This window comes from Saccopteryx bilineata, chromosome 6 (assembly GCF_036850765.1).
Source record: "Saccopteryx bilineata isolate mSacBil1 chromosome 6, mSacBil1_pri_phased_curated, whole genome shotgun sequence".
Taxonomy (NCBI): domain Eukaryota; kingdom Metazoa; phylum Chordata; class Mammalia; order Chiroptera; family Emballonuridae; genus Saccopteryx; species Saccopteryx bilineata.
The window spans coordinates 185194821-185263804 of record NC_089495.1 but is presented as its reverse complement, the minus strand read 5'-3'; the positions used below and the strand labels follow the sequence as shown (position 1 = coordinate 185263804).

General features: G+C 47.0%; 5 protein-coding genes across 7 annotated transcripts; 2 read left to right on the top strand and 3 right to left on the bottom strand.

Moving 5' to 3' along the window:
• Positions 1-13795: 13795 nt before the first annotated feature.
• Positions 13796-23715, top strand: NELFCD (negative elongation factor complex member C/D). Of its 3 annotated transcripts, none has more exons than XR_010725997.1 (15): positions 13796-13896; positions 16024-16139; positions 16383-16492; positions 17289-17398; positions 18374-18481; positions 18972-19124; positions 19340-19470; positions 20117-20282; positions 20572-20706; positions 21108-21247; positions 21841-21955; positions 22451-22546; positions 22622-22673; positions 23100-23229; positions 23327-23715. XR_010725997.1 is itself a non-coding variant. In XM_066234458.1 (15 exons), exons 1-15 carry the CDS (start codon positions 13810-13812, stop codon positions 23359-23361), a joined length of 1773 nt encoding a protein of 590 aa, XP_066090555.1. In that variant the 5' UTR covers positions 13796-13809; the 3' UTR covers positions 23362-23715. The 3 variants fall into 3 exon arrangements, 2 of the variants coding, with proteins under 2 accessions (XP_066090555.1, XP_066090556.1); XM_066234458.1 differs by having other exon boundaries at positions 22622-22762; XM_066234459.1 differs by having other exon boundaries at positions 13798-13896; positions 16027-16139; positions 22622-22762.
• Positions 23716-23764: 49 nt separating this feature from the next.
• CTSZ (cathepsin Z) lies at positions 23765-33074 on the bottom strand. The gene is made up of 6 exons (XM_066234460.1): positions 32808-33074; positions 32321-32484; positions 28455-28634; positions 26549-26699; positions 25142-25304; positions 23765-24365 (listed from the first exon to the last, which is right to left on the bottom strand). The coding sequence occupies exons 1-6, from the start codon at positions 32945-32947 to the stop codon at positions 24255-24257; spliced, it is 909 nt and encodes a 302-aa protein (XP_066090557.1). The 5' UTR covers positions 32948-33074; the 3' UTR covers positions 23765-24254.
• Positions 33075-42729: 9655 nt separating this feature from the next.
• On the top strand, positions 42730-49979 carry TUBB1 (tubulin beta 1 class VI). The gene is made up of 4 exons (XM_066237179.1): positions 42730-42954; positions 45864-45972; positions 46455-46565; positions 46684-49979. Exons 1-4 carry the CDS (start codon positions 42898-42900, stop codon positions 47760-47762), a joined length of 1356 nt encoding a protein of 451 aa, XP_066093276.1. The 5' UTR covers positions 42730-42897; the 3' UTR covers positions 47763-49979.
• Positions 49980-51655: 1676 nt separating this feature from the next.
• On the bottom strand, positions 51656-55226 carry ATP5F1E (ATP synthase F1 subunit epsilon). The gene is made up of 3 exons (XM_066237219.1): positions 55067-55226; positions 53235-53361; positions 51656-51799 (listed from the first exon to the last, which is right to left on the bottom strand). The coding sequence occupies exons 1-2, from the start codon at positions 55096-55098 to the stop codon at positions 53238-53240; spliced, it is 156 nt and encodes a 51-aa protein (XP_066093316.1). The 5' UTR covers positions 55099-55226; the 3' UTR covers positions 51656-51799; positions 53235-53237.
• An 867-nt stretch (positions 55227-56093) lies between these two features.
• PRELID3B (PRELI domain containing 3B) lies at positions 56094-66369 on the bottom strand. The gene is made up of 6 exons (XM_066235815.1): positions 66231-66369; positions 62220-62388; positions 60955-61044; positions 60372-60442; positions 59890-59992; positions 56094-58166 (listed from the first exon to the last, which is right to left on the bottom strand). Exons 1-6 carry the CDS (start codon positions 66260-66262, stop codon positions 58047-58049), a joined length of 585 nt encoding a protein of 194 aa, XP_066091912.1. The 5' UTR covers positions 66263-66369; the 3' UTR covers positions 56094-58046.
• Positions 66370-68984: the final 2615 nt, after the last annotated feature.

The following is a 68984-nucleotide window of genomic DNA, read 5'->3' as shown; positions in this document are numbered from 1 at the left end:
CTTTAGAGAAATGCAAATTAAAACCACAATGAGATATCACCTCACACGAGTCAGAATGGCGCTCATCAACAAAACAACACAGAATAAGTGCTGGTGAGGATGTGGAGAAAAGGGAACCCTCCTACACTGCTGGTGGGAATGCAGACTGGTGCAGCCACTGTGGAAAACAGTATGGAGATTCCTCAAAAAATTAAAAATTGAACTGCCTTTTGACCCAGCTATCCCACTTTTAGGAATATACCCTAAGAACACCATAGAACTGTTCCAAAAGGAGAAATGCACCCCCATGTTTATGGCAGCATTGTTCACAATAGTGAAGATCTGGAAACAGCTCAAGTGTCTGTCAGTGGACGAGTGGATTAAAAAGCTTTGGTACATATATACTATGGAATACTACTCAGCCATAGAAATGATGACATCGGATCATTTACAATAACATGGATGGTCCTTGATAACATAATACGGAGTGAAATAAGTAAATCAGAAAAAACTAAGAACTATTAATATATGAATCCATACATAGATGGGACATAAAAATGAGACTCAGAGACATGGACAAGAATGTGATGGTAATGGGGAGTCGGGGGAGGAAGGAGAGAGAGGCGCACAAAGAAAACCAGATAGAAGGTGACAGAAGACAATTTGACTTTGGGTGAGGGGTATGCAACATAATCAAATGTCAAAATAATCTTGAGATGTTATCTCTGAATATATGTACCCTGATTTATCAATGTCACTGCATTAAAATAAATGAAAAATTTTAAAAAAAGAATAATTATTCACATGTGGCAATTTAATATTTCTTAAAATTATAAATGAAGCAAAATATAGAAATTGTTTAAAATGTGTCCTATGATGTGTGTTCTATTTACACTGTATAAAAAAAAGAAAAAAAAGAATTCCTTTTACAATTGCAAAAAGTAAAATTAAGTAAAATACCTAGGAATAAACTTAATAAAGGATGTGAAGGAAAACTATAAAACATTATTAAAAGAAATTGAAAAAGACACAATGAAATGAAAAAATATTCCATGTTCATGGATCAGAAAATTCAACATGGTTAAAATGGCCATATTATCCAAAGAAGTATAAAAATTTAATGCAATCCTCATCAAAATCCCAATGTCATGTTTTAAAGAAATAGAACAAAAAAATCACCAGGTTTGTATGAAACCATAAAAACCCCTGAATAGCCAAAGCAATCCTGAGGAAAAAGAGTGAAGCCAGAGGTATCACACTACCTGATTTCAAATTATACTATGGAGCCGTGATAATCACAACAGCATGGTGTTGGCAGAAAAATAGACACTCAGACCAATGGAACAGAATCGAAAGCCCAGAAATAAAACCACATATATATGCACAAATCATCTTCGATAAAGGAGCCAAAACACACAATGGAGAAAAGAAAGCCTCTTAAATAAATGGTGCTGGGAAAATTGGAAAACCACATGCAAAAGAATGAAATTTGACTATAACTTGTCCTATGCACAAAAATTAATTCAAAATAGATCAAATACCTAAATATACGATTTGAAATAATGAGTTACATAGAAGAAAATATAGGTGCTAAACATATGGACCTTGGCCTTAGAGAACATTTTATGAATTTGTCCCCAAAGGCAAGGGAAGTAAATACAAAAATAAATGAATGGGACTATATCAAACTAAAAAACTTCTGCACAGCAAAAGAAATCTACAACAAAACAAAAAGGCAGCTAACCAAATGGGAGATATTTATAAACAACAGCTCCAATAAGGAGTTAATATTTAAAATATAATATATAAAGAACTCACAAAGCTCAGCTACAACAAGCAAACAATCCAATTTAAAAATGGGGAGAGGACCTGAACAGACACTTTTCCCAAGAAAACATACAAATGGCCAACAGATATATGAAAAGCTGCTAATCTCCGCTAGCTATTCGAGAAATACAAATCAAAACTATAATGAGATACCACCCCTGTTAGATACACCTGTTAGATTGGTTATTATCAACAAGATAGATAATAACAAGTGTTGGAGAGGCTGTGGAGAAAAAGGAACCCTCATTCACTGCTGGTGGGAATGTAAACTAGTACAGCCATTATGGAAGAAATGATGTTGGTTTCTTTAAAAAATCAAGAATAGAATTACCATATGACTCAGCACTGTCCCTACTGGGTATCCATGCAAAAAACTTGAAAATATTGGTACGCAAAGACACATGCACCGCGATGTTCATCACAGCATTATTCACAGTGACCAAGATACTGAAACAACCAAAGTGTCCATAGATAGAGGAGTGGTAAAGAAGATGTGGTACATCTATACTATGGAATACTACTCAGCCAGAAGAAATTATGACATACTGCCATTTACGACAACATGGACCTTGAGAGATACTTAGTGAAGTAAGTAAATCAGAAAAAGCTAAGAACTATATGATTTCACACATAGATGGGATGTGAAAAATGAGACTCATGGACACAGATAAAAGTGACGTGGTTCCCAGGGGGAGGGGAGTAAAGGGGGGCAAATAATACAATGATGGAAAATGATTTGACTTTGGGTGATGATCACACAACACAATCAACAGTTCAAACGCTATAGAAATGTTTACCTGAAACCTATGTACCCTTATTGATCAATGTCACCCTGTTAAATTTAATTTCTTTTTTAAAGACTTTATTTATTAATCTTAGAGAGGAGAGAGCAAGAGAGAATTCAAGAGAGAGAGGGAGGAGGGTGGGGGAGGAGCAGGAAGCATCAACTCCCATATGTGCCTTGACGGGGCAAGCCCAGGGTTTCGAACCGGCAACCTCAGCATTCCAGGTCGACGCTTTATCCACTGCACCACCACAGGTCAGGCAAATTTAATTTTCTAATAAGAAAGAATCAATTAATTTTATTCAATAAAGCAAAGAAAAACCCCGAAAACCCATATGAACCTCTAAATACAAGCAAAAAACAATTTTTTTAAAGCACGTGGCAAAATTCATTAATTTATGATAAAAATTTTCTGCAAACTAGGTATATCAAGGGCAATTTTTTTAAAAAAACCTGAAACTAACATTATATTTAAACTTAAAAACTGAAAGCTTTCTTCTAAAATAAAAAATAATTTAGCCTCTGATAAAAGTTTACTTTCAAAATGTAAATGTATTATATCTCTAGAAATATCAAACACACTCATGTTACAGGAAAAAATAAAAAAGAACAAGTCAAAGATAACCATTCTCATCACTTCTATTTCCAGAGAACCTCGCCAGTGTAAGACCAAGAAATAAAAGACATAGAGTTCAAGGATAAGCAATCAAACTCTCATTTCATGGATGCCATGACTGTCTATGTAGACAATACGAAAGATTCTATTTTCAAAAGCTTCTAGAACTGCTAAATGCATTCAGCAAGGTCACAGCATACAAGGTCATTTCAATCAAATAAATGTCTTTACACTAGCAATGAACAATTAGAAAATGAAAAAAATTTAAAGTGCCATTGACAAGGGCATTAAAAACCATGAAACGCATAAGTTACAGTCTAACAGAACATGTGCAAGACTGGCATGCTGAAAAGCACCAAACACTGAGGGAAGGAATCGAATGAGGCCCAAGGAGATGGAGGGGGCTTCTTTCTGTTTCCCAGGGTTGGAATAACTCAATATTATTCAGATGTAAATTACACCAAGACTAAATTAGAAGTTCAGTAAAATACCAACCAAAACTCTGGAAAAATTTTTGTAGAAATATACAAGCTGATTCTAAAATTTATATGAACAGGCAAAAAGCTCTAAGCACAAAATACTGTTTAAAAGAAAAAATGGGTCTCCCAGTGCCCAGTCTGGTGTGGAAGGAACTTAGAAGGCACCACCCTAACCATCCAAACAGGGAAAGAGCTAAATAAACTAAAAAATCAACAACTCTTAGATCACAGGGCAGAACGCTACCCCCAAGTCCGAGAGACACGAGCTGATAGAGTCACAACTACTTCCTGCACAGACTGCTCCATGGGAACCAGCTAGGTGGCAGGAAAACCCAAACTGTAATTGATGAGTTGCTCAAGGCTCAATGTAGACAATTCTGAGAGTTAACAAATCTGGGGTTCCCAGTAATAGGACCCATGCTTTTACGGTTTGGCCTCCAGAAGCTTTACCAGGTCCTCCCAAGAAGTATCCAGGAAAAGTTCCCTTTGGCTTCCAGGCATGGGGAGAGGAAAGTAATGTGTGTGTGTGTGTGTGTGTGTTTTTTAAAAAATTTTTTTTATTATTTATTTATTCATTTTAGAGAGGAGAGAGAGAGAGAGGAGAGAGAGAAGGGGGGAGGAGCTGGAAGCATCAACTCTCATATGTGCCTTGACCAGGCAAGCCCAGGGCTTCGAACCAGTGACCTCAGCATTTCCAGGTCGACGCTTTATCCACTGCGCCACCACAGGTCAGGCCGTGTGTGTGTTTTGTTGTTTTGTTTGGTTTTTAATTGAATTGAGAGAGAGAGAGACATTGATTTGTTGCTCTTATTTATGCTTTATTGGTTGATTGTTGTATATGCCCTGGCCAATTCTCCTATGTGCTACAACCTTGGTGCATCTGGATGACACTCTAACCAACTGAGCTACCTCGCAGCAAGTACTGTTTTTAAATAGGCTGGAGTGTTCTGCTTTCAACAAAGCCAGCCCTCGGGAGAAGCTACTCACCGGTAACCACAGCCTACACTACAGGGTTTAATCAGAGACAACCTAATTGGGACAAGGAAAATACCCAAATCCAAGTGGCTCTAACCTTCCACGGGGACAGGGAGGACAGAGATGCTCAACTCCAGCCCCCCCCCCAGCCCTCCCCAAGCCACCCTATCCCTCCCCAACAGGTGGAAAGAAAAACAGAAACACTGAGTAAGTTCATGGTCCACAGTCACAGGCTCACCAAAGGACCCAGACCAAATCATAGGACTGTAGAACCCTCCCCTCCCCACATCTTACTGAAACATTACTAAAGGCATGTTGACTAATGTTGACTACAGTTCCTTTTACCCAGGACATCGTGTCCACCTTCCAACAAAAAATGGAAAGGCAAAGTAAAAGGCAAAAGAAAAAAAATTTAAAGAGACGGCAAACACGAGAACCAGACTTAGATGTGATATGGAGGCTGGAATTATCAGACCAGAGGTTTTTTAAAACTATGATTAATAAGCTAATGACTTTAATGGAAAAAGTAGAGAGCATGCAAGAGCACAAGCATAATGTAAGCAGAGTGATATAAATTCTAAGAAAGAATAAAAGAAGATGCTGGAGATGAAAATAGATGCTATAGCCTGACCAGGCAGTGGCACAGTGGATAGAGTGTCAGACTGGATGCGGAACACCCAGATTCGAGACCCCGAGGTCGCCATCTTGAGCGCAGGCTCAACTGGTTTGAGCAAAGCTCACCAGCTTGGACCCAAGGTTGCTGACTTGAGCAAGGGGTTACTCAGTCTGCTGTAGCCCCACGGTCAAGGCACATATGAGAAAGCTATCAATGAACAACTAAGGTGTCGCAACGAAAAACTAATGATCGATGCTTCTCATCTCTCTCCCTTCCTGTCTATCTGTCCTTATCTATCCCTCTCTCTGACTCTCTCTCTGTCTCTGTAAAGAACAAAGCAAAATAAAACATAAAAAACAAATGCTATAACAGAAAGAATGCCTTTGATGGGCTCATTCATACAGAAAGATCTCATATTATTACATTTCACAGATGTTGCATTTTTGTACAAACAAAACCTGCAATATGTCCAAGGTATGCCTGTGCACTGGACACAGCTGAGGGAAGAATCTCTGATCTTGGGGGTAGACAATAGAAAATTCCCAAACTAAAAAGCAAAAAGAAAGAAAGCACTGAAAAAAAAAAAGAATTTTTTTCAGGAACTGTCATGCTGTTTTCCATAGACCATTTTATAATCCTACCCTTGCTGAACGTTTTGTCCCATTGTTTGTTAGTTGTTGAAAATAAGGGATTAAAATCTCCAACTATTATTGTAGAATTGTCTATTTTTCCTTTCAATTCAGTCAACCTTTTTCCTTCATTTAACTTTGGGTTAACCAACAGAGGTTGATATGTACATATATATTTATAATTGTTAATATCGACCTCAATGTATTGGCCCACTTATTATGATTTGTTTTTAAGTCTTGAAGTCTATTTATCTAATATTAATACTGAAGATCCTGCTCTCTTATGGTTATTATTTGCATGTATATCTTTTTTCTCTCTCTTTGCTTCCAACCTACATGTGTCTTTGACTCAATGGTGTTTCTGTTCATAGACAGCATGAGGTTAGATAGGTCTTACTTTTTCATTTAGTCTGACAGTCTGTCTTTGAGACAGTCTATTCACATTTCATGACATTCGTAATGTGATTGCATTGCAATTTTATATGGATTTTTGCTTTTTCAATATTTTATTCATTGATTTTAGAGAGAGGAAGGGGCCCTATCTGGATAGCTCTGTTGGTTAGAACATCGTCCTGAAATGCAGAGGTTGCTAGTTTGTTCTGGTCAGGGCACATACAGGAACAGCTTGATGTTCCTGTCTCTCTCTCTCTCCCTTTCCCCCTCACTAAAATGAATAAATAAATAAAAAACTTTTAAAAAAGAGAAAGAGAGAGGAAGGGAGGGAGAGAAACATCAGTTTGTTGTTCTACTTATTGATGCATTTATCAGTTGATTCTTGTATGCCCCTTGACCAGGGATCAAACCTGCAACCTTGGTATATGGAGACGATGCTCTACTAAGCTATCCAGCCAGGATACTAATGTAATTGCATTTGTACCTGTCATTTTGCTATTTGTTTTCTGTTTGTCTATATTGCTTTTGTTTTCCTTTACTGCTTTATGTTTTGTTAAATATGTTTTCATGAACCACTTTGGTTTATCTGTTGATCTTTACCTTTGTGCTGTTTTTTGTTATTTTATCAGAGATGGCTCTTGGTATTACAATATGCATCTTAATTTAGTGCACTCTGCTTCAGAATAGTATTAATCTAACTTCAGTAAAATATAGAAACTTTGCTCTGATATGTCTCATCCCCCCCCCCCATTCTTTGGGCTGTGATAAACCCAACCATCCAGGGTACAATTACTGTTTTGTCCAATCTTATATATTTTTAAAGGGTAAGAGAAGAAATAGAATCTTTTTATAGAATCTTTTATACTTACCATTCAGGTTGTCTTCATTTCTCCTTGTGAATTGAAGTTACCGTCTAGTGTTAATTTTGGCGTCAAGAGCTTTTCTTTAGTATTTCTTATAAGGCAGGACAGGTAGCAAAATATTCTTTCAGAATTTATCTGAGAATGTTTTTATTTCCTTTTATTTATTTTTTATATTTTCTGGATATAGAATTCTTGCTAGACAATTTGGTCTATTTCAGCATTCTGAGCATGCCTTTGGCCTCCATTATTTCCTAGGAGAAGTCAACCATTCATTGTATTTCCTAGTTGCTTTCAAGAATAGAAGCCTACACAGGTAAAAATGTCACAGATTCACACTGTTCTTACCTGAAGTTTAGTTATTTTCACTAACAAGCACTTCTCAGTTAGTTATATGTCTTTGGTCAATTTCCAAATTGACCAGAGGGCTACAATGGTTATTTTTGAGTTTTGTCCAGCTTTTCAGGGTCAGGATTTGTTGATCTCACTCTGTCCCATATGAGAAAATGTTGGCTTTTTATTTTTTCCAGGTGAAATGGGAAGTGACTGAAGCCATCAGAGGAGGGACCTAATCTGATTGTTTTAAAACAGGGGTCCCCAAACTTTATACACAGGGGGCCAGTTCACTGTCCCTCAGACTGTTGGAGGGCCTGACTATAAAAAAAACTATGAACAAATCCCTATGCACACTGCACATATCTTATTTTAAAGTAAAAGAACAAAACAGGAACAAATACAATATTTAAAATAAAGAACAAGTAAATTTAAATCAAACAAACTGACCAGTATTTCAATGGGAACTATGCTCCTCTCACTGACCACCAATGAAAGAGGTACCCCTTCCAGAAGTGTGGTGGGGGCTGGATAAATGGCCTCAGGGGGCCGCATGCGGCCCATGGGCCGTAGTTTGGGGACCCCTGTTTTAAAAGAATGTCTTGAAACTTTGTATAAGTTAATTATTGCTGCATATTCTTATGGCTTAAATTAACACACATCTATTATCTCATAGTCTCTGTAGGTCAGAAATTTTGAAGCACCTTAGCTGAGGGGTTCTGATTCATGGTCTCTCATGAGGTTATACTCAAGAAGTCAGCTGGGGCCTGGCATGGTGGCTCAATCAGTAGAGCATTGTCCTGGCATGATTTGATCCCTGTCAGGGCACATTCAAGAAGCAACCAATAAGTGTACAACTAAATGTAACAACCAACTGGGACAATGAGTTGATGCTTCTTTCTCTTTCCCTCTTTCTCTCTCCCCCTTCCTCTCTTTCAAATCAATGGAAAAAATAAAAATAGAAAACGTCAGCTGGGACTTCACCAGGAGTAGAAGCTCCACTTCCAACCTCACTTCCTTGTCTGCCATAGGACTCTTCTCTCCATAGGGTTGCCCATGTCTTAGTGTTTCTCCTCCTCCAAAGTGAGTGATCCAAGAGACAGTGGGAACAAGATGGAAGTCACAGTGTCTTTTAATGACCTAGGCTGACATCTCACGCTGTCCCTGCTTTATTCCGTTCGTTAGAAGTGAACAGCAAAGTTCAGCCCACCCTCAAGAAGAGGAAAACTAAGCTCCACTTCTTGATGAGAGGAATATTAAAAACCTTGGGCGAAGCAGAAAGGAAATTTAGAGATGGGAACTGTATACCCTCTAAATCACTAAATGCACTGTTCTGGATTTTTCTCATCATATTAAAGTTTGTTCATGTGAATCTCCTGCTCAAAACCCTTCATAGTCTTCCATTGCCTATAGATATAGGTCAGAAGGCTAACATCTTTAGCATGTAGTTCAAGGTGTTCCAAGATAATTGCTTTCCAACTCTATCATCTCTCATGGCCGTTTCCCCTTTCTTGTGGATCAACTGAACTGAGTCGTTCCCTAAAGGCCTTTCATTTCTTGTTCTTTCTCCCCAAAATACCCTTTTCTCTAAGCTCAACACGTTCAAATTCTACCTATCTTCCAACTCTCTACTTAAAAGCCATTTGTTCTAAAAAAAAAAAACACCCCAAACAAACAGCCCCCTAACCATTTCAGATAGAAACAAGATCTTCCTCTCCTGGATTTCAGGAGAGTGTTACCACATGCCATTTTTATCCCCATAGTTAAATGATCTATTTGCTATCACATCTCGGTCGCTGGATCTGCGGTTCGTTGATGGAATGGATCTGTCTCCTTATTTCCCCCTTGGCACCTAACCTTCACCTAGAAGTTCCGTATTTGTCCAGTTTACTTGCATCATAAGGACAGAAATCATAGCAAAAAACAGGGGTTCAATCTTTGGTGTTTTTCTTTTTCTTTTTTTTTTTTTTTTGTATTTTTCTGAAGCTGGAAACGGGGAGAGACAGTCAGACAGACTCCCGCATGCTCCCAACCGGGATCCACCCAGCACGCCCACCAGGGGTGAAGCTCTGCCCATCAGGGGGCGATGCTCTGCCCCTCCGGGACGTCGCTCTGCTGGGACCAGAGCCACTCTAGCGCCTGGGGCAGAGGCCAAGGAGCCATCCCCAGCGCCCGGGCCATCTTTACTCCAATGGAGCCTTGGCTGCGGGAGGGGAAGAGAGAGACAGAGAGGAAGGAGGGGTGGGGGGTGGAGAAGCAAATGGGCGCTTCTCCTATGTGCCCTGTCCGGGAATCGAACCCGGGTCCCCCTCACGCCAGGCCGACGCTCCACCGCTGAACCAACCGGCCAGGGCCTTTGGTGTTTTTCTTTATGATAAGGTGATTTAGAAAAATTTAAAAAGGCAAAACTCCCTGGCTGTTTGGAGAATGAACTGTGATAGTGTAAGGACAACGGTGGTCAGGTTAGTTTGAGTCTACTGCATTGACGAGGTGAGGTCTAGTGGAGTCCTGGACTGAGAATGTGGCAGTGGAGAGGAGAGATGGGGAGAGACAGAAGGGCTTTTTGTTGTTTGTTTGCTTTTAAAGATTTTATTTATTGATTTTACACAGTGGTGTATGGCCAGAAGTATTAATTCATGGTTGCTTTGCTTTAGTTGTTCACTGGTTGCTTTTTGTATGTGCCTTGACCAGGCAAGCCAAGGATTTAGAACAGGTGACCTCAGCACACCAGGTCGATGATTTATCCACTGCACCACCACAGGCCAGGCTCGAAGGTATATCCTACAGCAGCTTTTAACACAGGACGGATACAGGAAGTGTCTTTGGACTGGATGGGTAACAGAAGGATGGCTTCCAGGTGATTGGCATTGGTAACTATGGAGCTGGTGGCCCCACTTCCTTCATAAGGACCATGTTGGGGTACTCTTAGAGATGCTGAGATGCCCATGGAGAGATCCAATGGTGTGGTCAAGGGGCAGTTAGGTCACTGAGATACACAGGTCTGGAGATCAGAGAAGACAGAGACAAGGGTTGGTGATACAGATTTGAGAATTCTCAGCATATAGATGGTTTTGAAAATGTGGGAAGAATGAGATCCCCTAGGAAGAGATCGAAAGTAGAGAAAACTTCAAGTCCAGGTCCTGAGAAACTGAAATATCTAGAGAACAACAGGGGCAACAGGGAAAGAGGTCTGAGAAGAAACAGCTGAGGAGTGGGAGGCAAATCAGGCAGGTGTGGTATAGCCAGCTCAGAGGAAGGACAGTATTTCAAGAGGGTCAGAGCTATCTGTGCCAGTTAGTGTTGAAACATCTATTAAAATGAAGACAGAGAAGTGTTATTGGATATGGTAAAAAGGTTGAAATTGGCAGGTGTTGTTCAGTGGCATGAAAGAGAAGAGAGGAGTGGGCTGACTTATAAGTATGTGGACATTTATTATGTACTCACCAGGTAAGACCCTTCAGACCCCATCTGTTTGGCTTACTAAGCTTTTCCCAAATGTGTTCACATCCTCCTTGAGCTTGCTTTAATCTCAGTCACCAACAAGTCTCACTTGGATGTCTTGTCAACAGCATCTTAACTGTCCTCCCAAGCTCTGATTTGCTCCCTTCTGATTCTTTATCCAGGGAAGCCTGAATGACCTTCTAAAAACCTACATGTATGTATGATATTTAAAAGCTTTCAATGGCTATCTATTTCCATGGGAACAAAGTCCAGACCCCTCGCATGTTTTTAGGTCATCTGGCTCCCACATATCTCTCTGGCATTTTTCTCCCGCTTTCCACGTCCACACTCCAGTCTTTCTCTCACCGTCATCTGGTTCAAACCTGGAGTCTCAGCTTAAATATCATTTCCCTAGAAAGGTATTCCTTGACCACTCCATGAGCTCAAGCCCCCTACCCTCTGCACTGTCCCTATCATGAGAACTTTTCCTTTTTTTCTGACATTAGCACTAAACTATGTCTATGGTTTGCAGCTACATCTCAGCCCACGACACCCAGCAGGCTCTCTGTAAATGTTCCTCAAATGGGTTAAGTGAAAGCAACTCCTCATTTCCATGGAAATTTTCCACCAGAATTTTTCTTAAACAGGAAAACATCTTAAATGACTTGAGTATTTATTTTTAAGTACTGCAAGCTAATTTGGATATTTTAGATAGGCTTTTCTAAAACAAGTCAACAACATTTCAGGAGGCAAGATCTATAGACCCAATGATGCTAAATCATTTTGACTTAATAGACTGAATGCAGTGCATTCATTAGGGGTTGTTTGTTAATCCACGTAATGAGTAACCTTTTGGCTAAGAAAAAGGTGAGTTAAAAAATCACTGCTTCTATGAGCAATTAGTTATACATATTTGCCTGCTTTCAATTCATGCACTATTTAAAAAAAAATCCAAGAGAGGAGGCTGGAGTTTAATAGCCATCCATTTTTTTGCAACATTTCAGAAAGCACATGAAAATGAACCCTGAAACAAGCCATTGCAGGGGCATTCATTAACTTAATACACCTCCATTTTGTGAATAGAAGCTGGAAGTCAAGTCACTGAATCTGGAGCCACAGACTTCTACCTCCAGCCACCTGCAAGGCATCTTTGCATGGGGGTTCCGACAGCACCTCCAATCTGCACATCCCTGTCTGAACTCATGATGGTCCTAGCAGGGTTTCCTGTCTACCCGGTGCACAGCCCCAGGCACACAGTCTGCAAGTCTTAGCATCTTTCCTGCCCTTTCTGAGCGCCTCCTCCCCCAAGGCTGCCTTATTCTCTGGACTGAACCTCAATCCTACAGCAGCTACACCAGCCCCTTCTCAGCCTGTTAACTCTCACTGAGGCCTCCTAATGTGCATTCCCACCTCCAAGCTCCCCAACCTAAGGCTCCCCCCCCGAGCTATGGGGTGAAGCATCAAAAACCCAGATAAAGTCCTATCACTCCCTCAAAGCAAGCAAATCACAACCCCTCAAATGTTTCCTTCTCCTCATAGCCACTGAACACCTACTATGTGCAAATTCCATGCTCAGTGCTCTAAATCCTTCCTACTAGTCCTCAGTTGAAAACCTAACTCCCCACCAGGATCTGGCCCTGCCTGCCTTGTCCACTTCATCCAGGCTTCTCTCTGGCCTGCCAGGTGACAGCCTCAGTGGCCTTTGTATTCTAAGGACAAATGGCAAGCAGCTCTGCTCTCCTAGAATGTTTTCTCCTGGCTATGGCTTGACTCCTTTTGTCATATGACTCAGAGAAGCCTTCTCTGATCGCCCAAAGTCACTCTCCCCTATTGTCACAGAACACTAGCAACCATCACCCTCTATCACTATTTTACTTGTTCCCCACATTTAGCTCCTTCAGTAGAATGTAGGCTTCCCCAGGGCAATTCTTCCAATTTGTTCACCAATAAGCTCCAGGAGTAGCATAACGGACACTTCGGCGTGCTCTGTAAACAGTGGACAAAGAAATGAAAGAAGGAATGAATGAAAGCACAGTGCCTTCCTGGTAAGCCTTCCGTGAACCATCGCTATTTTCAATATCTAGTGGTCTTGTCTAGAATGCTCCTAAAGCATCCAGATTAGATGGTGTTAACATGTCTGTTCAAAACTTTCCGTGATGGTCTGTCTTCAGGCTCTTGCTTTTGGACCAACTACTATTGGCTGGACACCGTGCTACGGGCTTAAAAAGCATCAACTCAGAAATTCTCAGCAGCTACCGGTTGAGGTAGCCCTCTTTCCCAGGGCAGCATTGAGACGTTTGTGGGCCCTTCTTTCATATAGAAATATTAAAAATTATACATTATACTTCATTTGTTCTTTACACCAGTTATACTAATATAATCAGGGCTGAACTCGTTGTTATAATACTTACTGTTCTGATTTTTAAAAAAATTAAAACATTTTCATGGACTCTAGACACTGTGTCTGATAAGTCAGCCCTGCTATATGGTCAGTTGTCCAATGAGGGAGCTGATAATCAAGACTGAAAGTCACAAGGAAGAAGTGGAGGGGACGCGAATCCAGGTCAAGCAAGACTTGAGTTCGAAACTTCTAACCAGGCTGTGCTCCTGGGTCAATACAGGAAGTTCCCTCAGCCCACACCCCGCCCAGCTCCTGGGCACCTGGATCAACGTGCCTGGGGCATTCTCTGTGCCCCATCCCTTCTCCTGGCCCCCGCCCCGCCCCGCCCCAGCCTCTGGCTAAGGCTTAGCTTAGGCGCGCGGCCGTGTGGGGGCCGGCTAGGGCTTAGCTTAGGCGCGCGGCCGCGGGGCCGCGCGTGCGCTCTCCCGCCCCGCCGTGCGCATGCGCCTTGTTCGTGTGCTCGCTCTCGGGAGAGTATGGCAGGCGCCGCGCCGGGCGCCATCATGGACGAAGACTATTTTGGAAGCGCGGCTGAGTGGGGCGAAGAGGCAGACGGCGGCCAGGTGAGGGTGCACCGGGCGGCCCCGCCTCCGCTGCGCCGGCCCGGCAGTCACCGTGTGGTGTCAGCACAGTGCATCTCCCTGTTCACCGCCTTCCAGCCCCGCCAGCGGGCCCGCCCAGCGTCCTGCCAGCGAGGGGCACGCACGCGCGCGCGTGGCCGGGGGCGGGGACGAGGGGCGGTGTCCACCGAGGGCGCTCCCAGCCCGGGCGTCGAGACCTGCTGACCTCTGACCTGGGCTAGGTTCGGTACGCCCAGGTCCTTTGTGTCCATTGCCACTTTCTCACCCACTTACTTGGTCCCGAGGAGAGCAGCTTAGTGCGGGGTTGGTGTTTGGAGCCTCCTGTCCAGAGTACCGCACACTGGTCACCTGCAGTCTTCGAAGGCAGCGCATTAGGCCAGGTGTGCTTCGGCCACATGGGCCAGGTCCTCCCCACTGACTGAGCACTTTCTTGAACCACAGCCCTGATCCAGCCCCTGCCTGATGGGCTCACTGATGAGAGGGGTGCACCGATCTTAGTGTCCATGGTCACCCTGACTGCCTGAGGAGGGGTGGACCATCAAGGTGACGGGGTGGCATGAGATGGGTGTTGGAACATAGTGGTGGGTCCATTTTTGTGACCCACACATTCTGTTGTTTGGGGGCCCTGTTGGCAATGGTGGAAGGCAGGGAGCTAGTTATGAAGTCCACGTGGTGGAAGGTGAGAGCTATGGAAATGCCAACAGTTGGGTCTGGCTGTAGGTGGCCCATACAGTGGAGAGAGCTGAGATTGGCCAGGTGAGCACCTGGAAGGTTGAGGTCATGCTGGAGCTTGGATGTGTCTTCTGAACAAGACAGGAAACGTTAAGAAGGAGACGGCAAGTTGGTGACTTAAGTTGTGGCATCCCGGTGAAAGATGATTGTAAGGCAGGAGGGAGGCGGAGCTGTGAGGGCCACTGGGAGGGCCACTGGGGTCCTACAAGCACTCACAGAATGAGGTGAAGGTGGAGAGAAGGCCCCTGGGGACACACAGAGGAGATGGGTCTCTGACACGGTGTGGAGCGCAGGGAGGGAGGAGAAGTTGAGGACACCTGGGTTTGTGAATTTGGGGGTAACAGGTAGTTATAGGCTCTTACTAAAATACAGCTGTAGGGAAAGATCTGTTTAGTGGGAAAGGTGAGATCAAGTTTGGATCCAGTGACTGGAAGACCAGTGGGGCACATGAATGAGAATGAGAATGGACTACTGAATACTTGAGTCAGGAGAGAGAGAGAGATGGTTCTGCATCCACCAGTCGACTGATCCAGGCTGAATCCTAGATTTGTAGGCAGGGAGGTGGCATGGCCCCCAAGAGAAGATGGAGGAGGAGAGAAGAGGGTCCAGGGTAGAAGCCCAAGACTGACATGAGGAGGAGCCTTGGGGTGGACCCGGCCTTCCTTCACAGTCTTACTCAAGGCTCTGTCCACTGTGGTCTCAGAGATAACTCCCAGTCTCCACATGGTGGGGTAACTTCTCTGTAGAGCCCCTGATGGTAACTGTTCTAGGCTGTGCAGATCTCTGTCACAACTACTCAGCTCGACTGTTATAAGGGGGAAACAACCATAGACTCTGTTTTTTGTTTTTTTTAATGAGGCCTGCTTATTTGAAGCAAATCAATGGTCCTGCTAACAGCAGATTGGTGGTGTATGCCTTCAAAAATCACTGCATCGACTTGTTTGGAAAGTGTGAAATGGCACATATAAAATAATAAAAATAATAGCTAACGTTTATTGAGCTCTTACCAAGTGTCAGTGCTTGGCTCTTCCAAAAATGAGCTCATGGAATCTTTACAACAGCCAAATGGGAGTAGGTACTAGCCTTACCTTTGTTTAACAGAAGAGGATTCCCAGAGGTGAGGTGTGTGCCCCTGGTGCACAGATTCTGCAGGGTGGGGTTGCAAGACAAACCCACTTGGAGTGATTCTGGACCCTGTTTTCTTAGCCACTCATTACTGCCCAGCCCACTTCATAAGAGTCTCACAAAGTCACATGTAATAACGTATGTGGAACAGCAAACAAACAAAAAAGGGACAGCATTATAGAGCTTTCAGGTGAAATTACGGGATATTTATATTAATGGAAAAATGGCCTGACTTGTGGCATTTACCACCAGCAGGAGGATGAGTATGGAGAGGGAGAGGATGATGCAGAGGTCCAGCAAGAATGCCTTCACAAGTTTTCTACCCGGGATTATATAATGGAACCCTCCATTTTCAACACTCTGAAGAGGTAGGTGAGAAAGGTTATTTGTATTGGGAGGAAGGTGGGGAGAATTTAGAGAAAGTTTTACAAGAGACCCAGAAGAGAACATGGAAAAAGGAAGAATAATGCGATGTTGGAATGGAAGGCTTCTAGGGGTTCTCTCCACACTGGGAAAAAAATCTTAAAAGCCTATCTTCCTCCTTACCTACCTCCTTGTTGTCGTTCATCCCCATGCCTGTCCACATTCATTTTATTTGTTACGTTTTCTAGGTATTTTCAGGCAGGAGGGTCTCCAGAGAACGTTATCCAGCTCTTATCAGAGAACTACACTGCTGTGGCCCAGACTGTCAACCTGCTGGCTGAGTGGCTCATTCAGACAGGTGCTCTGTGGGTGGCCCTTGTCCTGGCTGGCCATTACTCTCCCTGCCCCTTTTTAAAAGACCTCTTGAGTCATTATAATGCTGATAAATTGGAAAGCGTCTTTGTTTTCCTGGTTTTTAAGACTTAGTCAGAACTGAACTTCTTACCTACCTTTGCTTGATTCTTATCGTTGATTCAGTAATTGAGGTTTGCAGATAGTCTGCTAATGTAATTCTCATTGAGCTGTTTTCTCTGCCACACTGAAGAATCACAGAATTATACAGTGTATGTTCAGTGTGTCATTTTTTAGAGGTCTATTATAGCAAACAGCAAATGATGGACAATTTAGGACTGAATATGACTATGGCTTTTAGCTAATATGATCCAAGTAGAGCCTTACTGTAAATCACTGAACTGGGTGCAGATGACGTCACTAAGTACTTTCCGGAAACTAGTCCATTCGTTGCTGTCACAGTAATTAGACACAAGTGTCTCTCCAGCTGGCATCCGTACCTACACCCCCCCTCCCCCGTGTAGCCTTTCCATCCTACTACCTGTTTTGGTCATTTGTCTTTGTCTTTAGTCAGCTTTTGAAGATGTTGTCCTTTCCACGTGGACATCTTTGTGTGTTCTGCTCTGTGCTCCCTTTTTGGTTCTTACCATTGAATATGATGAATGAAAATGAATTTTTATAAGAGATCTAAGATCCTAAGCTGTCAGAAGCAGTTCTTTGTCTTTGATTTACATAGAGATTTCTGACCTGTCTACTTTTCCTAAAACAATACAGCATATTGAGAGATTGCCATTTTCTTTCAGGTGTTGATCCTGTGCAGGTGCAGGAAACCGTGGAAAATCACTTGAAGAGTTTATTGATCAAACATTTTGACCCCCGCAAAGCAGATTCTATTTTTACTGAAGAAGGAGAGGTGAGGGATTGTTGTTGTGTTTCTGGTTCCGGTTCCTAGGGTCTTTGGCTAATTGGCTAATTCCATGTGCACGGTGGAGTGTGGCATATTGTGTAAGAAATAAAGAGTTGGGGACTGAAGTCAGGTTGTGAGACAGAAGTTGCATCAAGTCAGAATTGCCCTTCAGATGCCATCCTTGGTCTAGTGAGGAGAGTGCACAGGCACCTTGCTCAGGAGGAAGACCAGCGGGCTCACAGCTAACTCTGGGGTAGCTCTTGGGTGCTGTGCGGTAGTCATTCAGGTCCTCCAGAGAGGGCTTGTGTGCAGGAGATTTTGGAGGACACAGCTGTGAGGGAAGATGGGCAGTGGCTGGAGGAGGCGGGGAAAGCTGTGATGCAGGTCTGGCCCCGATGACACGGGAGGAAAGGATGGTTGGGTAGGAGGCATCTCAGACCATAGTGCAGTTGTCAGGTTCAGGGTGTGACCGCAGAGTCTTCAAGCACAATCACCTGTCCTTGGAGCCCTGCCACCCTTAGTCGGTGTCCATGGGCAGCCTGTGGGAAGCCTGCCCTTGGCCCCGGGGCAGACTCAGTGCAGCCACGCAGGAGGAGAGCTGAGACACATTTTCATGGCCACTTCCCATGGTGACGGACGGAACCACCTGTGCTATTTGAATTGCCTTTTTCCGTGTGTGCCCAAGTGCACAACTGACTTAGCAGGAGGTGACTGTGTGTGATGCTGCTGCACGGAAGTCTCCAGGAAGCCTCGGCATGCCTGTGTGCGGTCGTGTGTGCGGTCGGGTCGCTCCGAAGCTGTGCGCTGCTTCAGCTCGCCACTCAGCTGCCCGTGTGGCATCACCGCTCTGGGACTGCAGGGCAGGGCCACATCTGCACCCACAGGGCTCTGCTGTCCCGCTGGGGCAGCCTGTGGTCGGACAGCACGGCCTTCACTGCAGCTGAAGCTGGGCCTCCTCTCTTGCCTTTTGTTTGTTGGCAGACCCCAGCGTGGCTTGAACAAATGATTGCACACACCACATGGAGGGATCTGTTTTACAAACTGGCTGAAGCTCATCCAGACTGTTTGATGCTTAACTTCACTGTTAAGGTAGGAATAGGACCAGAGTCAGAGAAAAGACAAAAGTGTTTATGAGCGAGGGTTATTTTGGTTGGTTGGTGGGTGCTTTTTCTCCTTTGAAAGATCATGTTCGCTTGTTTGTAAAGGCCTTCATCATCGGCACTTTAGTAAATCTCACATTGAGAGGGAAAAGCACAGAATTTGTATGTTTTTGCATCAGCATGTCTGATGTTTTTAGAATTTGGCAGGAACATATTATAGAGTTTGTTGTGTCCCTAGAGGGGCTTTTTGGAATGCCTGGACTGTCTCCTTCAGCTTACACACAACGAAATCGAGCCTGGAGGTTACTGGGCCACGGCCCTAGCTGGAGGTGAAGCAGGGGTCAGAGTAAAGGTGTGAGACCTGAAGTCAATGCTTGCTTGCCCACCCCACCGCAGGCACTGAGAACTAGCCAACTTCCTGTGAGATGTGTGGCCACTACCTGTTGCCACTGTGCTGGCTTCTTGTTCTTGTGTTGTAGCTTATTTCTGACGCAGGGTACCAGGGGGAGATAACCAGTGTATCCACAGCCTGCCAGCAGTTGGAGGTGTTTTCTCGAGTCCTTCGTACCTCTCTGGCCACAATTTTGGATGGAGGAGAAGAAAACCTTGAAAAAAATCTTCCTGAGTTTGCTGTAAGTTCATTGTTTCTCTCAGATCGGAAGGAGGCGGTTGGGCCAAGCATTTTGAAATGTGCAATGCCCCTTTCCTTTAGAGACCATTCAGGTCAGAGGCTCCTTCCACGATAATAACTTCCTGCAGGGGGAGTGTGGCGGTCTGACTCTGTTCTCTGCATTTGTCGTTGCGGCGGCTGTGAAGCCCTGAACTCTCTCTCCCTGCCGTCTTTCAGAAAATGGTGTGCCACGGGGAGCACACGTACCTGTTTGCCCAGGCCATGATGTCGGTGCTGGCCCAGGAGGAGCAGGGCGGCTCTGCTGTGCGCAGGATCGCCCAGGAGGTCCAGCGCTTCGCCCAGGAGAAGTGAGGCAGCGTTTGTGCTCACCAGCCCTGCTAGGTGCCCCCAGCACACCCCCTTGTCCTACTTCCACAACCAGAGACTCGAGGCCCTCTTCTTTTGACATATAGGCAGATTGCCTTTTACCCAGTGAGTGGGAGAAGTCAGGGTAGCTTAAAGTACAGGTAGAGAGCTTGTTTCCTAAAGTATTGCTTTGATGAATAATTTGTTAAGTCCTAGGTGATTGTTCAAGTCACTGGATTTATGAACTTAAATCTTCATGTACTGGGATTTATCAATACCAAATAACAATAGCCGTGAAATAGTTACACAGTAGTATTAAGTGTTGTATTATAGTGCATATCATAGAACAAAATTAGCTCTTACTGTCTTTATTTTCTATCGAGTCTTAACAAGGTATTTGAAAATGTGTGGTTCCTTTTAGAACGTCTGCGGGCTGTATTGGAACCCCTTTCCCAGCTCTCTCCAGATGTTGTTTTCACGGGTCAGTCAGTCAGTGTGCCAGTGAAAGGCAGAAATGTACAAAAAACAGGGACCCCCAACAAGTAAAAGCACTGACTGAGAAAAAAGGAAGGAGAGAGGGAGGGAGGCAGGGTTACTAATGACATATCCCGCCTTCTTAATGATGGGCTGTGGGATTGTTTTCATCAGGGGCCACGATGCCAGTCAGATCACGCTAGCACTGGGCACGGCGGCTTCCTACCCCAGGGCTTGCCAGGCCCTTGGGGCTATGTTGTCCAAAGGAGCCCTGAACCCAGCGGATATCACAGTCCTGTTCAAGATGTTTACAAGCATGGACCCGCCTCCCGTTGAACTCGTAAGTTGCTTTTCATTTTAATAATGAAGGGGGACACCCCCAGTGCCAATTGGAAGAGTGATTTTGGAAAGCCTGTGTTTCTCTTAATTCTCTTAAGCCAGTGAGTGCAAATTCCTGTTGAAATGAAAGCGCCTTTCCTGGTACTTTCCCGTCTTGCACCGAGCCTGCGCCCCTGCTGGGTGTCGTGTGGCTGCACTGCGGCTGCCCTCACGCCTGCCACCATGAGTATGTGGGCTTACCCGCCACCTCCCTCCCGTGTCCCCTGCAATGAGCCACGTGTCCTCCTCAGATCCGGGTGCCAGCCTTCCTGGACCTGTTCATGCAGTCCCTCTTCAAACCCGGGGCCAGGATCAACCAGGACCACAAGCACAAGTACATCCACATCTTGGCGTACGCAGCGAGCGTGGTCGAGACCTGGAAGAAGGTACCGTCAGAGCGGAGAGTCCAGAACCTACCTGCCCTCTGCTGTTACTGGGCTCTGGCTGCAAGAAGTCAGGAGTGCACCTAGTGTCAGAAATGTCTTTTTTAGTGTTTATTCATGAAGTAGTCAAAGTGCTAAGTGCATAGCATTTCTACTACTTGATTCAAACTGTAATTTGAAGTTTGTGTGACTAAAAAAATGAGCCCTGTTTCCCTAAGCTCCACACGCCAGTCCCCTTGGTTTTCAGTGGCTCTGTGCTATGTGACTGGGGAGTGTGACCCCTGAAGTCAGGGGTAGGGAGAGGGTTTGCAGAGAGAAGTGGGCCATAGCAGATCATGCCTCCACCAGGCCAGACCACCCCGACCCTGCTCTGCAGGACTCACTGACTGGGTGTGTGTTTCCAGAACAAGCGAGTGAGCATCAACAAAGATGAGCTGAAGTCAACATCGAAGGCCGTTGAAACTGTTCACAACTTGTGTTGCAATGAGAACAAAGGGGCCTCGGAACTAGTGGCCGAGCTGAGCACACTTTATCAGTGTATAAGGTAAGCAAACGGAACTTAGTTCTACACTTCATTCTTTTGGAAGGAGGTAGCTTGACTTATCTGTTAAAAGTTCAAAAAACCCTGTGTAAGCCTCAGAAGTACTTACTCATTTCATTTTTTGTTTGAACGTGTATAGAGAACTTTAAACTGTTTTAGCAGCATGAGTAATTTTCAGGTGGTACTTGACAGAAGTCTGCTCACAAATTAGATGAACAAAAAGACCAACCAGAATTACAAAAATTGATTTGGAGAGTAGGGTCTATTTGCAGGAAAAGTTAGGCCAACAATTGTGCCAATTACGTCAATAAGAATTCACTAGAAAAGCTTACAAAGAGGGTGTTTTCTCAGGAATTTGAATCTTTCCCATTAATCTGTCCTGTAGGGGACAAGGAGAGGGTTCGCTAAGGAACAGTGAGTTTCAGTCCATCACCCAGCTCCCGGCAGGGCTCACCCTAATGCTTCCCTGGAAAGCAGGAGGACGTGTCGAAGAGAGTTGATGGGATAGATTGAGTTGGTTCTTTAAACCTTTGTTTAGTTGTGGTGTTTGTTTTTGAAGAAACGTTGAAAGGAAGCATTGTGCCTTATTACCGCAGGTTTCCAGTGGTCGCGATGGGGGTACTGAAGTGGGTGGACTGGACTGTGTCAGAGCCACGGTACTTCCAGCTGCAGACTGACCACACCCCGGTGCACCTGGCGCTGCTGGACGAGGTAGGGGACAGAGGGCTGCACACAGCACACTACTGCTTGCTTAATGCCCGCCGTTTGTAGGTGCTGTGGCTTTAAGGGAAAAGATGTCTAACAAAGCCCATATGACTAGGCTAATGCACATCAACCAGAGTTGAATGCCCATAGTGTCCCCTTAGTTCCTAATGAAATGACATTGAACAAGACACATTTCGCGGGCCTGCCATGTTGTGTCTATACCTGTATTTCAAGTACATCTGTTCAGTGAGTTCAGAAGATGTTCCAATGGAAGCTAGTTATTTCTATCCTAAATGAGGAGTTTCCTTTGAAGGAACTCATTTCATTGACTATTGGAAGTCTCAGTTTTTATCAAGTGACCCTGAAAGCATGGGGGATGGCACAGAAGGCGAGACCCGAGGCCCAGGGCTGCGTGGGTGAGCACCAGTGTCAGGATGAGTGGGGGGTAGGTGGCTGTGACAGTGATCCTTTGTGTACTGATGAGGCCCCTTTCATCTGTAGATCAGCACCTGCCACCAGCTCCTCCACCCCCAGGTTCTGCAGCTGCTGGTCAAGCTCTTTGAGACTGAGCACTCCCAGCTGGACGTGATGGAGCAGGTGAGTGGGGCCAGGGCTGCGTGCAGCTCAGGGCGGGACCCACGCTAACAGGCCTCTCTGCATCTCCTCTTGTAGCTTGAGTTGAAGAAGACCCTGTTGGACAGGATGGTTCACCTGCTAAGTCGAGGTTATGTACTTCCTGTTGTCAGTTACATCCGAAAGTGTCTGGAGAAGCTGGACACTGACATTTCACTCATTCGCTATTTTGTAACCGAGGTCAGCAACACACCATTTGTTTCATGTTTCATACTGTTTACCCTAAGTGCCCTTTTTTAAATTCTGTGCTTTTGTACCTAACCCTGAGAACTGTGCTTTCTGATAACCATGCTGATGACGGGGACGGTGACGTAGATCCCAGTTTACCGAGCACCTGCTAGCTGCAGGATCTGTATTGTTTTACCTGCATTACCACCTGGGTGTCTTGACATTGGAAACCGCTCTTGTCACCAGGGGGCAAGAAGCCGGGAGGGGAGGGTGCTTTTCTCCAGACTAATGGGCATTTCATCTGCTCACGGGTGTGTAAGAGGAGTGACCTGCTGTCCTCTCCTTGCAGGTGCTGGACGTCATAGCCCCTCCGTATACCTCCGACTTTGTGCAGCTTTTCCTCCCCATCTTGGAAAACGATAGCATCGCAGGCACCATTAAAACTGAAGGCGAACATGACCCTGTGACGGAGTTTATAGGTAGGTGGACATCAGGATCCCTGTGCTACAGTTTTAAATGTCGTTACTTTACCTCCTGAGTCTAACCCTGTGTCTGTCTTCCTCCTGTTTGCGGAAGCTCACTGCAAGTCCAACTTCATCCTGGTGAACTGATTCCCAGCGTCCTCCAGAGCCAGAGCGGCCGTTCCCGAGCGGGGTGCCATCCCTGGCCGGAGGGGCGCAGTCGTCACCTCAGGAAGGCGTTCTGGGCGGGGAGGTGGGTGGCTTTTGAAAACGATAAGTGGGAAACTGCTGTTAGGAGCAGTCCCCTCACCTGGCCAATCCTGTTTACAGTATTCCCCCCCCCCATTGAACACACCGGGTCCATGTTACCTCAGGACTGAGATGCTTAAATGACCTACTTGCAAAGTTGACTTTTTCTCACAAGAACCTAATTAGTTGATATTTTATTTGTCTTAATTTTCCAAGAATGAATAAAATTAAAACCTTCCTATTGGGTCAGTTTCAGACCCCGCTGCCTTCTTGTCATGTGTAAATAAGGCAGGCTCAGGCTCTGTTCTCTGGGAAGTCCTGGGTTTTATTCATCTGTGGGCGATTTGAAACTGCCATCCCTCCCGCCACCCCCCTGTATCTTCCAAGGTGACAATAGAACTGATTAACGCCACAGTAGGGACCACAGTTGCCACAGAGAAAATACCAAACCATCAATCGAAGAAAGTGGAGGTCACGTAATGAATGTCTTACAATCACGTCTTTGACAGGTAGCTGGTACGCGCAGTCCCCGCAGAGGCTGTCCTGTGCGGGGGTGGACGCTGTTTCCATGGGACTCTGGGACGTGCTCTGCCAGCACGGCGGCGGTCTCATTGACAGGTGCCCCTCTGAGAGCTCAGTGCCCTCACCAATCCTCAGATAGCAATAGGACTTGAATGTCAGCCCCCACGTCCTCCAAACCATGGCATTGCCAACCCAGCGACCAAAACGAAAGGATCCCCTCTGGTTATGGTTCATGATGTTTCTTAAAGAACTGTTGTTGTGAGACATCTGCCTTAAACGATGGGATCCCCAAAGGTACAGTTGTCCTCGATAGCCAGGTTGTAGTCAGCACCCTTCCCATCTTTATAGGTGCTGGTCACTATCCTCATCCAGCCTCGCTCGCCCTGTGGGAAGCGGGAGCGTGGGGTTAGCTCATGGGCTGTGGCCCTGACTCCCCTCCCCCTCAGCATGCAGACGACCCGCCTCTTTGCCTGTCACTCAGCACCGCTTGTCGGCCTGTGCAGTGGCCCCTCCTTTCCCAGGAAGGACCCCTGCTTAGAAGTGCCTTCTGTGGAAATATTTCCACCTACTTAATATTTAACTCGAGGGGCACATGGCCCTGTATGCCCAAAGCTAATACATGTGACCAAACTGCGGATGCTTTGGACCAGGTGACTTATTAATATCGCCATTTGCAGTCATTTAATACAAATATACTGACATTTCATCACTGCGACATTACTTTCCTCCATTTCATAATAATGAATGTGTCTTAAACTGTTAATGGTTTATACTATACTATGTCTTAGAAATTAAAATTCTGGCAGTCTAGTTAATCTCCCCTGGATTTGTGACCCAAATCAAAAATATCTGAAAAAGTGTCACAGTAGTTTAGTGAGCAGACCCAAAACTGACAGGAAAAAGAATGAGATGGCCTGAAGAATAAACTAGCCAAACTAAACTAAAGCAGAGTCCCAGCACCGGTGATTCCCGCCAGGAGACACCGGCAGTGCCCAGAGACGTTTTTGGTTGTCATGACGAGGACAGGGAGGAGCAGCTGTGGAATCTGGTGGATAGGGGACAGGGATGCTGCTAAACACACAACCGTGCTCAGGACTGACTTCCTGGCCACAAGCCAACCGGCCCTCAACATGACAGCAGTGTCAGGGGAACATCTTACCCATGGTTCGCCCCACGAATTCCGGACGACCCAGTACTCGGTCCCATCGCTGACACCCCAGCCCACCACGGAAATGACGTGGTTAATGTAGCTCTGCTCCTGGTACTCCGCGTAGATGCCTCCCGTGTACTTAACCATCTTTTCCGTTGCCATTATACCACAGCTGGAGCAAGCAGTCAAAGAATTAGCATTTGAGGTGTGAATGGTAGAGTGAATCCCACTGAGAGAACACAGGTCGGGCAGGTCTGCCTGGTGTTCAGCCCCATAGCCCACAGTGCTCGCTGCAGCCCAGAGCCGTCCCATGGTGTCCCTCACCCACAGCCTCCCTGAGGGGCCTACTGGTCAGTTCAGCTTCACTTCAGAGAAAACGCATGTGGCTGTGTCTTGAGCCTAGCAAACCAAGCCGGCCCATGGGAGAGGGCAGCGGCTGCAGCCCGTACCCCACGGCAGGTGGGAGAGGGCAGCGGCTGCAGACCTTACCCCATGGCAGGTGGGAGAGGGCAGCGGCTGCAGACCATACCCCACGGCAGGTGGGAGAGGGCAGCGGCTGCAGACCTTACCCCACGGCAGGTGGGAGAGGGCAGCGGCTGCAGACCTTACCCCACAGCAGGTGGGAGAGGGCAGCGGCTGCAGACCTTACCCCAGGTGGGAGAGGGCAGCGGCTGCAGCCCGTACCCCACGGCAGGTGGGAGAGGGCAGCGGCTGCAGACCTTACCCCAGGTGGGAGAGGGCAGCGGCTGCAGCCCGTACCCCACGGCAGGTGGGAGAGGGCAGCGGCTGCAGACCTTACCCCACGGCAGGTGGGAGAGGGCAGCGGCTGCAGACCATACCCCACGGCAGGTGGGAGAGGGCAACGGCTGCAGACCTTACCCCACGGCAGGTGGGAGAGGGCAGCGGCTGCAGACCTTACCCCACGGCAGGTGGGAGAGGGCAGCGGCTGCAGACCTTACCCCACGGCAGGTGGGAGAGGGCAGCGGCTGCAGCCCGTACCCCACGGCAGATGGGAGAGGGCAGCGGCTGCAGCCCGTACCCCACGGCAGGTGGGAGAGGGCAGCGGCTGCAGCCCGTACCCCACGGCAGGTGGGAGAGGGCAGCGGCTGCAGACCTTACCCCACAGTAGGTGGGAGAGGGCAGCGGCTGCAGACCTTACCCCACGGGCAGCGGCTGCAGCCCGTACCCCACAGCAGATGGGAGAGGGCAGCGGCTGCAGCCCGTACCCCACAGCAGGTGGGAGAGGGCAGCGGCTGCAGACCTTACCCCACAGTAGGTGGGAGAGGGCAGCGGCTGCAGACCTTACCCCACGGGCAGCGGCTGCAGCCCGTACCCCACAGCAGATGGGAGAGGGCCGCGGCTGCAGCCCGTACCCCACAGCAGGTGGGAGAGGGCAGCGGCTGCAGGTGAGCGCACCTGATGGGGCCGTTGGCGTAGATCTCCGCCATCATCTTCTCCCTCCCGGAGACGGAGCCGTAGTCGCCCACTTTCCAGAGAGTGTAGTTCTGGATGGGCTGGCACTCCTTGAATTCAGTACACGTGCCACACTGGTTAAACTTGTCACACTCTGGGGGGGGGGGTCACAGGAAAGTCAGTGTGAGACCCTTCTCAGTAACCAGCCAGCAAAAACCACCCAGGGCCCTCTCCCCTCAGCTCCTCGGCTGACGGCCGAGTCCGTGCCCCGCCAGGTCCTGCCTCATTGGGCCGCTCCTCCAGCTCAGAAGAGGTGTGAAAAGCCCTTCGCAGGCCTTAGCCTTGGCGCAGAGGGAGAACCTTAATTAGTGCATAGTAGGCACTCAAAAGACAGCCTTTTTCTTTCTTCCTTTAATGGCCTAGGAAAGGGCCCTTTCACAGTACTCCATAACTGAAAATAGAGTGTAACTAAATGATTAGCTCTTAATAAGATGACTTGAATGCTGGCTAGGGAACAGGCCAGTAGTCATTTGGGAAGAAAAGCATCTTCTGATTATTTTGGTTTGAGGTGATATCAAGAGTTAGGCTAAAAACAACAATAAAAACAAAAACAAACCAAAAAGCAGCCACTAGTTCTGTAAGACGCCACACTATCCAATAGCTGTGCTCTCCTGGACCCTCAGCCTGCCTTTTCACATCTTCTGCGTCACCTATATCACTGTCATGGTTTCTAACCTGTCCAAGTTCCTCCCCCAAGACATTGGACTCCTTGAGGATTACAGTGGTTTGATGCGTCCTTTGGTTACCAAATGCCCAGTACAAGTGGAAAGCATTGTGGCCACATTTGCTAATACAAAGACCAGGCTGTTTATTGCAAACAGTCAGGTTCCTGATGAGCTCCATCTGCCCGTCATGCTAGGCGGGTTCGAGAGGCCTGGCCTAGGCCAGAGGAGACCAGTTCAGGGCTGAGCAGGGCAGGGCGAGGCCCTGGGGCCTGCCTGATTCCTGGTTCCTAGCGGTCACTCCCTCCTCCCTTCAGCTGTCCCACTCTAGGTTCTCTGACCCTTGCTGGGTTTACCACTTCAATGAGACTCACCCAACCAGTCTGGGGGAATTCTTTGTGTCTGGGCAATACTGCCCAGGAGGCAAGCTGAAGGCCCCCTGTGGTGCCTGGGTCTCCTGTGGGCTTCAGAGACACAGGAGCTGGGCAATCCCTTTTCTAGAAGGAGAGGGCGGCTGGGAAAGCACCTGGACTCCCCCCACCCCCCTCCCGTCTCACACAGCCTTTGAATGGGTTCCAGCTCTGCTCCAACAGTGAGGAAGCTGGACAGAGGCAGGTGACTTAAAACTGCCAGTTACGGGCTTGGGGTTTGGACTCTCTCTCCTTTCCAAGGGGGCAGCCTGAAAGGAGTGTGCCAACTCCAGGGATTCCAGCTCAGGTTGGTCTGCTGCTCCATGCAGGGTCCCTGGGCTCCAGATCGCCTGAATGCACGTGGCCCAGGTTCATGGGGTTGGAACCTGGCCAACACCATGTTCTGCTGGCTGGACTGGCTTGCTTCCAACTTGGGCAGCAGCCTGCCTGCATTCCCCACCCCAGAAAACTTACTCGTCCCTGTACAGTGGCCACCTGTGCCTCTCTTACAAAGGCCCATGAAACCACCAAGAAACCAATATGTCAAAACCCCAATCCATGGCAGCCCTGGCAACAGGGATACAAGGCTGTAGACACCCCTCCCCACAGCTTTTCTGGTGGCCTGACCAAGAACTGTGGAATCCAGCTCCCTGCGCCCCCAAACCCACAGGGTTTAAGCCTCCCCGAGTGCCCAGCCCAGGGTAAGAAGTATGGGGTTGGCCTATGCTCAGGTCACCTTTCCCTGGAAAGAGGGATGTGGGCTGGATGAGGGCCTACCCTGGTCCTTGGCCTGGTAGTTGTTGCAGGTCTCATCAGGGATGCCGTGCTGGTGGGCGTAGGCCCACACTTCCATGTCATTGCCCCCCTCGCAGGAGCCAGCTTTGGCACAGTCGATGACGTGCTGCACGGACAGTAGGGTGGAGGGCCACGCCCCCTTCCTCTTGATGTTGATCCGATCTGCGAGACAGCACCCGCGGGAATCAGCACCCAGCCTGTCCGGCCGCTGTCCCTCTCAGCAGGGCCCTCTCCATACCTCCTTGAGGAAGTCTTGGCTCTCCAGAGCGTCTCCCCTGGCCCTTCCCTGGCACTGATGCGTCTGCCCATACCACCTGACTGTAAGCACCATGTGGCCTGTCTGTTGAGCTGTGGATGTCCTATAAGTGCCCACCGAGGCACAGAAAGAGCCAGATAAAAGACAAGCCCACCAGGCAATGAGCCAGAATTCCAGCAAGCCCCCGTGCAGAGGCCAGCAGGGACCTGTCCCCAAGTGCACTGTGCCTACTGCTGGTGGCGTCTGGGCCATGGGACTGGGGGTACAGAGGGAGGGCTTGGAGCAGCCAGCCAGGATCGGGTCAGTGTTGATACTCTCATTGCCTGTGGGCTGGGTTCACAGCCACCTCCCACTGTGGGCAGCCAGGGACAGACCTGCTTCTCTCTCAGTAAACAGATAAAATCCCACAGTGGGCCCAGGCCCTGCAGCCAATCTTACCCAGTGCCCGGGGCTCACTTTCCACTGTCCAAGGTGATTTAACAGCCACACACCCTGCCAGGTGCCACCGCAGGGCCCCCTCTCTCTTCCCCACCCCCAAGACATAACTCAAACCCTCCACCGCCTCCAGACAGCCTCCACAGGGCACCCCAGGCCTCCCCTTGCTCCCCTCTGGCAGCCCCCCAACCGTCCTCCAGACAGACAAAAGCTTCTTGCTGCACACAATGTCTATTTGGTGGAGGACAGAGGACAATAAACGAATGTCAGTATGGAAGCATGAAGTATATAGTGATTTGAGAAAAACAGAGGGGAGAGAATTCAGGGTTAGGGGCAATGTGTAGAGAGGGTGGCTGAGGACCTCACTGGGGTGGCACCCTGGCAGGGAGCATGTGGGAGCACAGGTTCCTGGCATGAGAAGGTCCCTGCTTTGCTCCAGCCCATGGCATCCACCCCGGATCCCCACATGGGACAGGGAGCTCTAGCAGGTCAAGGAGGGATTTGGGGTTTTATCTGCTTGAAATCTTAGAGTGTTTCAAGCATAACAGAAACATGACCCGACCTGGGTCTGACCAGGCTTTTGCCTGGATGACAGGAAAGATGATGTTTTCACTGAGCGAGCTTAGCCTGGGAGGCCCGAGAAGAGTGGGATTTGAGAGTGTGGCTAAAAAAGGGGTTCTACAAAGACTAACTTCACAGGGTGAGTTGATGGTAAATTCCCAACTGGGCAGGTCATGGTGGGTAGACAAACCCTAGGCATACAACTTTTGATTTTTCAGTGAAGATTGCCCTTTGCCATAAGCCACCCTGTCCATCGTTCCTGTGCAGCTAGGTTGACATACCTGTGAAACGCCTCTTTTCAGACCCCTCAAGTGAAACCACCCACAAGGGAACACTTGGTCTTGTGAACTCTCTAGTCATCGGATCCTGCCCTTCCTCACCTCCCCGTCTTCTTCCTCATGTTCCCTCCCAATTCCAAATGCATACAAGAAGCCGCAAGACTATCCTTCTCCGGAGCATCTGCGATCTTGCTTCCCAGTAACTGCCTTCAGTTCGGCTGAAATAAACTGTTATAAACATTCTCTAGAGGTTTGGACATTCTTTTGTCCCCAGGGGTGGTGGTGGGGGGTGGAGGGAAGGACAAACTGTTTGGATCTGAATGTATGAGGTTTCAAGGGTCAGGGTCCAAGCAAGTGGGATAGTGGACGGCTGGGTGTGAAGCCCAAAGTTCAGGTGGAGGGTCTGGTGGAGCCAAGGACTTAGTCCTGCAGAACCCGATGTTCATTAGTGAACTTGGAACGATGTGGAGCCCCAAGAGTGTGGAAGGAAGTGGGTTAAGTGCTAAAAGCATTACAAGGACAGGTAATGAAGCATAAACCAGGAGGTGGAGGCCTGGGGCTGACCACTGAACCTGCCCACATCATGGCAGCCCCTTGCCAGTGACCTTGGCAAAGATGGTGCCCATCTAGTGAGGCTGCAGTGGGCTCAAGGATGGAGAAGAAGAAGCAGACACAGCAGCCCAGCAGTGGGGCGGTGGCTGGAGTCACACCCTTGTTCCTCTATTCACAGTGATGGCCAAATGCTAGCATAGGGAGGAGTGGCCTCAACAAGGGACTCATATGCTTGATGCCCAGGGACTGGAGGGAAGGCAAAAACTATGGCCAGCTGCACTGGGTCGCAGCTGGGCTGGGTGCCCGTGGAAATCCCCTTCTGGGGACTTCTATTTTCTCAGTGAAAGAGAAAAAAGAACCCTGCTCATGGGAAGAATGTTAGAGGTTTGAGGAGAAAGCAGGAGAAACAGTCCTCTGCCCAGGAGAGAAATTTCCCTCCAGAATTGTGGCCAGTTGAGCCTTCAGAAAAGGGACCAAGGGCAGGGCCCATCCACCTACTCCCAGCTGCCTAGTTTTTCACAAACGCAAATCTGGGCATGTGACTCCCTCTCTTAGTTCCTTCAAGGCTTCATCAGGCCCCTTCCCTGGGGGCAGGGCCCCTGGTGACTTCTGCACCCTCCCCCACACTGAGGCCTGGCCACAAGGCCCTTCCACTTCCTCATCTGAGCGTCATCCCTGGAGTCCCTGCCACCCCTGCGCCTATTTGGCCTTTGCCCTGACCTTCTCCCTTGAGGCTGCCCACACCTGCCTGCTGGCCCAGCTCTCACAGCGGTTGAAGTGGTTCAGCCGCTGGCCCTGTGTATCTCCTGGTCTCCCCAGGTCCCTTGAGGGCTCCTATACCTTCAATGGGGCCTCAGCCAACCTCCTTTATGAAGGGTCAGGTGTATTCTGCAGCCCCCCGGGGTCTCCTCACCAGTCCCCCTAAAGAGATGGGGCAGAGCCACCAGTGGGATCCCACCAGATGCCATCCTTTCAGCTTTTCTGCCTAGTGAGCTCCCCAAGTCCGGAACAGACAGTGCCCCTAGCCTGCCGGGGCAGTTTCTCAATGGGTGAGTGAGTCCCTTTGCCAAGGGACTTCAGTATAACACAGACTCCTGGAACCCTGGGCTATCCCTGACCACGAGGAGCCCCTCCCACATGCTTCTTAGTGGCCTGGGGCTGAATAAAGGCCCGAGGCTAATCTTTCCTCAACGCCCCCCCCCCCTTAAAGCCAGGTCCAGCAAGTGGTTCTACCTCAGCAGTCTACCTGCCTCACTGGCCAGACGGCTAAGGCCCAGATGAGAAAAGGGGCCTGCCTTGCTTCATGCTCCAAGCCCAGGACAGGCATTCACCTCAACTGTTAACTGCTGTTGAAAGGCAGCTTCATTTCTACCCCCAGACACTGGCAGAGGGGTTTCACTGAGTTTGCACTTCTCATTCCATCCCAAATGGTGTGGGGCACAAGCTCTAGGTCACAGAAGGCACCCAGGGGCCACTTGTCAGTGGGTTCCTGTCCTAGTGAGGCCTGCACCCACAGGCCTCAGACAGGCCCACCCTGCACAGTGGAGTCAGGATCTCCACTGACCTGTGTCACTTCAGCCTCCTCGATGGTAAGGGGCAGCAGCAATCACAGGTCAGCTCTCTCTAGTCTGAGGGCTCAGATATCCCCTTTGCAGGCTGAGCCCTCACACAGAATGTCAGGCCCCTGGCACCCTGGGCTGAGGCCCCCCTGAGTGCCTGAATAGGCCTTCCTGCCCAAAGTTGAGGGGCGCTGGGCCCCCACCTACCCGCCATGGCGCTGGTGCTGCCGTGGGCCCAGCAGGAGCCGCAGTACTGGGGGATGTGCTGGTTCCTGGTAACACTGGCGTAGTTGATCCCATTCACGTTGCGCCAGTCCCAGCTCTTGGGCAGATCCGACGGGGACAGGTACTCATGAGGCCGCGGGTATGTTCTGGGAAGAGACCACCATCAACAGAGTCAGTACTGGGGCTCCTGGGCCTCTGCACGGACAGGGCTCCCTAGGGCCCTCTTTCTCCTCAATCGCACCAGGCCACCCCCCAAAGCAGGACCCAGGCTGCTCCCCAAGCAATGCTCCAAATGCAGGGCATGGTTGGTACTTGCCCAGCCCAGCAAACCCCAGGACTCCCCTGGGTGTGTAAGGGAAGAGAGACCCCCAAACTAGATTTGACCCCCAAAGGTCAAGGGAGGGAAGGCGCCCCAAGGAGGATGCAGGGTCCCCAAAGGGATGGGACAGCCCTCCACGCCGGTGCCGACCTGCGCCCCAGGTTGGACAGCTGGTCCCCCCGCAGGGGCCGGTAGCAGCCCTGGTCCGGGCGGAAGTGGAAGCCGGCCCTCGCGGCGCCCGCCAGCAGCAGGAGCAGCAGCAGCGGTCCCGCTGGCCTGGACGACGCCATGTCCCCTGCGCCTGTCCCGCTCCGGGTCCCGATTCGAATCCCGCGCTGAGTCCCGCTCCAGGTCCCGCGCCGGTACCCCTCCACCCGCTCCCCGCCGTCCCTTGCGCTCTGGCCCTGGCCCCGCCCGGCCCTTAAGGTGGTGGCGCGGGTGCCCGGACACACCCCCGGGGCGGGGCGCCCGCTCCTGCCCCCGGTGACCCCGGCCCCGCCCCGAGTCTGCCCCGAGCCTGCCCCAAGCCAGCGGACCGCCGACCGAGCGCCCTGGGCGGGGGAGGGGCCTGAGCTGGGGTCACGCGCTGGGCTTGGAGCCAGACCCCAGACCTGACCCGGCCACTGGTCACTACCCACGTGGGTTGGTGGCTTAACTAAGCACATCCTTGTCAGATTTAGAGGGGCCCTGGCGCGGGGATGGAGTGAGGACAGTGGGGTCTAAATGTCCCCGCCAATCTTAGATTCTGGGTCTACCCGTCCCTGCCAATCTTAGATTCTTCAGACCCTTAACCCTGGAGAGGTGCCCCCTGTCTCCACATCCCATCTGGGCCTAGACCTCCCTGGAAATAGGCAGGGATCTCCCCAAATACTGAATGAAAGCCACTGTCCCTGCAGAATTCTGCCCTGACATGGTTTTCAGAACCTCACTTCTCAAGGGCTGGTACCCTCTGCAGAGATGTTGGCCCTTCACAGAGAAGACAGCCAATGCCCCCAAGGAAGATCTCCCCTGGCACAGAAATTGTTAGTTCTGCATTCTGACTTTCCGAGATGCTAGAGCAGGTTTCCTGCTAACACAACTCTTCATGGTTAAATGAGGAACCGAAAGCAGAACTGGGGACCCCTGGTATCGATTTCATAACTGAGGAGCCATCCCTCCCTCCTGTTGCTTACTCATGCCGCAGAACGTCTCCCCGCCCTGTGAGCGAAGGGTCCCTGCTCACAGAGGGTCCTCACAACGGTCCCTGTTACAGAGACCCCACAGGCCTTTGCAGTGGGGTCCTCAGGTGACCTTGAGTGGCTCTTTCCCTTCTAAGTGGGCACTCGCCACGGCCCCTGGACCCTCTCTGGGCCTGTGCCCAGCTGGCGATCAGAGATCAAAATGATGGTGTTCTGGACAGGGCTGGGGTACCTGTCTGTAGTGGCTGTCAGAGCAGAACGAGGACTCAGATAAAGCCCGGCCGTTGTTTTATCAGCCCAGAAGTTTTAGTCCCTGTTCCTGAAAAGCTGTCACCGAGCTACAGTATAGTCACAGGCTCTGTCCTCTGATGTGCTCTTTCTCTTCTAGGAAAGTCGGCTCCTGGTAACCCTCAGCACCCCTCAGGTCTTCATGAGCAGGTGACCGGCAGTCAGACAGGGCCCAGGGCTCTGAGGGCCGGAGCTTGGTGGAACATGGCAGCCCTACAAATCCGGTAGTAGGCCTGGTCACTCAGCCTCCAGGGGCCAGCGCTGTGGGCAAGGGTCACGGGATGGGAAGGTCATGTAGCCCTCTGGAATGCAGGTTAGCCGGAAGGAGGGGCGATGACATATTCAGGCTGGTAATGGACAGGATGTTTAGAGTTGACACGTTGTGGCAAACCAGAGTTTTCCTGCACCGAAAACATGTCAGACTCAGAAACTGATGGGGAAATTGGTTAGAGGACCAGACAGGAGTCCAGACATTCGAAACCACAACTTTCAAGGCAAGATGCAAGTGAGGTCAGGTGTGACATGCTCTGCCTCTTTAGCGCTTGTGACAGGTCAGACACATGGACGCAGGGCTCTTCCTTCACATGTGAACTTGGCTGTGACCTGTGGATGCTCTGAGAGGGGGTGGCCTTGGACCAACCAAGCCAAGTGTCGGCTGGCAGATGCAGTCAGAGCACAGGCGGCGGGCACTCTGAGGGAAGGGCATTTGGCCCCAGGAGCTCTCTGAAGGGCCTGCAGGTAAACATAAATGGCTGGTGGGGCTCAGGAAGGGGGAGGAGGCACCAAGGAACCTGCTGGACTGGCTGCCCAGGTGGCCTTCCTATCTCTCCTAAAAGCAGATGCATCTGAGTGGTAGCTTCAGGGCCTTTACCAACCTAGAAGCTGGGTACTATGGTACAATGACTCATCTTTTCTTCCAGCCTGGATCAGAGAGGCTTCCATCAGCTCACCTCCAAGGTCCTCCTCACTCAAGCGTTGCTCTAGCCACTCCCTCTCTACTGTCCACTGTGGGGCGGAGTCTCGTAGGTGCATGAACTTTCAGTCTCTCCTGAAACCACCACAAAGTCCTCCTCTCTAGGAGCTGGCTTGTGTCCTGGGTTTCCCTCCTGGATGTAACTGAGTCACAGGTGTGACTGATGTTCACCTCTGATGTTCACCCCCCACTGAGGCTTCAAGGCAGATACGATGACAGTTTAGAATAGTCTCCAGACTGGGAAGCATCTGTCCTCTTTTGATGTTGATCTAACCCTATGAAATGGGGTTAGATGCTATTTTCCCATTTTGTAGGTGGGAAGACTGAGGCTACGGAGAGGTCAGGAGACCTGTACTTAGCATGAGGCTTGTGGGTGTCAGGTTGGAATTTATTTCCCCTTCCTTTTTTTTTTTTTTTTACTCAATAAAATCTCCTGACACACACATGACCCAAGGCCACAACACAAAAACCCATTATTTCTAAGAATAAGGTTGATTTTCTCCTCATCTTGATAAAGAACATATTTTAGAGTTGGGCCAGGGTCAGCCCGCTCTCCCAACCTGGAGAATATGTATAGGATGAGCTTTTGTTTCTGGAGAATTGCCTCAAAATCCTCATTCTCTCTTCCTTCATGCCATGCTGTCTGTCCCCCCTCCTGTTATTCTACATTCCTGAGTTTAGCCACATCCCGGATGCTGGTGTTGGTTGGGAGGGCTGCTGGTGGGGCTTGGCTGGCTTCGCAGGGCACCTCGGCTTCCGGGCCGGCAGCAGGGAACCTCTCCATCCATGTGGCCACTGGGCCAGATGCTCAACCTGAATCCCAGACTCCTTTGCAGCAGAAGCCTTCTGACTGGGTGGGTCAGGAGTGAAATCAATCCTGCCGCTGTCCCCTAAGGCCACCATCATCACATCCTCTCCTGGCTGCACACATTTGCTCAGAAGGGGACATGTCTCCCTGGCAGCCCGTTTGTGAGGCTGGCCCTTCAGAATGTGTTGGCCACAGGCCAGCCTGTGACATGCAGCCCACCTGGGGAGCTGGCCCATGAACTCTTTCCAGGGACCTTGGTCCATGATCTGGTCAGATCTGGTGGCTTTCTGAAGTCAGGAGTCAGCAGATATTCATTGAACACCTAGTATGTGGCAAACGGCTGTGCCAGCCCTGGAAATAACAGCGATAAGTCTTGGCCTGCAAGGAGCCTGTGTTCTGGACAGGGTGTCAGGGAAGGAAGGGGCTCCAGAAGTGGGAAGATGGATAGAATGGATGCCTATGGGGGCTTCGCTCTGGGCCAGTTCTCTAAGCTCTCCAGTGAGCTGAGATAGAATGATGAGGACATAGCCATGGCAAGTGCTGGACTTCTGAGGCAGGAGGAAGAGACTATGCAAAGTTCTTGACATGCAAACATGGTTGGTGGGCATGGTCAGCTGGAAGAAGCCATGGGAGTGAGGCAGCAGAGTTGGCTGGCAAGCAGGCAGTTCAAGTCACCAGAAAGCATACCCGCCTCCCAGACCTCAGGGCCCGGAGGACAGCTCCTGTGTCCTGCCTGCCATCCAAGGCCACGCTTCCCACAGGCTGAGGGGTCCTCAAAGTGCAGGACTTGTCTGCTTTATGCTTCTCAGTCTCTAAGCTCCCTCCCCACCGCCCTCACAGGCATTTTCTGTCGAGAATCTGAACCACACACCAGCTGTGGTCAGAGGGGCGGTTTTACCCTTGTGGCAGCTAGTTTCCTGAAGGGCAGCAGGGAGATCTGATTTATGTGGTTTTTTTTTTAATTTTTAATTTTATTTTATTTATTCATTTTAGAGAGGAGAGAGAAAGGAAGAGAGAGAGAGACAGAGAGGGAGAGAGAGAGAAGAGAGAGACAGAGAGAGAAGATGGGGAGGAGCTGGAAGCATCAACTCCCATATGTGCCTTGACCAGGCAAGCCCAGGGTTTCGAACCGGCGACCTCAGCATTTCCAGGTCGACGCTTTATCCACTGCGCCACCACAGGTCAGGCCTGATTTATGTTTTTAAGATCCCTCTGTTGGCCATGGCGAGGATGAAATGGATGGGGGTGAGAGTGTGGTCAGTTGGGGGCTATTGTGGTCATGAATAGGACAGTTAATGGTGATGTCCCAGGAGAGATGGTGACAACGAACTCATGGGGCTACCTGTCTGGGAGGCAGGGCCGGCAGGACCTAGTTATGGACCAGAGATGAAGAGAAAGGTGAGGTTAGCAGTCCAGTCCTCAGATGCTGAGCTGGAGGCCATCTGGCTGACTACCTCACAACACTTCAAATTGTATCCCTGAACATAGGGGTCTGAAGACCTGTGACCCGACCCATCTCTGGTTCTGCCATCACCCTGGCACTTGAGTGAGCTGATTTCTTCTCCGAGCCTCAGGTTCATAAACCAGGTGGCAGAGAACTTGGTAAAGGTGGGTGGGAGGGGCACCAGGGCTGTATGTCTCTGCGTCCCCGGAGCGCAGAGCCTGTGTTCACTACTTCCCTGCGGTTCTGTGAGCCCCTAGAGAGCACTCAGCCAATATTTGTTAGATAACAAGTGGATTTCTGAGACATGTACAACAGAGATTTCTTGGATAAACACTGGGCTTAAAGAAGTATGTATTTTTGTTTGATTTCAGCTCCAGGTGCTGATCATATATCGCTTATCTCCGTTTCTGCCACAGAATGCTGCTTATCAGGACTTGTACACCCTGGGAGATGGGAGCCCCAGTGGAGAAGGTTAATACGTCCCTTCAGAATCACAGCAGTTCAGGGAAAGTGCATGTGTGCCCGCGTGCGTGTGCGTGCGTGCCTTCCCTCCTCCGTGTGTACATCGGAGATGCCACAGCTCAGCACTCTGATTCTCAGAGAGTGCCCAAAGAGACGGCATAGTGTTTCCATTGCCTGGGCTTGGAGGCTAGGAAGGGGCAGAGAGCAGCCCCACAAGGCCAGCATGGTGTGAGTATGATGGGGCGTATTGGCTGGGGGACGAAGTCTAAACCTTCTCCGTGAAGCCAGGCAGCATGGCTTCTGGAAAAACAGCAATGTTCTCCTAGTTCCTTTTCTTTTATAATTACTTATTCTTCCTCCCAGAACTTTCTTTTACAGTAAGAGAGCACACATCGAAGCAGAGGACAAGAAAGTGGAGCTCAGTTCATCTGATGATCTGCCCACACCCGCTGAGTCACTCATAATGGCCCCTCAGATGTCATTTTCTTGCTAAGACATTTGGAAAAATTTCTGCTTCTGAATCACAAGCAAACACTATAATTCAACAATCTTCACTGAGTTATTCAAGGAACTTCAATGTACTCAGAGAGGAAGATCAGGGGCGGATGAAATCAATGAATTCTCTGAAACCTCTGTTTTTTTACCAATTACATTTCATTTGTCAAATGGAGGTGTGGGGGGGGTGCTCCATCTGACCACTGGGGGACAACTGGGGGAAGCCTGGAAGCAGCTGATTTGGGGTTTCAGGGTGACACTTGGTTTTTCTTATCAGCTTAGTTCTGTTTCCATAATAGACCCAACTGACATCCAGGAAAAGGCTGGCCACCGCGTCCTCTTGTGGACTTTGACAGTGTGCTAGATTAGGGAGTGTACGACCCGCCTGGTCATACTGAGTTGTCCCAGTGTCTTCAGGCAGTGGATGTACTTGTTGTGGCGGCATCATCTGCCATACATACTCAGGGACACTTTTGCTCCTGCCCTCTCCCCTCTAGAATGATGCTCACTGAAGCTCTGAGCTTCAACGCCGTCACCACTCACCTGCCTTTGCCACAGCCCTTCTCTGGGGGACAAAAGGACTGTCCATCACAGATGGCTACTCTTAATCCCTTGTTGCAGTTCAGGGCTGGGGGTGGTGGTGGTCATCTTCATCCTAGTAGGAAAGCAGATCTTGGATAACGCTGCCCACTCAGGGGCCATCTGTTACTCACTTGTGTCCCAGAAGGGGGCCACTTCTGTTGGACTGAGAAAGGACCAGTGTACTCATCACTGCACTGGCTTTTACTAAACAGGCCGTCAGAGGCGACCTCTTTCCTCGGGGACAGAGCTGCCTTCACCAAAAGGACGGGAATGCAGACAGAGTGGACACTTCTCAGACCTATGCATTTCCTACCAGTCTGTTCTACCTAGAGAGTTCAAACCCAGGTCGCCAGCACTCTGTGCCCACGACTAGCTCAGCCCGGCACATAGTAGGTGCTCCCTACTTAGATGGTGCTGTCCAGGCAGTGAGCCTTAGCTTCTAGCACCTGTGAGGCACGCAGCCTCACCACCAGCCTGGGGACCGTTATCTCGTGTCACAGCCGAGGGACTTCAGGTTCACGATGAGATGGTCACATGAGCGGCCCAGTCTTGGCCCCCGGGACCGTGGACTCCCTGCCCAGCATCTATCTGCCCACGCCCCCCAGCAGCGCCCTGAGCTCAGCACAGTACTGGGACTCGGTCAACACTGCCAGCGGGCCTGGGAATCAAAGCAAACAGGGTTCCTCTCTTCCCCTCTTTTTGCCAACTGCCCCATTAACAGAAAAGCCTTTTAAGCCCTCATCTGGAAACCTGCCTGCCCTCCCCGAGCACACTGAGATGACCAGGAGGAATGTGCCAGGGCGGAGGTGGTGGGGACCTGGCATTGGCTCCTGCTCTCACGGCAAAGAATGAACACAGGTAGATCAAAAGTGCCCCTTGCCCCCGCCGCGGTCCTTGGGGCGGCCCCCCCCCCTTCCCTTCGAGCAGCCCTGGCAGCCACGGTTTCCGTAATACTGCATGCGGTTACTCCATCCACAAGCCACTCCTGATGTCCAGGCCTCTTGGAACAGTGTATACTTTCAGCCTAGACCACCTCTTAGATAACAGAGGAAAAATCCTCGGCCCGCAGCCCCCGCCCCCTTTGAGGACATACTCTGTCTGGATAAATACATTATTGCCTTTGTGAGAACTTGGCATTCTGAGAGCATGGCTGCTCAAACGTGCCCAGCTGTCCGTGTGCGCTGGGCAAACATTTGCTGAGGCCCTGTTACCCAAGGGGCGGGGGGGCTGGGGACTCAAAGGTGAAAAGACAGCGGCAGTTCCCAGGCTGGTGGGAGATAAGGCATGCCGATAAGTAATTAGCAAACACGGCGGCAAAGTCAAGTGCTGCTGCCAGCGCAGGAGGGGTCTCTCTAGGAGGGTGGCAGGGGGCTGCCATGGGGCTTTGTTGGGTCTGATGGAAGGTGGGGAGGGCAGGAGGGGGATCCAGGGAAGAGGACACCAAGGGCAGGGGGGATGGAGTGACTTCTATGAAAGCTCTTTTTTTTTTTTAATTTGTGGAAAGTACTGCTGGGCACCTGCACATTCCTTCGTCTCAAATTTATACTTTCCTCTCTTTACTTTAGGGGGTGGCAAGGTTTGAATCAGAAGCATCTGTGAAGCCTATGGCCATTCAGATTTGAGTAGAAGGAAATTCCAAACTTGAGAAGTGTTACCAAGAGTACTAACCCTGACCCACCTGTGGGAAGAAGCACCAGTTGTTAGCATTTTGCTACGTGCTGGCTTACCCCGCTCCCACCTCTCTGCGAGTATCACATGGTTATCGCAGAGCCTCAATGTTTGCAACGCAGTTGCTGGCCGGGTACCTCAGCCCAAATACCTCCTAGTATCTCCTGAAAGCAAGGATTTCTGTTTGCAGAACCCCCAGGCCCAAGAACTCTAACAGGGATACCATGTTGTGATGCAATCCACAGTGTATTCCAATGCCCACAATTGTCCTAGTAGTGCCCTTCATAGCAACTTTTCTCCTGGTCCAGCACCCTACCCACTGTCACATGATCCTCTTCTGGACAGTGGTGGCCTGGAGCAGCTGGCGCTGGTGCCCAGGGGGCAAAGTCCCTCCCCACCTCAGGGCTTTTCTCTCTGCCCGCTCAGGGCTTTTCTCTCTGCCCGCTCAGGTCCCTCCACTCTGGATGAGCGCCTTCGGGATGTAGAGGCTACCCCCCTGCCAAAGTCCATGCTTGTAACTTTCCTACTTGTACCACTGACCTCACCTCTTGGATACTGTTGAAAGTGCACAAGATTTAGGAGTTGAGGGTCAGGATGGTGCTCAAGAGGCAGGACGGACGTCACCCATCTGGTCAGGGCAGGGAGAGCAGGGACCAGGGACTCTGGGTCTCATTCCAGTTGTCAGAAATGCTTTTGGATCCACATCCTGGGGGATTGTATCTTCCTAAATAAGTCACCTCTTCGGGGAGCTCCGTGAGCTTAGGGGCTGCCCACACCTGTCTCTCCGCTTCTCAACCCCAGCCTCCAGCCTGTGCCCAGCATATGGCAGGTCCCTGTGGTAGCTGTTCAGTGAATGGGGGCCCACCTTGGGGGTGCCTGGAAATGCCGGAGAGGTCTCAAGAAGCAGGTGCTTGCTGGGCATGGTTGCCCGCGGGCCAGGGACTTGAGGACTGAGCCGCGGCTCTGCCTCCCTGTGCCTGCACCTCAGGAGCTCTATGCTGTGGGGCAGGGCTGGCTGGCTGTGGGTAGGAGGTGGTGGAGTCTGGGTCTGCTTTTGCAAGGTGTTTTCTGGGAGCTGAGGGAAGTGCGCCGAGGACATGGAGGAGCGGGTGCCATCCTCTGTGCTCCGATGCGGCAGCCCTCGGCTGGGCCTTAGTGAAATGCAGCTGGGAGTCCATCTGGCTCTTGGACAACTCACGGTCTGCTCAAGAAAATTAATGGCAAGCAATAAGCCCTCGGACAGCAGGACAAGAGCGAAAGGGACAACAGAGCACAGGGCCAGGAAGGGCGCCAAGAGGACAGGCAGCCTGGGCCTGGGCGGAAGGCGATGCAGGACAGTGACAGCGCAGTTTGCACTAAAGGGGGAATTGTAAGGGGCTGGGGGTGAGCATGTGTGAACAGGCACAGTGTAGGTGTGAGCCTTGAACCCAGGGTCCGGTGCAGACGTGTCTTCTGGTCCCTTCATAGCACAGGCTCTCTGAGGACCGAGGTCTGGAGAAGAGGCTCGAAGGCATTTGGGGCCAGGTTAGGAAAGGCCCTGATGGTGAGTGGAGTGTAGATTGTAGTTTCTCTCTTAGTTGTAGTTTCCCAAACTCCTGATAATCACATATTGCCTTTACAGCTTCGGCCAAGCTCAAAAAAGAAACTTTCCCTCATTATTTTACTTCTGTAAACATCAGCTATTTTTTTCTATTAAGGTATACAACATAAGAACTAAAGCTGTCCACTCAGGTCACCCCCAAAAGTCACCCAGTGCCATCAGTGGCTTTCAGACCACTCCTTAGGGAACACGGCGGAAGACAGTGTGAGTCACGGCAAGTTCTTAAGTGAGGGTGGGGAGATGTCTTACAGGTTGTGTGACTGTGCAGTCACTTCTTGCTCTGGGATATCATTCATGGTCTCATTTGTCAAGTGATGGGTTCACACAAAAGGATTTGTAATAAAACAACTGGTTTGAATGGGAAGCTCTTTGAAGGTGGTTTCAGTCATTCCAGCAAGTAGGAGCCTCATATCAATTGTCACACCCTATGCGTCACCATCTTGTGCCCAAGGTCCATCCTGGCAGGCCCACACTGGTGCTAGATCTCCAGGCACTGTGCACAAAGGCAGCCTTTGGCTTTGACCTCCAGGAAATGACCGGGCAATATTCTGTGTTGGGAGAGGAAGAAAACACCCCTGTCCCTAGAATGATAGCACAGAAGGGTGGGTATCGGGCCTCTAGGTGGGTCAGTTGGTGACACCACAGCATTGGCCACAGTGGTGTTGGGCTCATCCCAGGGAAGGGCAGCTCTCTCAGAGTCTGAGGATTCCGTGAAGATCTTACACTTGGGCACAGAGAGAGGATGCGTGAAATCGTCCACATTCAGATTGGCCAGTGTGGTAACCAGATCGGAGCCAAGGTAAGGAAGCTTGGTACCTTCCCAGTACCTTAGTACCTTCCCAGTACTAAGATGTAGTACTTAGCAGCCTAGAGGCATAGCCAGCTCTGAACCTACCTCAGTCAGTAAGTAGATTGCGTGCACTTGCTGGGTGTTTGATTGTTAAACAATGCATTTAATTATAAAAGAGGCACAGGAAATAGCAAAGGCTTAAGGGTTAATTCATGTTAATTTGGCAGAGTTCCGTGTGTGAGACACATGTCGACCATTTTTACTTTTCATCTTAAGCACTGAACTTTTCATATCTAAAAAGAGTCATTTGTCTCCAGTTTCCTAAAGTTTGTTGGGAAACTTTTGATACCAAATCACTAAGCTATCTTTCCTTTTTCTCCCATATTTATGTTATAAAGTTAAAAAAGATCAACTACTGCTCCATTTAATATGCAATAGAAAAGTTAAGACCCTGGTCAGTGGCTCAGTGGATAGAGAGAGGGTTGGCCCAGCATATGGATGTCCTGGGTTTAGTTCCTGGTCAGGGCATCCAGGAGAAGTGACCATCTGCTTCTCTTCCCCCCTCTCTCTCCCTTCTCTCCCTTTACCCTTCCATAGCTAGTGGCTTGATTGGTTCAAGCATAGTGTGGCCCCGGGTGCTGAGGATGGCCTGGTTGGTCCCAGTGTATTGGCCTCAGGCACTAAAAATAGCTTGGTACTCAAGCATTGGCCCTACATGTTGTTGCTGGATAGATCCCGGTCAAGGTGCTAGTGGGAGTCTGCCTCACTCTCTCCCCTCCTCTCACCTAAATAAATAAATAAATAAATAAATAAATAAAAGTTAAGAGGTAAACCTAAGTGTTGTGCACAGTAACAAAAAGAACTAAAATACAACCTTTGGAATATAAATGTTTTTATTCTCCCCTTAAATTTTTTTATGATGGACCTGGTTCAGTTGGCTAACACTAAGAAAAACAATGACAGAGCCCAATGCCTCCAACCCTAATTTTAAGATGATCAATTCTACAGTATCTGATTGTTTCATTGCTATTTTAAAATTACTTTTATAAGCATGAACTGTATTAAAACTGCCTTTAAATTTTTTTAATTTAGCATCTCAACCATCTTAAAGTATATCATTTAGTGTATCTTGCAGAAATGAAACTGTCCCCACTAATCAATCACTCGCCATTCCCCACTTCCCACCATTCTATTCTGTCTCTATCAATTTGACTTCTGTAGGTTCCTCGTATAAGTGGGACCATACAGTAGTTGTCCTTTTGTGACTGGCTTATTTCACTGACCATGATGTCCTCCATGTGTAGCAGGCACCAGAATTTCCTTCCTTCCTTTTTTTCTTTTCTTTTTTTTTTGACAGAGAGAGAGAGACAGAGAGAGGGACATATAGGGACAGACAGACAGGAAAGACGAGAGATAAGAAGCATCAGTTCTTCGTTGGGGTACCTTAGTTGTTCATTGACTGCTTTTTCATGTGTGCCTTGACTAGGGGGCTACAGCAGAGTGAGTGACCCCTTACTTAAGCCAGTGATCTTGGGCTTCAAGCCAGCGACCCCATGCTCAAGCCAGATGAGCCTGCACTCAAGCCAGAGACCTTGGGGTTTCGAAACTGGGTCTTCCGCGTCCTACTCTGACACTCTATCTGTGCCACTGCCCGGTGAGGCTTCTGCCTTTCTTATGGCTGAATAATATTCCCTTTTGTGGATGAACCACATTTTATATATTTATCCATTCATCCTCCATGGGCACTTGGGTTGTTTCCCACTTTTGGCTGTTACAGATGATGCAGCTATGCAAAAACCAGTCTTTTAACTCAGGAGTTTAAAACCTGGGGCCAAGACTATTACTGAAGAAAAGCAGTCACCCTTCTGTGCCACAGCGATAAGACGTTCAACACTAAAACACAGAGAAGTGGGGGCCTGAGCCCCCGCTGCTCTGAAGATGGAAGATAATATGGACAGAGGACCACGAGAGGGAATGTAGGTCAAGATAGGGACTTAGCTGAGCCCTGGCCACTACTTATTATTTGGGGCCATAGGAACTTGAAGTTACTTTTAATTTGTGGTGTCATAGAACTTATATTTATTTATTCTTCCACACCCTGGACAGTACTGGTAATTTACTATAAATAAGGCCACGGCCGGAGCAGAGTCATCAATTACAAGATATAGCTGGGAAAAATCCCTTGGGGACTTTAACATAAATGAATATATTTTCGTTGCTCTGTACTATGTGCTTTTCTGTAGGGCAAAGGGGAGAAGCCTCTCAGAATTGTTTCCATACCAAGAGCCTGACACATATCTATATTAATAAATACTGTATATATGACTGAAAGTGTAATATGTTTCAAACAGTTACAAGAGAATAAGCTATGCCTGATTCTGAATTATGTGTTCACGTAACCGTACAAAATAAATATTGCTTGAATTGTGAGATGTCCCACCTATGGGCTTTTGGGAAAAAACTTTATGAAAATAAATCTCCAAAATAAAATGAGACATTATTGTGAAGTCAGCTAAGCAATCAGTCTGTTTTTGATCCAGAATCTATAAGGTGAAATTAGAGACACACTGTCTCATGTGACATTCTGAAAAACAGCTTCAATGTAAACACCTGAATTTAATAACAACTAACCAAGTCCAATAATATATATGTGTTGACATTTCATTTTAGGAGTTCCGGTGGGTACAGAATGCAGTCTTCAGATTCACGCGTAGTGGAGGCACAAAGTAAATTATGCCACGGAGAGGGAATTTACAAAAGGATCAGAGAGCACATCTTGGGAAGGGATGGTCAGACAGACCCAGGGAAGCAGGCCCAAGGCCACCTCCTGTCTTCCTATTCAATCGACCGACTTGCTGGAGCCCATATGGCCTTTTTGGGGTCCCTCTGTGCCCTTACTACCCCTGCTCTGCTTTCAGTTCTGGGAGGTGATTGGTGAGGAGCATGGGATCGACTCAGTTGGGAGCTACGGCGGGGACTGTGCCTTGCAGCTGGAGAGAATCAGCGTGTATTACAACGAGGCCCACGGTAGGCTGCTGTACTCTGGGAGCTGTGGGCACCCGTCCCGGGGGCGTGGTCAGAAGGGGGGCCCATGAGATGTCACAAGAGTAATATTCAGGCAGAGCAGCAGAATCCCTAGTGATCGGTCCCTAATTCCTGTTCAAAAAAGTCACTAAACGGGAGTACTCATATCTTAACAAGAGTAGTTTAAGCACCAACCCTACTTATTGTTTTTTAAATGAAAACCAGAAGCATTTCGAATAGAAACAGAATTTCCATCATTGGCAATACAACAAAACAAAACAATATTGGAAAAAGATGATTTTATTTTTAAGGTATTTGCATGATTGTTGTTGGGGTCAGGATGTGATTTCAAATCTCTTTCTACCAAAGACACCTTTCTTCCTTTTTTTGGGGGGGGGGACCAGTATCACAAGGTTCTATTTTGATGAAACATTAACTTTTAGAAAAACAACAGTGTGCTGACTTCTTCCTATTTTTCCACACAGGTAAGAAATATGTGCCCCGAGCCGTCTTGGTGGACCTGGAACCTGGGACGATGGACAGCATCCGATGTAGCAAACTGGGAGCTCTCTTTCAACCAGACAGTTTTGTACATGGTAGGTTTTTCCGGAAGGTTCATTGGGATTCGATGAGGATGCCTCCTAGTAGTGTCTTCCTCTCTCCACCCCCCCATCCCCCCCCCAGGGCAAGGTAACCAGGACTCCTCTGCTGCAGGTAACTCTGGGGCTGGCAACAACTGGGCGAAGGGCCACTACACGGAGGGCGCGGAGCTGCTGGAGAGCGTGCTGGATGTGGTGCGGCGCGAGAGCGAGGCCTGCGATTGCCTGCAGGGCTTCCAGATCGTGCACTCGCTGGGCGGGGGCACAGGCTCCGGCATGGGCACCCTGCTCATGAATAAGATCCGGGAGGAGTACCCTGACCGCATCCTCAACTCCTTCAGCGTCATGCCCTCGCCCAAGGTGTCGGACACAGTGGTGGAGCCGTACAACGCGGTGCTGTCCGTCCACCAGCTGATTGAGAACGCCGACGCCTGCTTCTGCATCGACAACGAGGCCCTTTACGACATCTGCTTCCGCACCCTGAAGTTGACCACGCCCACGTACGGTGACCTCAACCACCTCGTGTCCTTGACCATGAGTGGCATCACCACCTCCCTCCGATTCCCCGGCCAGCTCAATGCTGACCTGCGCAAGCTGGCCGTGAACATGGTCCCCTTCCCCCGCCTCCACTTCTTCATGCCTGGCTTCGCCCCGCTCACAGCCCAGGGCAGCCAGCAGTACCGAGCCCTTTCGGTGGCAGAGCTCACCCAGCAGATGTTTGACGCCCGCAACACCATGGCTGCCTGCGACCCCCGGCGTGGCCGCTACCTGACAGTGGCCTGCATCTTCCGGGGAAAGATGTCCACCAAGGAGGTGGACGAGCAGCTGCTCACCGTGCAGACCAGGAGCAGCAGCTGCTTTGTGGAGTGGATCCCCAACAACGTCAAGGTGGCCGTCTGCGACATCCCACCCCGGGGGCTGAACATGGCCGCAACCTTCATAGGCAACAACACGGCCATCCAAGAGCTCTTCAGCAGGGTGTCTGAGCATTTCTCCGCCATGTTCAGAAGGAAGGCTTTCGTGCACTGGTACACTGGTGAGGGGATGGACATAAGTGAGTTTGTGGAGGCTGAGAGCAACATCCACGATCTGATATCCGAGTACCAACAGTTTCAAGATGCCCAAGCAGTTCTAGAGGAAGACGCAGAGGTAGTGGGGGAGGTGGAAACCGAAGCAGAAACTAAGGAACATTAACAATAAGCTGTTGTCAGCATCAGTTGCAGGGTGCAGCCACTTGCACAAGGCTCTCTTTACAAGAGTATTTTGGACAGCCTGTTCTGCCCTGTGGCACAGCCAGCTATACCTACGTCGTCACTCGGGCTCAGCTTTGACACAGGACTGTGGGGCGGGGGTGGGGCATCACTGATAGGCATTAGGTCTTCTGCTGGCACGTACACTCAATGCATACTGTATGCACTCCTTTTAATAGCAAAGTGAATTTATGGTAAAGCACTCCCTGCTTGCAGAGGTTTCCTGGGTGTTTACTGTATGCACAGCACAGTGCCAGGCACCAGGACAGCACATGCGCATGTGGGGAGCTGGGGAGTTCCTGCGGCTGACGTTACCTGAGGACGCCAGTGCTGAGACGCACCTGCCCTTCTGCCTTGGTGCCCAGTATCCTGCCCTCCCGTGCTTGCTGGTTTTCAGAGTAGCCAGTGGACTAACTTGTGTGTGGGCAGCCACACAGTTGAGGTAAAGAAGGCAACGTCCATGAGTAAATTGTGTCGCCTTGGGCATGATGCAACCACTGACTGGAAGGGGGAAGAGGGAGGAAGGAAAGCGCACCCCCTCCACACAAATACTTGGCTGAACGCAAAAACAAAAACAAGCAAAACTCAGGAGCTCCAACCCTCCCCTCTTTACTTTTGAGTAGCTAGCTTTCAAGACACATTTATCTATACACTTAGTTTCTTATGAGTTTGAGCCCTGGGAGCCGCATCAGCCACTGTCTCTGGTTTTCTCGTAGAGGCTGTTTTGAAATGGCCTTTCCGTTTCCACTCCGCCATCAGCTCCTGAGGACGCTCTGCAGCCTCGGCTCTTTCAGAAAGGGCACGGCGTGTGCCCAACAACCATTCAAACAGAAAAATGAAGCAGTGAAGGCTGCAGTGTCTTTCTTGGTTACGGAGGACATCATCTCATTAGGGAACTTTTACAGTTCAAATTAATTTGCAGAAGTTGCCATAAATGTTTGCATGATGACACAGCTTTAACCATTACACGGTTTTAATCTGCTCACATTACAACAGGACCAAATACACAAGAGCGTAATCAAATCATCCATAGCTTAATTACAGTTTACCTATCGCTGACATACAGCGTGGCCGTCCCTTTCAGGGCCATAAAGGTTTAAGTGGCCTTCTGGAATTACCACTGAGCTCTATGTTTGGTCTGTGGGTAGCCGGTGATGGGGAGATGCTCCGATCTACTACAAGAAATATTTACTTGCAGGCAACTGGGTCCTCGCCTCTCGATTTGCTCCTATAATCTGCAATAATAAGGCCGCAGGCGGGAGGCTAACAGTCGCTCATTCCGAGAAACTTCACTTCTTATGAACACATCAGGAGGAAATGACTAAAATTGCTAAGAGGAAATTTGAGTCTTGATGTTGGGAAGATTTCTATTTACAAAATTAAAAAAAAGTTTTAAACACCTTTAACTTGTGGTTCAAGAATCACCAAAAACAAAATCAGATTTAATAAGAAACAGCACCTGTATACTCTTACTTTGACATTCGTAAGCTCCCTAGTGTTAGAAAGACTTACAACCTGTGATTATATAAAAATGTGTACACCCACTTCCTCTAGTGCTTTCTTTTTCAAGTCTAAAAAGGCAATTAAATGGATGCAAGGAAGGATATAAATCTAAATTAACAAAAAATTCTGATTTACAATAAAGATTTTTGTTTGCTCAATAGTAATCATTAAAGTACAAAGAAATTCCATTTTAAATGGCTCAATTGCTTTATTTCAGACTAAATAAATTCCTTTTCTTGGAGTCTTAACCACCCAGACTGATTTTAGTTAAAAATATTTAAAAATGTGTCTTAACCAGCCTACTCGTTTGCATGGTAGAAATAGATTAAAAAAGTAAACCCACCAAAAATCTAGAAACCAAAAGAATCTGTCCCCTCTGACTTTGAAGAGCTGATTTTAGTGGTATGGTTGCTATGGTGACATTGGCCTCTCGATACCAACACAATAGAATCAGATTTTGAGAGCTTGTCCAATTCCCTCATCTCACACCCAGCCCTGCAAGAGAAAGAGATCAGGGACACCCTCAACTGTCCCCAGCTAGTGATTAAAATACCAGCAACTAGATCTGATCAGGGTCCCTGGTACTCAGGACAGTCCTACAGACCACCCAGCAGGTCTGGGGTGGAGTGTATTTCATCACAGTTATCAGTTTAGGGTATTTTTTAATCACAGAGAAAGAGCCTCAAAGAATCTTTGCTGGCAGTAAATTTGTTTCTTATTCAGTTCTTTTAATCCCTGCTGTGTCACAAGCCCTGTCCCTAAATCTCACCTCTAATTATTACATCTGTCTCCCTAATAAACGACTTATCTCTAATTATGTGGCTGGAAATAATTTAGCCCTCTGCCTCAGTTATTTTGTCTGGTCATTAAAACGCCCCCTCACCCCCCCCCCCCCCCCAGTCTCATGATTCATTGACTCTTGTCTGTATGAAAGATGCTTCCTAGCACTTTCATCTCGGGAACAGCAGCACTGACAACCCAGGTGCTTTGACTTTTTAAAAACAGCAGGACAGCAGCCCAAGGCAAAGCACTCCCGGGGCCCTTAAGTGGCTGTCCAGTGCCCAGCTCTCCCACTCACTCTGTTGCTTCTCCGAGCATGCCCTGTGCTGAGGATTAAATAAAACGTACAGGTCAAGTGTCCCACAGGCAGGAAGTTGTCTCCACAGGCCGAGAACAAAGACATTTTCTAGGCTCCTTCTTGGCACTGCTAAGTGGCCCTGATAAATTATTATTAGCTTAAGTACCATGGTAAGAACTGGTCCCTGTGTACCAGCTGAAGTGTTTCAAAATTTCCTGTTCAAATTTATTTCTCCATTTTCCAAAAACAGTTAAAATCAAGCAGTTAACTTTGCAATGGAGTTTTACTAGGCCAAATTTCCAACTTTCAAAGAAAGATAAAAACAAAATACTTCCAATAATCCTTCATCTGTAAATATTTAATGACTAAATGAATCACCCGCAAACACCATCTAACTGTTGTAATCATCACGTCTGAGACTGCAGTCAAGAACCTTAGATTTTAATTTCAGCTTGGCCATCAACACGATAAGCCAGTTATTGAATAGCACTGCCTCATTTCCTATGAGCAATGCTCCCAGAATATAGATTCATTTATCAAACAATGGGAGTTTTGTGCTTAGATAAATCTCAACATTAATAGTTCTTCTCTATAGATTTTAAGTGAGCAAGAAAAAAAAAAATGCTGCAACTTAGTATTTTTTCTCCTAATCGAGGGTTTTAGTAATTATTTTCATTTAGGCTGCTGGCCATACAGCGTTACCTTGAAAGACTGCTCGCTGCTGCACAAAGGGGTGCAGTCAGTGGTCACCCACCTGCGGTTTGGACACGACTTTTGCAGTTCAAAGATAAGAGCCAATGAGAGCCTCAGTGACCCAGTCTAACTTTGTCAGTTAATGTCAGGAAGAAGAGAACTTTATATTTGGAGTCATTTTTTTAAAAAATTTATTCATTTTAGAGAGGAGAGGGAGAGACAGAGAGAGAGAGAGAGAGAGAGAAAGAGAGAGAGAGGAGAGAGACAGAGAGAGCGAAGGGGGGAGGAGATGGAAGTATCAACTCCCATATGTGCCTTGACCAGGCAAGCCCAGGGTTTCGAACCGGCAACCTCAGCATTTCCAGGTCGACGCTTTATCCACTGCGCCACCACAGGTCAGGCCTGGAGTCATTTTTATAAACTGTTTTCTGTATCTCTTTGGTCTTAGATAGGAAATGTTTCCCTACTTAAGAAACCTCGGTTCACATGGTCATAACCCCGCAGTTGTACAGTTCCTAGAAAGAGAAGGGCCAAGTCAAACGGAAACAATACCAACAGCCTGATGAACCATACTTCAATTTATTGGCATTGTCTATCCACAGCCAGGTATTCCCCGCCCCATGAAGTGAGATCGTTTTCAGTTTCCTCTAACATGTGCCCACACATCTTCACCTTGAAAATGTAGCATTTCAAGCTTTAGTCAGGGTCTAGGAGGAAAAAAGAAAATGCAAAAGTTGCTAGTCCTCTGTGTTTTCTTAAAAATCCAACACGAATGGGGGAAATAACTTCCTAACAATGAATTATATAACAGTGGATTCAAGTCACATGGTTGGTGAAGAACACTGGCTCTCAGCAGGGCCCTGGCTGAACAGGCAATAACCTCACTGCTAAGTAAACCCAAACACTTACGTAGCAATAAAGAGATTACTTTGCCTTTAAAAGACACTAAAATCTCCCTGTACTGATGGGGTGGGGGTTGAATCCCTTGCAGAACATATGGAGAATGGTCAATGTTTTGTGTATGGAGCTGGACAATACTTCTCGGTCGAAGGATATCACAAGGTCAAGAAAGTGAGATGTAAAGTTTTGCTAGACTGTGCTGCAGAGAAGGGCTGTGATTTTCTCAGCTCATTGTTAAAAACAAAACAACCCAACATCAAGCCAGGTCTCATTATCCAGAATTATGAGATTAGACAGAGAGCCCCTAGAAAAAGAACTAAATTCAAAAGACCTAATCTCTAGACTTGTAATAAAATATTTACTAATTCAAAATGAAAATGAAAAGTGCTTAGGGGGAGACAGTTCTAATAAGTAAAATTGCTCATAACCACACAAGCTGCCAAAGGATTAATATTTACCACATTTTCCTGCTATTGCGGGGCTGAAGCTTTTTAAAAAGCAAAACAAGAACTAAACCTAAAAAACATCTCTCTGGTAATTTGCCTTATCTTTGAAATAACAATGTCAAAAAAGTGGTTTACAGATCAAATCACTTCAGTAGTTTGGAGCACAAAAGTCTGAGTTATCATCTGTACAAACTGTCTTATATAGAATGTAACTTTACCAGCATCTCTGGAGAAGTGAAATGAGCCAAACTCTCTGAAAGCATAATGCATTTTGGCAAAGCAGTGCTCACTCAGGGTTTGGCAGATTCTAGGGCTTGTTAAATGGCAGGACCCTTGCCTGTACTCGCAGCCCTTCTATTTATGTAGTGATTTGTGAGAACATTAGCAGGTATGGAGCAAACAAAAACACAAAGAACAGTAATTTTTCTTGCTCCTGAACTGTTACGTAACTCCAACAGCAATTATAAAAATGCGGAGTTTATCTTCCAAATTATCTGACTTTGTGCAAATGAAACAAGTTTAATTAAAATCAGATGGCTCTCTACCTAAGCATTGCTAAATGAGCTGAAAATCAACGTGCCAATTACTTCTGCTTGTCAAAAACAAGATTCTTTGATTATGCCACGGGACTTCTATAATCTGTATGCTTTAAAATTATTACCCCACTAACTGCTATATGTACTGATTGACTGCCCCCCCCCAACCAAAGGACAAACTCCAAAACTGAAATCACTTTGATTTGTAAAGGTTCTCTAAATATATAAGATGCAAGTCTTCTAAATCAATCAGAACTTACACATTATTCCTTCTTCACTTTCACAATTTTTACGCTGCTCCCGGAAGTTTTCTCCGCGGCTACTTTGAATTCCGTTTTCAGTGCATCCCGCACTGCTTTTGCACAGATCTGGGAGTACCGGATGTAGCTGGGAGAAAATGATATAAAGTTTATTACCAATGATCCAGCCAGACTAGTCGTGTAACTGGTTTTCTTTTTCTCTGCATAGTTTTAATTTTGGTTTAATGATACATTATTATAGAACTGGATTTAGAAATGACTAATGCCGAAAGGAATCAATACAAAGAAAAAGACAGGAAGAAATGTCTTAGTTGGTGTTAGGATGGGTGGTCTTTAGTTTTTCTGCTTGGTACTGTTTTCCTCATTAATATATATCAATTTAAAATAAAAAATACCTATTTTTAAAAATCCCACAGCACAAGAAACAGACCAAAATATTGACAGAGTCTATAACGTGAGGGATTCCTTCCTCCATTTCTTTACTTAAAACTTTTTCTTATATTATCCTTACAAGGTAAAGTATATATACAATTAAGAGAAAAAATTATTTTGAATGAAAAGTTCTTCTTCTGATTATTTAAAGGTTTTCCTGAGAATATTGGATTCTGTTTCACAAGTCTGCCATTAAAAATACTTCCCAATCAAGGTTTCCCTATTAGACTGAAACATCCTTTGAGAATATCATCAATTCTAGCAAAATATCTTAACATCATGCTTCCTGTTTGGTAGATGGATTCCCATCACATTTTATTTTCCAGAAGATGTCAGCTTACTGTTTACAATTTTTGAAAACAGGAAGGCTGCTGCTGTCTTTTTTTCTCATGTTTTAGATCTGCATTTACTTGGGCCAAGAGGTAGGCGTTCCAATGCCTGCTTTCACTTACTAATTGGGCGACCTTCAGGCTATTCAATCTTTTCAGCTCATTTATCCACTTGGAGAAACAATAGAGTAAAACAGATGGGTAATTAAATTTGCCCCACCGGTGAGTGGGAGAAGAGACAAAGAGTGAAAGCATGAGTCACCAAGTCCTTCACATAGTAGGTGCTTAATAAATGGTACCCGTTCCTGTAACTCATCCTTCCAATCTGCAAAGCTTTGCATGACCTCGCAAGTCAAGAACTCTTGGGTTGTTCAGGTGCCTGACAGGCCTCCACCCAAAGAATGCCACCACTACTTTATCCAGGAAGGTAAGGTGTGTAACCTGGAGCAAGGTATAAGCTCATTTGGGTGACAGGCAGAGAACACAGGTTTGACAGATAACATAGTAACCTAGACGGATGTCTCTCCTGTTACCCTACATACTAGGTCCTCAAGTGGGTTCCGTATCTGAGCTTCCATGAGCCACGACCTGTGTGCAGGGCTCTCTCTGCAGGTAAAAGCAACAGGAGTTAAGTGTGTACCATTACCATTAATGATGCTGGAAAGAAAGGCCTGAAAACACTGACCGGGGCTACATCAAGAGAACTCTTCCCCCTTTCCTTCTAGTTCCCAAGTTTTATGTCACTTCTGTTTGCAACAGAGCTCATGAAAAGAGCAAGGGATCTGCGCCTAAGAACAGCCGTCTCTGGGAAAGCATCGCGTATGCACAAGGGGTCGGCGGCATCGCGCCAAGTGCAGAGCTGCACCCCGAGGCTGGCACGCAGGTGCTCGCGCACACTGCACCCACGAGGTGCGCTGCGCCCGGCTGCGCCCGACTGCGCCCGGGCTCCCCCGCCCGCGCGGCCGCCATTTTGGGCGCGCTCACCGCCCGACCGCTGCCGCGCCCGCGTGACCTCCAACCCCCGGCCGCCCCGCGTCCTCTCCGCGAGCCCATCCCGAGGCCCAGGCGCACCTGAGTCCAGCCTGTCGCCAGTAGGCCACCATGATGTCGCGAGAGGGGGCCTGGGTGAACCGAACCGCGAGGATAACTCAATGTCGGCTCAGCGTGCGACCCAGTGGCCGGAAGGTCAGACTTGAGGAGCGGAAGGGGCGGGGCTCCGGACTGCCAATCCTGTCGGCTCGGGGCCCGTCTGAACGGCCCCTGCTGCCCTGCCTCGGAATCCCCCCGGCTCCGGGAGCCAATGGAGGCGCGCTGCCCGGGCTTCGGCCGCCAATCCCCGGGCGGGCCGGTCGGATCGCCTGCTGATTGGCTCGGCGGCCCCTGACTATGCGCCCCGCGAGCTTTCGTAGCACCCCAGCAGGCGAGAGGAGTTAAGAAGAAACACGAGGCCGCGTGGTTTCAGGGGTGCGAGACGCGAAGCTACAAGCGAGATCTGTATCAGAATGCACCCAGCCTTGGGGCCTGCCCCACACGACACTGAAAACCACCCCCAAGTTGCAGTCAACAAGTGAACAGGCCGGGCCTCTCCCAGGGTCTTAGGACAATTCATGCTGTGTGCCAGGACAGGGGCAAAAGGAGGGAAAGGGGCTTGGGGATTGGGAGACACCTGAGTCAGGAAATCCCTGTCTCAGCGGGTCTAGTTTAGAGAAAGAGGCTCATCCCAGCAGCACAGAGCCGGTTAGCCCCTGGCAATTAAGTCTATTATTAAAGGAGGAAAAAAAATCTTACTTTGCTCTTCACATTGAAAAAAGCATTATAATCAGGAAAAATCATAGTTGTCAGTTTTTGTTAACAAGAAAGGTTTTCCTTAATTTATGTAAGACCCACGTTTAATATTAAAGAGGGTAAGATACTCTAGTCCAAAAAGCTAATCTATTATAAACACTCTTCTGGTGTAGTCCTCTCAGATGCATTTACTTGCTGGGCATTTATATTTTAACTGATAAAAGCCATAAACTACCAGTTGGAGTAACTACACAGGAAATAAAAATTTAGAGAATTATCATTAGATCAGAATAAGAAAAATCAAACAATCAAATCTGTTAAGAAAACTTTTTATCAGGGCATTCATTACACCTTTTCCAGAACAAGTATCATTTGCAAAAATTATACAAGCCAACTTTTCAGTAAATGTTAGTATTTAGCAATGCTTTCTTTAGCTGAAATGTTATTTCAATTGGAAAAAACATTTCTGGTTATTAAAAAAAATCAAAGCCTCATTGAACTTCACTTGCTTTTAAAATGCCCTAAGAAGTCTTACGCTAAACAGTATGTTAAGTAGAAAACCACTGACTTTTAAATAGTTTGGTATACTATTTCTGTGGTTTATGTACATGTGCCGTATTTCCCCATGCATAAGACACACCCTTTTCAGAAAAATCTGGGCTCTAAAAACTGGGTGTATCTTACACAGTTGTAGATGTTTTTTACTTGCATTTCCCACTTTTTTGCGCTTGTTTTTGCGCTCACTGTTGAAGACAGTGATTCGTCATCAGACACAGATGAGGACAAGCTAATGGTTGGGAGTTTTGACAGTGATGAATTGTTATGAATTTTATGAATAAAACGAGTTTAATAACTTTCAGGCCCTCAAATTAAGGTGCATTTTATACATGGGGGAAATATGGTATTACCTGGTTTCTTTTATAGGAAACCTGACTAGAAGCTTATCATATTAAGCATTGTAAAATTAAAGGCAAGAGCTCATCACCTTTTAACAAAAATACTCTATAAGCAACAATTTCAAGTATCAAAAGTATTTTTTACTGGTTGGTAATTAACTGCTAGAAAAATATGAGACAAAAATACATTTCCTGGATTGTTTTTCAGAGTGCAGCTACCCTTTGGCTCCCCAAATGAGGATTTCCCATAAATAAAAGCCACAAGCAATTCATGTAGTGGTTAGTTTAGGTCAATATTTTCCCTTCCTATTGTTCTTTTGTTCTTCTCTGCCACCCCCACCATGAGCACTGGCACCATATTATTAAAAACATTAAGTACCTGGGATTTATGCCTCAGATCAAGACATCATTTGAGTAATTTCAGATGATGTACAGCTCCTCATGTAAAAAAGATGTTTTGTGGTCACAATTACTTCAAAAAGTAATTCTATTCAAATAACCTGACACATCATGCTTTAACAATTACAGAACCATGATTTTGACACATGGCAATTTATAAGTTAGGCAAATGTGAATTGCTAAAAGATGTGAACAGCTGTTCTTCTGTTTAAGTTTAGAATGCTACAAAATTCTGGTAATGACTTTATTTTTTCAGTTAACATAACCAGCCCACGATACAGCATACTAACTCAGAAAGTACAAATCCAAGGAAGGTAATAACCTTCACGACGTTACAAAACTTTGGCAAATCAATACAGTACTATTTAATAGAATCAAATCGTATTTTTGTTGGAATTACATATTACCTCAGTGATAATCTTCACTCCAAAAATGTCATTTAAGTACCAAATTATAACACTATAGTTTTTAATGGTGGTTTATAGTAGAGCAAGTTGTTTTATACAACTTAATATATCTTTTAAAATGATACAATTTCTCCTTTGAAAGTGAGTCCCCTCGTGAAGTTTACTGTGGCAAGGCAACTGCAAGTAGTCAGGGGCGGCTCTGCTTTGTTCCGGGGTTGGTCCAAAGCCAGGGAGAGTCCCAATGCATGGAAAGCTTAACAAGTCCACCTGAGGGAGAGTTCATATGCTAACCTTCATTTCCAAGTACCCTTCAAAAATTGTTACATTTTCACATAAGTACTGGAATCTTCAAAACCAGCCATCATTTCAAACAACATTAATAATTTCAGATGTTCTCTTTTATTTAGCAACCCTGTACCTTTGTTTTGATCAAGTCACATAGCCTTTCTTCAGCTTATTAAAAAATTTTTTTTACCTAAAATATAGTTGTTTTTTAAATAACAAATAAATATAATGCCAGCTAGAAGAGATCCGGGGACTGATATTGTATGCCAACTTTCATCGTCATTTCTCTACAAACGCCGCCGCTGCCATAGGTGTCCTTATGCTCCCTCTTGCCGAAGCTGTCAGTTCTTCAATCTCAGCATTTAATTTATGTATGACCCATTCCATTGCTTCTCGACCCTTAAAAAAACCCAATACATTTATCATTACTGAGTGCAAGCAAAGGCACCTATCAAATATATGGCACATCAGGAAGTAGCAAGGAGCATCACAAGTCTAACTAAATCTCATCAGAGTGGATTTCTATCCTTGCTTCTTCCTGTTATTTATCAAATAACAAATGCCTTAAATAACTGGCTTAATCTACAAAATCATTTTTATTTTGTACACAAAAAATGTTCTCAAAAGAAATGACAGTGATGTTTTACTTATTTCATAATCAGAGCAATCCCCTGTATAGGGCTGATGTTAAATCCCCTTTTTCCTTTGAAACAGGGAGAGATGAGTATCAACTCATGGTTGTGGCGCCTTAGTTGTTCATCAACTGCTTTCTCATACATGCCCTGACGTGGGTGTGGCAGGCTCCAGCAGAGCCAGTGACCCCTTGCTCAAGTCAGAGACCATGGGGTCATGTTTATGATCCCATGCTCAAGCTGGCAACCCTGCGCTCAAGCTGGTGACCTCGGGGTTTCAAACCTGGGGCCTCAGTGTCCCTGGTTGATGCTCTATTTACTGTGCCACCACCAGTCAGTTTTTTTTTTAATGTCCGTATTTTAAAACCAGAAGTGTAGAGGTTGCTAATTTGATCCCTGGTCAGGGCACATACAGAAGCAGCACAATGTTCCTGTCTCTCTCTCTCTCTCTCTCCCTTCTTCTATCAATACAAACAAACAAATAAAAAAAACCCCTATACAAGCTCTAAACCAAAGCTTTAAACCAAAATCCTGTAAGGTCTGGTCCCTGACTTCAACCATTCTCTCCAGGCACTTAATGCTGTACCTTTAGGAAAAGAATTTCATTTTTTCTGTCTCAGGGCCTTTGCACACCAGCTCTTGTGTCAAATGCTTCCTGCACATCCCTGACAACCAACCAACCCCTCATTCAGAATGCAACAGAAACATCACTCACTGAACACTCTCATACCTTTCTGTACTTTTCCTTTCCTAATGATATGCTGTGTGATTAATGTTGCCTTCCTTAGTTCCACGAGGGCAGGGACCACATTTCTTCATTTCCTGTTGTATCCCCAGTCTAGCCTAGCACTCTGCCTGGCACAGAGAAGGCATCTGTGAATATCTTTTGACTGCTGAATAATTAATTACATTAAATGTGTTATAAAAGAGTGCACTAAGCATCATTTTCTCTAAACTTAGTTTAAATCATGTGTTCTCAAACTGGAAAGAATTAGCTGGGGTGGTGGTGGAAAAAAAATTTCACTCTTTGAACGTATAAAGCACATCTGTTCACCCATCCATTGTGTTAAATAAATACACAGAGTAGAGTGATTAGGAAAAGTATTGTCTACAATAGACCCAAGGCAAGGGGAAGATAATGAAAAAAGGTTGGACTTCCCATGTGCTGGGCCCTGGGCCATGCACTTCCATGTGATCTCATTTACTCTTCATGCTTAACCCTGGAAGACGGGAAGTTAATCCCCATTTCACAGATGGTAAACTAAGGAATAACAAGGTTAACTTAACTGCCCAAGGTTGAACGCTGGAAAAAGTTAGAGCTAGGGTGTGAACACCCAGGTGTGCTGGGCCCCAGAACCTGTGAAAACATCAGGATTCTCTCTGTATTGTGCCTGAGAGTCAGCTTGTGAGGACAAACACACATTCAGCGCTAAGTTTATTCCAGAAACAAAGCCCAGGAATAATAGCAACTAGGGAGCAGCCTTACGTACTTTATTAGCATTTGAGGATATCGTACTTGCCATCAGCCCTTCAAGGTAACTACTGAGACTGACTCCTTTCACAGTGATTATGGCCTCTTGAGTCAAAACAGTTCTGAAACAAAACAAAATTCACACAGCTTCAGAATGATTTAACTTTCATTTTTTAGCCCTGTGAGTAGTACGAATGTTCATGTACGTCCTGTGCCTCCTGACATCCAGAGTACTATTGATTTATTTTAAAAATGTGTACGGCAACATTAAAAAAAAAAGGCAAATGTATGTTCTTCTTGTTTCCATAAATTGGTTATCAAACAAACATGATTTTAAGTTAATAAAACTGTAACTGGAACTAATTACATTTTTTGAAAAAAAAAACTCACTCCCAGGGGTCAGTGAGCATGAAAAAAACTCACTACTCAAAAGGTTAAAGAAACATTTGGTAAAGAATTAAAACATTTGTAAAATAAATTTGTTAAAACATTTTTACTTACTTTTCTCGGTCCTGAGGATGTGGTTTATATATAAGTCTCTCATCTACTGAAACCATATTTGTAAATGAAATCTATAGGGAAAAAGTCAAATCATTTTGGAAGACAAGATTAAAAACAATTCCAAAATGAAATTCACAAACCCAAACTCACTAGCTAAATATAGAAAACAAACAAAACCATTTTGATATTATTCTGTAAATAGAATTTAAATTTCACTATTCATTGCTTTTCATTAAAATATAATAAATTTGACAAAAGCATTACAATAATATACTGCTCAAAAAATTAGGTGATATTTCAAAATAAATATGAAGCAATAAAAGAAGGAGCATTTGATTTTTTTTAAACAAGGACATTAGAAAAGCAAACGATAAATCAAACAAAGTTGTTCAATTATGCAAATGAGATCAAAACCAACTTTATTTTATTGGCAAAATGCACTATATAAAAGGCTGAAAGTACTGGAGAATCTGCACAGTATCTCAAATTCACTTTATTGAGCTAGGTTCATCTCTTCAACTAGAAGAGACAAACACTTAAGCCAAACAGTTTAAAATAAAAACAAAAGGAAGCCAAAACTTACATTAGTGGATTTAAGTTCCATTGTTTTCTCTACAGGATCAACTACAGAATGCTCTTGCACATAGGTTTTGGTTCTTGCTGCACCAATAAGCTAAATAAAACATCCACAATTAGTAATCAGAGGAGGAAGGATTTAACAAGTGTATCAATATTTTATTTGAAAGTAAAATGTGTTCATGTCTTGAACCAAATATCTGTTTCATAAAAACCATGAGGCACCAGACAAAGGTCAGAAAGGAAGCCCAGCTGAGAGTAACAGAAATTCTCACACCATGGATGAGATGAGACACCACACAAAACCCTCCCCAGAGGCAATTAGCAAGCAGCCCACAGTGAACACACTGCAGTAAGGCAGGATGCTGAAGCTGCTGGTGTGACAAAGGAGCAGCGAAGTTTGACCCGGGAACCAGTGTTTGAGGAAATATGGCACCTAGGAAAAAAGAGAGCTCAAGAGTCTCAGACAGTTTTTTCCTAGGGCAGTCCAAGGGGATGGTGCCACGGCGTCCTTCTCCAGACAGAAAAGCAGCCATCTCAGGAAGGAGGCCATTGCACCCATTGAGTGTCACTCCTCGTGCTCTGACCCCAAGCAGTCACCCAATCTTGCTCATTTCTATATCCCCACTATCCAAGGCAGTGGTCTGTAGAAAGGACATAATCAGTATTTTGCTGTTGAAAATTATATACTTTAGTTTTCTGAGTGGGCCTACCTTCTAGAAAGGGAACCTCTACTGAAAACTGGGCCCATTTAGCACACTAGAGTTCTCCCACATTATAAACTGGCATTCCTGTTTCTTGCTAGTTAAGCTGAATCACTAAAGACTTCTTCCTTGTAACTGAAAAGAATTATGCTTTTAAATGTACGAAGAGGAATGCCAGACCGTGGAACAAACGTGGCAATACAAAGTCCAAGAATATTCTGCTTCCTTCATGTGCACAAACCACTGCTGACCACCATTAGACCACTACTTCCAAATCTTGCAATTGGTCTCAAGTTGCTGGCAAAAGCAGGAAAAGTAGAAGATAACTTTTTAGATTACAGAGCATTAGCTGACTTCCTTCAGAAAGTTTTATTGGGTGCCTTCATGAAGACTGTAATAATATTTCCAATTCATTATACACTCATAACTCAAGTTTATTATAATACAATTTGAACCGATGCAAAAATGACATTCAGAATCTGCTCCCACAACCTATTTGAAATTATAATGTGGTTTAGAAAACTTCTCTCCTACAGTCACATTTCTGCAGGAATAAAGACACACTTACAGATTTCACAATGGATGGCAGTCCCCACTCTGTGCTAAGAAGTCTATGGCTGTGCAACTTTCCAGAAGGATCTATGTGTCTGTCCAATACATCAACTCCAACCACGCTTGGGTTCATAGGGTTTGGGTATTTCTGCATTGCAGCTGTTGTAACAGTTTCCCATGGGTGGCTGCAATATAAAGCACAAACATTCAAAACTATGCATAGAAATTAAGCCAGTTTTAGAACCCATCAAATAATTCTTTACAATTGAAGTTTAATTTATCGAGGGGAAATTATTTTCAGAAACACTGAAAGATAACTTCAGGAGGTCAATCTACATTTTAAACATATATGTTTCAGTATTTTTTCAATATACAGGTTATATGGTACAACTAATGTCTATAAAGATTATAACCTATAGAGTATCACAGTAGTTTCTTAAACAACCTTTTCTACCAAGTCCACTTTCACATATAAATTTTGTTTCTAAGAATCAAATTTCACTTAAAATTTATGTTCTACAGAAACAAGCAATAAAAATTGTCTTTATACCATTTATTCTTTTGTCTGATATCAAGTGTATGGAGCTAAAAAGTAATAAATAACATGCACCGTAAATTCTTACAGTGATTACAAAAAGATTCAAAATATCATTTTAAAAATGTATTTTTCTCTATATTAAGGTAATAAATAACTGTGACCCTCTCTAGTCAATCTTTATCCACTGCTTTGCTCTAAGGATTCTTATCTGTTGTCACTCAATATAATAAAATGTTTTTAAGATGCTCCTAATATGCTATTTTCTAATATTTTTTCTTAATATAAGCATTTGCTTATCTTCAAGGATTGAAATAGAACTTGCAGCTTCTTTATTTCTTGAAAAAGCATATGTGCCTGGGTGATTCACATGTGATGCACCTTTGTTCATTTCACAACTTATGTGAAGAAGATGCTGTACAAAAGACATCCTCTTCAAAAGAGCCCTTATTAACTACACTGAATAGAAAAGGTGACTTAACTTTTCAGAGAAGTAAGCCTGACAACTACTTTATGTTGACAGATGGAAAATCTCAATACCATTCATTTCCCAGAACCCTGGACAACCAGTGACATTATTTGTAATGTTTTCATTTTTGCTACAATATTATATAAATGAACCTCATTATGTTTCTAATCTCAGGCCTTATTCAGCAATCAATGCAGGCATATAAGCAGAGCCACTTTATTAATCTAAACAGTCCCTACAAATAAGAGTGACACAGGCCAAACACTGATTGTTACCAAGGCAACTATCTAAAATGAAAATCGGACAAACCCTTTCCCAGTCTCCATCTAGTCACATACCATGGTCAGCTAGCTTTCTTGCACTTGACTCTTTCCCCCATCCCCTCAAAAAATTTAATAATTGCATGGCTTCAGGGTGGTTATGCAATATTTGTAATTTAGTCCTTCTCTCCTCTCTCAGCCAACTTGAAAATACTGGTGTTGACTTAGCTTGAACTAAGACTGCTTTATGGAACAGAACGAGCTCAAATATTCCAAAGGAGGCCTTTTATGATTAAGTCTTCCAGTCGTCTGCAATCAATTTTAACTGTATCAATGTAATTATGTGACAAGACCTCATAGTGGAAGACATTCAAAGACAGCACTAAAGGGCAGTCTAGAGAACGTGGTGGTGGTTTACTGATCTGTCCAATTTCTTCACCTAAAACATGAGGTAGGAGACACTGTTAATTCCAATAAAACAGCAACAAATCCTGCCAATTGAAAGAATAGTGCTTGGTACATAGTGGGCACTCATAGCTTTTGAAAGAATCAATGAATGACTTCAACTGGATGCCAACTACATGTTAGTCTCAGAAGCAAGTGCGGAAAACCAAAGATCAGTAAGACACTGAATGATGACTTAGATCAGGGGTCGGGAACCTTTTTGGCTGAGAGAGCCATGAACGCACATATTTTAAAATGCAATTTCGTGAGAGCCATACAGCAACCTGTGTACGTTAGGCAGTATCCAATAAAAATTTGAGTTGTCCCAGAGGACAGCTGTGATTGGCTCCAGCCACCTGCAACCATGAACATGAGCGGTAGGAAATGAATGGATTATAATACATGAGAATGTTTTATATTTTTAACATTATTATTTTTTATTAAAGATTTGTCTGTGAGCCAGGTGCAGCCATCAAAAGAGCCACATCTGGCTCCGAGCCATAGGTTCCCAACCCCTGACTTAGATACTGTTAGTAACATTCCTAAGATGGGATACACTGGGAAATAGTCTCAGATTTCTGAGGAAGACTGCAAGTTCAGATACACTGAGTTTGAAGAGACTGTGGGACATGTGAGTAGAGATATCTGGTAGGACCTGAAAATAAGGATTTGAAGTTCAAGACAGGCTAGAGCCCAAGGTACAGATTTTGGTGCCCAAGTGTGTGCACATCAGCTGGGACCATGACCAAAAAGTACTGCTAGTCTGAGGAGAGCCAGGACAAGGGACCTCTTCTCCCAGGGTGTGTACAGAATTTCCTTGAACATGTCTGCCTTCTGAGAACAGGGTCCAGACTTTTCCTCATATCTGAGTCAGAGAAGTGTGTGACAAAAAGAGAAAAAAGGAAGATTAAGAATCATTTAATCCTCTGATGAAATACTAGACAAGAAGGCAAGAAAAGAATCTCACTGCATACTTAGAGTGAAGAAGAATAGGGGGAGATAATTAAAGGAAATAGGGCCGAGAGAGCAGAGATGGGGGAGGTGACAAAGTAGAAAACAGAGTGTTAGGGAAAACACAGAATGAACAACTGAAACATTTAAACTCAGGGGAGGATCACAAGAAAGAAACCACCCATGATCCCAAAGGCTGAAACGGAGCAGCTAAGAATGTGACCTGATTGAAGAACGTCAGAAAGACTACAAATATAGGTCTTCCCCTCAGAACAATAATAAACTAGGAAGAACTCTTCCCTCTGATTCTCACATTCTACACTTTCCAGGATTACTGAACTTCTGAAAATGCCCAATTCACTGAGTAAGTAAAAAAAAAAGTTGAGAATTTCTTTTAAAACGTCGTTTAAAAAAAATCAAATAGCTATACTAAAACACACTACAAAGCTATAGAAGTTAAAACAGTGTGGCTCTCAGAGCAAGATTGGTGAAATTGGGCAGACAGCTCAGAAATGTACTCACATATGAATCAAGACCATTTAGGACAAGGGTAGCATTTTGGATCAGCGAGACGAAGACCTATCAACCAAGAGTGCTGGACTACTTCAGCAAGAACCACAGCTTATTATACCTGTGGTTCTTTTGTATACACAATCATGGATCCAGAAGGGAATTTAATTCCCAACATCCAAATGGTTCAAGACCCACTCACTTCCGTTACTAAAAATTCCTGCTACTGAGTGTGGCGATGCACCTCATTCCAGGTCTCAGATGGAAATGGGTGACCTGAGGTCAACCGGCTCCAATCCGCACTTCACTTTGGACTGCAATCCCAAGGCTCTGTTCCTACAAACGACGAGCTGCCAGAGACAGTTCGCCTTCCGGTCGCCTGAACTCGTCAAGTCACATTTGGAGAGTAGACTCCACCCACATGGTGCTAGGGCGACCCGTCTCTACAGAGCCTAACCTTCCCCTGGGGATTCTCGGTTCCGGGTCCCGGTTTTGGAATCCGGGTGTGCTGGACGAGAACCGCTCTCACTCCAAGTGTCGTCCAGCACCTCGTGTTCAGCGACGCTCCCACAACTCCGAAGGGACAGGCCGCAATGGCTCCCCATAGGCCCCCTTCCCGTTCGGGGCGGCGACTGGGCCTGGAGATCGGCGCCTTGTCCCCAGGGGGCCCATTCCTTGGGCGACGTGCGCGCCCCCAGAACCTCGTGGGGCTCAGGCCCAGCTCCCCAACTAGACCCGACGCCTGGAAGCTTCCTCAGGGGCGCCTCGACCTCGCCACCACTCCAGGCCCCACCTGCCCTCCCACACCCCACAGTTGCCCCGCGCTCCCCGCCGACCTGTCCCACACCCCAAACTTACTCAAAGACGTGCTCCGAGGTCCAGATCTTCATGGTGCCGGCAATCTCCGCCGTGTCCCAGCGGCGCAAAGAGGCAGAGAGGCCACACAGGCCCCCACCCCTCCCCCCAGCCACCCCGCCGGCCGCGCACCGCGCACGCGCCGTCGGGCCCGACGCCAGGACGTCCCGACGCAGTGCCCCACGCCCTATCCCGGCCCGGGTTTGGCCCCAGTCTTGCGCGCGGCGCAACAAAACCCCGCCCCTTTGCGCCAGGCGCCTCGCGTCGGCGCAGTTCCGGGGGCAGCGTTTGGAGCCGCCGGCGCGGGCGTTGTGCTGCGCAGGCGCGGCACGCGGCCATTGGCCCGCCCCCTCGCGGGCGTAGCGGGGAGCGCTGACCTCTGGCAGAGTTGGTTCAATCCCAGCTTGTTCCCGGGAGCTCTCGCCCAGCCTGCCCGGTCGGTTCATTACCCGTCCCGTCCATCCTCGCCTTGCGTTGCGAGGGCTGTTGACAGGTGGACAGTGCCTGTAGTGTTCACTTGAGCAAATAAATGTTCATGGTGTCGCATTTGAAAATACCTCCCACCTTCCATCTCAACCCAGGTTATGGGGGTTTCAGAGTCATCCAGCCAACCTACAGCTCAACTCTGTGCTTCTTCCATCTGCCCTCCCAGAGATTATGACCCTAGACGGGGAGAAGACATTCACAAGGAGAATCTAACATCATACAGTATGATTCACGTTTGAATGAAGGGTGTAGTTAAGAAGCATGGATGATAGATGGTACAGATGGAAAGCTTCATGGCTCTGGATTTATAGGATGTGCCTTAGCTCAGATGTCGCCCCACAGAGAGGCCTTCCTCCATCACCCTTCCTCAGCAGATCCCCCAAACACCTAGTTCCTCCAACACAACACTGTTTGTTTATTTGTTAAACTGCCACTCAATGTAAGCCCTGGAGGCCAAAGATCTTGCCTGTCTTGCTTAACAATGATTCTCAGTACTTTGCCTAAAGTAGAAGCTTAATGATTGATTACTTATTGATAAAGAAAATAATCAATAATTATTTGTGGAATGAATTAATTATTGAAATCAAGTTTATCTGTTCAACTTCTAGTAGACTGTATGCCCTGAGGGTGAAGCTCTTGTCATACTTGTTCAGTGATCACTTACATAATAATGTACCTACATAATAATTATTTGTTGCATGAATGAATGAATGACTAAGAAGTGAGGAAGCAGGAGGGAATGGGCAAGATTTCATTCACAGATGAGACTTGTTTAATGGCCAAACTGCCTGGCCCTGTTTTCAGGACAAGCCATCTCTCCCTTGATCCCCCCGCAGCCCACAACCTTGTATTCCCAACAGAAAATTTGACGTTTTAAATGATGGCTGTAGAGGAAAATCTTTATATCTGGTTACTTAGAAGCTAGTTAGAAGCACTGCCTCATTTTCTTAGCTTGTTTGATTGTTAAAAACAAACAAAAACCAGGTTAATTTAGGAGGGAGGATAATTTTTAAAAAGTAACCGAAGTCCTTGGCCTGGCCAGTTGGCTCAGCAGTAGAGTGTTGGCCCAGCGTGTGGAAGTCCCAGGTTCGATTTCCAGTCAGGGCACACAGGAGAAGCGGCCATCTACTTCTCTACCCTTCCCTCTTTCCTTCCTCTCCATCTCTCCCCTCCTGCAGCCAAGGCTCCATTGGAGCAAAGTTGGCCCGGGCGCTGAAGACAGCTCCATGGCCTCCACTTCAGGCACTACAGTGGCTCAGGTTGCAACGGAGCAATGCCCCAGATGGGCAGAGCATCGCTCCCTGGTGGGCATGCCAGGTGGATCCCGGTCTAGCACAAGTGGGAATCTGTCTGACTGCCTCCTCGCTTCTAACTTTGGAAGAAAAATAAAAGTAACTGAAGTTCTTTATATAGGAAAAACAAAAATTGCATTAGAAAGAAAATAATATGGTTGGGTAGTTGCTAAGTGCAATTTGTGGTACCTAGGACTAAAAGAAAAAAACCCTATAGTACTTAGAGAGAATTCTTGGGGAGGTAATGCTTCTAGGCTTGCTAAGGGCTGCGTCTCAGCCTTGATTAAGACATGAAGTTAATATTGCTGGGTGTTTACACACTGGTTCAGGAACTATCTGCACAGAACAGCCTGTACCTGCTGTTCCTGAGCCTCCATGAAGCTGTTCAGCATTGAAGATTCCTCTTCTGTTTATTTTACAGCATGTTATTCTGCACCCCTGGCCCAGATCAAGATTTGTTCTCTTTTTTCTTTTTTAAGTCTTGAAAATTAAATGGCACCTATCTTCCATACTACATCAGTCCATTTACTTACTGCATCTGGAGTGATGGGGCTGGGGCTGTGGAAAAATGGAGATCTAGGACACAACATCTTTTCTGTATGTCCTGAAGGTGGAAATAATACTGCCTTGTACTTGAATTTGGAGAGCAAGACTTTTAAATATATTATCTCCTGGAGACTCATTTAGAAACACCCAAAGGAACCAAATTAATGGTTTTTAGATACCCAAGTATTGTATCACTGACACACCTCTCTCACAGAAACAGGGAAGTCATTATCAGGTCATTAACTTGAAATTAAGTATGTGACTGGCTCTACTGATGCTCACTCCAGGGATGACATACAATCTCAGGATTCTCACATCCTTCCCTAGGAGGAGGGAGAGAAGAATGCAAGTGTGGTTCCTAGCTGCAAGGACCTTTGCATCTGGCTGAGGAGACAAAACACTATCAAGGAATAGCTAGAAGATTTTTAAGGTG

What these genes read in the sequence shown, in the direction of transcription:
- PRELID3B (XM_066235815.1), bottom strand. Translation starts at nt 66,262, where the DNA reads ATGAAGATCTGGACCTCGGAGCACGTCTTTGA. An exon ending in ACCTCGGAGCACGTCTTTGA is followed by an intron (nt 62,389 to 66,230) that starts GTAAGTTTGGGG and finishes TTTATATTGCAG; the next exon opens with CCACCCATGGGAAACTGTTA. An exon ending in TATCCTCAAATGCTAATAAA is followed by an intron (nt 58,167 to 59,889) that starts GTACGTAAGGCT and finishes GGTTTTTTTAAG; the next exon opens with GGTCGAGAAGCAATGGAATG.
- TUBB1 (XM_066237179.1), top strand. Translation starts at nt 42,898, where the DNA reads ATGCGTGAAATCGTCCACATTCAGATTGGCCAGTGTGGTAACCAGATC. An exon ending in GTATTACAACGAGGCCCACG is followed by an intron (nt 45,973 to 46,454) that starts GTAGGCTGCTGT and finishes TTTTCCACACAG; the next exon opens with GTAAGAAATATGTGCCCCGA. An exon ending in ACCAGACAGTTTTGTACATG is followed by an intron (nt 46,566 to 46,683) that starts GTAGGTTTTTCC and finishes CCTCTGCTGCAG; the next exon opens with GTAACTCTGGGGCTGGCAAC.
- CTSZ (XM_066234460.1), bottom strand. Translation starts at nt 32,947, where the DNA reads ATGGCGTCGTCCAGGCCAGCGGGACCGCTGCTGCTGCTCCTGCTGCTG. An exon ending in CAGCACCAGCGCCATGGCGG is followed by an intron (nt 28,635 to 32,320) that starts GTAGGTGGGGGC and finishes GCTGTCTCGCAG; the next exon opens with ATCGGATCAACATCAAGAGG. An exon ending in TACGCCAACGGCCCCATCAG is followed by an intron (nt 25,305 to 26,548) that starts GTGCGCTCACCT and finishes TGCTTGCTCCAG; the next exon opens with CTGTGGTATAATGGCAACGG.
- ATP5F1E (XM_066237219.1), bottom strand. Translation starts at nt 55,098, where the DNA reads ATGGTGGCCTACTGGCGACAGGCTGGACTCAG. An exon ending in TGGCGACAGGCTGGACTCAG is followed by an intron (nt 53,362 to 55,066) that starts GTGCGCCTGGGC and finishes ATTTTCTCCCAG; the next exon opens with CTACATCCGGTACTCCCAGA.
- NELFCD (XM_066234458.1), top strand. Translation starts at nt 13,810, where the DNA reads ATGGCAGGCGCCGCGCCGGGCGCCATCATGGACGAAGACTATTTTGGA. An exon ending in AAGAGGCAGACGGCGGCCAG is followed by an intron (nt 13,897 to 16,023) that starts GTGAGGGTGCAC and finishes ATTTACCACCAG; the next exon opens with CAGGAGGATGAGTATGGAGA. An exon ending in ATTTTCAACACTCTGAAGAG is followed by an intron (nt 16,140 to 16,382) that starts GTAGGTGAGAAA and finishes TACGTTTTCTAG; the next exon opens with GTATTTTCAGGCAGGAGGGT.